The sequence below is a fragment of the Vigna unguiculata genome, chromosome 2 (assembly GCF_004118075.2).
Source record: "Vigna unguiculata cultivar IT97K-499-35 chromosome 2, ASM411807v1, whole genome shotgun sequence".
Taxonomy (NCBI): domain Eukaryota; kingdom Viridiplantae; phylum Streptophyta; class Magnoliopsida; order Fabales; family Fabaceae; genus Vigna; species Vigna unguiculata.
The window spans coordinates 8289921-8362009 of NC_040280.1; the positions used below are offsets into that span (position 1 = coordinate 8289921).

General features: G+C 34.6%; 5 protein-coding genes and 2 long non-coding RNA genes across 9 annotated transcripts; 4 read left to right on the plus strand and 3 right to left on the minus strand.

The window, feature by feature from the left end:
• The first annotated feature begins 16576 nt into the window (after positions 1-16576).
• LOC114173286 lies at positions 16577-29428 on the plus strand. 3 transcript variants are annotated; one of them, XM_028057573.1, is made up of 15 exons: positions 16577-16863; positions 17384-17554; positions 23631-23698; positions 25583-25637; positions 26370-26673; positions 26753-26959; positions 27044-27274; positions 27356-27836; positions 27929-28122; positions 28205-28440; positions 28522-28689; positions 28764-28871; positions 28968-29043; positions 29116-29212; positions 29290-29428. In XM_028057573.1, exons 5-15 carry the CDS (start codon positions 26527-26529, stop codon positions 29298-29300), a joined length of 1956 nt encoding a protein of 651 aa, XP_027913374.1. In that variant the 5' UTR covers positions 16577-16863; positions 17384-17554; positions 23631-23698; positions 25583-25637; positions 26370-26526; the 3' UTR covers positions 29301-29428. The 3 variants fall into 3 exon arrangements, with proteins under 3 accessions (XP_027913374.1, XP_027913376.1, XP_027913375.1); XM_028057575.1 differs by having other exon boundaries at positions 28208-28440; XM_028057574.1 differs by lacking the exons at positions 16577-16863; positions 17384-17554 and adding an exon at positions 22344-23543.
• Positions 20287-23466, plus strand: LOC114174430. Its single transcript, XM_028059273.1, has 2 exons — positions 20287-22653; positions 23131-23466. Exons 1-2 carry the CDS (start codon positions 20287-20289, stop codon positions 23464-23466), a joined length of 2703 nt encoding a protein of 900 aa, XP_027915074.1.
• A 1384-nt stretch (positions 29429-30812) lies between the features above and the next one.
• LOC114173006 (MLP-like protein 43) lies at positions 30813-32387 on the plus strand. Its single transcript, XM_028057188.1, has 2 exons — positions 30813-31109; positions 32108-32387. The coding sequence occupies exons 1-2, from the start codon at positions 30923-30925 to the stop codon at positions 32380-32382; spliced, it is 462 nt and encodes a 153-aa protein (XP_027912989.1). The 5' UTR covers positions 30813-30922; the 3' UTR covers positions 32383-32387.
• An 8409-nt stretch (positions 32388-40796) lies between these two features.
• Positions 40797-41718, minus strand: LOC114173897 (extensin-like). Its single transcript, XM_028058564.1, has one exon. The coding sequence runs from the start codon at positions 41490-41492 to the stop codon at positions 41022-41024; it is 471 nt and encodes a 156-aa protein (XP_027914365.1). The 5' UTR covers positions 41493-41718; the 3' UTR covers positions 40797-41021.
• Positions 41719-51598: 9880 nt separating this feature from the next.
• On the minus strand, positions 51599-54125 carry LOC114174249. The gene is made up of 4 exons (XR_003602672.1): positions 53661-54125; positions 53482-53573; positions 51969-52092; positions 51599-51818 (listed from the first exon to the last, which is right to left on the minus strand). It is a non-coding gene; the product is annotated as an uncharacterized LOC114174249 (long non-coding RNA).
• Positions 54126-63381: 9256 nt separating this feature from the next.
• LOC114174293 lies at positions 63382-64597 on the minus strand. The gene is made up of 2 exons (XR_003602675.1): positions 64143-64597; positions 63382-63844 (listed from the first exon to the last, which is right to left on the minus strand). It is a non-coding gene; the product is annotated as an uncharacterized LOC114174293 (long non-coding RNA).
• A 5927-nt stretch (positions 64598-70524) lies between these two features.
• Positions 70525-71940, plus strand: LOC114174431. The gene has a single exon (XM_028059274.1). The coding sequence runs from the start codon at positions 70525-70527 to the stop codon at positions 71938-71940; it is 1416 nt and encodes a 471-aa protein (XP_027915075.1).
• The last annotated feature ends 149 nt before the right edge of the window (positions 71941-72089 follow it).

Genomic DNA, 72089 nt, shown 5'->3' on the forward strand with positions numbered 1-72089 from the left:
AATTATTGGTTACTAAATGTCAACACCCAATTTCGTCCGGTTAAGAAATAAAAATTTTAACTTAAAAAATAGTTAGAAAGAGGAGAAAAAAAATACAAAAAAAAGTGAACATTGATTTGGATATGAATTTATTTCTACTTTTACCCTCATCTTATTTTGCCTTTAATTTAATTTTATCTTTTATTTTTTATTTTTTATTTTTATTTTTTTATCTTGTTTATTTTATTTTATTTTGTGTTTTTATTTAGTTTTAAATTTTAATCATATTTTTTTACTTTTTTTATTTTGTTTTATTCCTTTTTCAAAATAATAATAATAATAATAAATATATAAAAAAATGAAAAAAAGGAAGCTAGAGTCCACGACAATTGGTCTGATCCTGCTATCCCTTTTCCCCATCATGCAAGGTGTAAGACCCGAGAAAATTAAATAGTTAATTAAATAATTTATTTAATAAATGCGGGTAGTAGAAGCCTTTAAGGCATTTAATGTTATGTGCTATGATGTGAAAAAGTACTAGCTCAATTGGTTGAAAGTACTTTATATATGTGTGAGAGGACTTGAGTTTGAATCCTATGTATGCCAATTGTGTAGATTATTTTAATCTGTGCATTATTTTGATGATATATTGAATGCTAGACGTGATAATATAATCCTAAAATTATAGGAATTATCACTAGAGGTGTCAATTTGGTAAAGTCCACAGGGCCAAAAACCCTACAAAAGCCCTGTGGGTAAGGGTCAACCCATGGGCTTTCATCTTCTACATGAAAAATATATTATTTTTTAAAATATATTACTATATGTGGGACAGGCCCAACGAACCGGACAAGCACGACACCCGAATAGGTCGAACGACCCGGACCTACCCGACGACCTCGACAAGAACGATGACCCGGACCCGCCCGACAACCAAGACAAACCCGACAACATGGACGGGCTTGACAACCCGGACGAGCCCGACGAACCAAACGTGCCCTATGACCCAAACAAGTTCGACGTCCCGTATGGACCTGATGACCCAGACGGGTCCTACAACCCAGACGGACCCGACGAGCCAGATGGGTTTGAAGACCCAGAAGGGCCATACGACCTAGACGGGCCAACGATCCGAAGGGACCTTACGATACGGACGGGCCCGACGACCCGAACGGGCCCAGTGACCCGAACGGGCCTGATGACCCGAACGGGCCCGATGACCCGAACGGGTCCGACGACCCAGATGGGCCCGACTACCTGAATGGGGCCCACAACCCTGATGGACCCGACAACCTGAATGAGCCTGGCAACCTTAATGAGTCTGAGAACTCGGACGAGCCTAATGAGCCCGACAACTCGGATGGTCCGAACGACCCGAACGGGCCCTACGACCTGAACGGGCCCTACGACCTTAACATGCCCGACAACCTAAACATGCCCGACAACTCGGACAGGCCCGACGACCCGGACGGGCCCGACGACCCAGATGGGCCAGAGAACACAAATGGACCCAACAACCAAAACGGGCCCAAAGACCCAGACGCGCCCGATGATCCAGACAGGCCAAACGATCCGAACGGGCTCGATGACACGGACGGGCATGTCCACTCGGATGATCCGTTCACCCGGACGAGCCCGATGATCTAGACAGGCCCAATGACCTGATTAGGCTCGTCCATATTGTCGGGCCCGTCCGGGTCGTCGAGCCCATCCGGGTCGTCGGGCTCGTTCGAGTCGTTGGGCCTGTCTGGATCATCGGGCCAGTCCTGGTCATTGGCCCCGTTTGGGTCATCGCGCCCATTTGGGTCGTCAGGCCCGTTCGTGTCGTTGGGCCCGTCTAGGTCATCGGGCCCTTCTGGGTCATCGGGACCATTCGGGTCAATGGGCCCGTTCAAGTCGTTGGGCTTGTCCTTCACATCGGGCTCGTCCAGGTCGTCGCATCCGTCCGGGTCATCGTGCATGTCTGGGTCATCATGCCCGTTCGGGTTGTTGGGCCTTTCTGTATCATTGATTCTGTTCGGGTCATTTTTCCCGTTCAGGTCGTCGGGCCCGTTCGGGTCGTTGGGCTTATCTGAATCATTGGGCTCGTCCGGGTCATCGGGCCCATCTTAGTCATCGGGCCCGTTCGGGTCGTTGGACCTGTCTGGATCATCGGGCGTGTACGGGTCATTTGCCATGTTTTAGTCGTCGGGCCCGTTTGTGTCGTCGGGCTTGTTCAGGTCGTTGGGCCTGTCTAGGTCGTCAGGCCCTTTTGGGTCGTCGGGCCCGTCCTTGTCATTGGGCTCGTCAAGGTCATCGCGCCGATGCAGGTCATCCGGGTCATTTTTCCCATTCGGGTCGTTGGGCTTGTCTGTATCATTGGGCTCGTCCGGGTCATTGGGCTCATCTTAGTCGTCGGGCCCGTTCTGGTCGTTGGGCCTGTTTGAATCATCGGGCATGTAAGGGTCATTGGTCCCGTTTTGGTCGTCGGGCCCATTTGTGTCGTCGAGCCCGTTCGGGTTGTTGGGCCCGTCTACGTCTTCAGGCCTTTATGGCTCGTCGGGCCTTTCCTTGTGATCGGGCTACTATAGGTCATCGCGCCCATCCAGGTCGTTGGGCATGTCCGGGTCGTCATGCCCGTTCGGGTTGTTGGGCCTTTCTGGATCTTCAGGCCCGTCCGGGTCATTTTTCCCGTTTGGGTAGTTGGGCTTGTCCGGATCATCGGGCTCGTCCGGGTCATCGGGCCCATCTTAGTCGTCGGGCCCGTTCGGGTCGTTGGGCCAATCTGGATCATCAAGCGTGTACGGGTCATTGGCCCCGTTTGTGTCGTAGGGCCCGTTCAGGTCGTTGGGCCAGTCTAGGTCGTCAGGCCTTTATGGGTCGTCGGACCCGTTCAGGTCGTCGGGCCCGTCCTTGTCATCAGGCTCGTCCAGGTTATCGCGCCCATCCAGGTCGTCTGGCATGTCCGGGTCGTCATGCCCGTTCGGGTTGTTGGGCGTTTCTGGATCTTAAGGCCCGTCTGGGTCGTTTTTCCCATTCGGGTCGTCGGGCCCGTTCGGGTCGTTGGGCATGTCTGGATCATCGGGCATGTTTGGTTCATCTGGCTCGTCTTAGTCGTTGGGTCCGTTCGGGTCGTTGGGCCTGTTTGTGTTATCGGGCCCGTTCGGGTCGTCGGGCCCGTCCAGGTCGTTGGGCCCATCCAGGTCGTCGGACCTGTTCAAGTCGGCGGGCCCGTCCTTGTCATCGGGATCGTCCAGGTCATCACGCTCATCCAGGTCATCGGGCCTATTCGGGTTGTCGGTCCTATCCGCGTCGTCATGCCCGTTCGGGTCATTGGGCATGTCTGGATCATTGGGCCCGTCCGGGTCGTTGGTCTCGTTCGGGTTGTCGGACCCGTTAGGATCGTTGGGCCCGTCTGGGTGGTTGGACCCGTCTGGGTCGTCGGTCCCATCCTACTCGTTTGGCCTATCCTGGTTGTTGGGCATGTCTGATTCGTTAGGCCCGTTCGTGTTGTTAGGCATGTCTGGGTTGTTAGGCCCGTCCTGGTCGTCGGACCCATCTTGGTCGTCGGGCCCATCCTAGTCGTCGGGCCCATCCTTGTCATCGGGCCCGTCCTGGTCATTGGGCTCATTCGGGTCGTCGAGCCCGTCCGTGTCATCGGACCCGTCCGGGTCGCTCGACTTGATCTTCGACTCTGGCTTAATGTAGTATTATTTGGGGGTTAACCCACCTTAGCCCTAGCCCTAACCCACTAGAGAGGGGACTTTGGGGGCTGGGGCTTTTTTTTGCCCCCTCATTTGGGGGGCCCCTAAAAGGGGGCTTCATGAAGAGTGGGTCAGGGCTAGCCCATGGGCTAAGGGTCAAATTGACACCTCTAATTATCACAAATATAAATTGGTTGAATTGGTTGTGCACTTGCTTTGTGGTTGAAGGGTTTTGGGTTCAAACCTTGCTAAGGATAAATTCATTCTCTTTTTGCCAAATTTTCTTGGCATGAATATGAAAGGGTTTATGAACCCTAGCAGCTAATGGAGAGGCAACGTAAGGGCTGAAACACAGTGAATGGCCTTAGTCATAATTTTTATTTAATAAAATTCGTTTTAGCAAATTAAAGAGTAATTAGGGAGCATTAATCTTGATAGAGAAGAGAGAATGAGAGGAAATCAACCTGGGAAAGTGCAGACAATTCTGAGAGTGAGAGGGGAGAGATTCTGGGTCGTGAAAGAGGCAAATGGGAGAAGAATTGAAGTGGTTTTTTTTTTGTTAGAGCGAAGAGAAGAAGGTGTGAAAGAAGAGTGAGAATCCCAATTGGAGCGCGATTTCCAGGTAAGGGTAGTTGTTTACGTTGATTACTAATTGAATATAATGCACTATGCTATGTATGATTGAATCTGTATGAAATTTCACCCTTTGTGACACTATTTCTTGAAGTTTCTGGGTTTCTGCCCAGAAACCGCCTGGCGGCACGAATGGATCCACCAGGCGATGCTTCAGTTTTTGCCTGTTTTGTTGGTTCTACTATGAACCGCCTGGCGACGATGAGTTTCTGCCAGGCGGCGCGGCTTAGTCTGTGGTTCAGTGGTGCATTGCTTGATACAGGAGTTATGGCGATTTTTGGAAATCGTTTGGTGAATTAGATTTGATGAATATTAAGGTAGATTGTATTGGTTAATTACATGATAAAATATATGGCAAGGATAAGTGAATTATCATTCAGATGTGTGAGAATCAATTTGGAATTGACCCCAATTATCTGATTGTAAACCCTTTATAACAGTAGTTTATACCATTACTTGGATACACCTAGGTATCAAGCCTAGTGAAACGACGACGTAGGCAGAGAGAATTAAGAAGCCAGTTCGCATAAGAGGGAGAATCTAGAAGTGTTAGGGTCTGTTACGTCGCCTGGCGGCGTATGCCTTGCCGCCAGGCAATAACGGGGCATTTTTTTCAGTTTGGGGGTTTTGACTAATTTGGGGTTGAGAGTGAGATTTGGGAACATGGTGATAAAATTTTGGGTGAACAAGAATGTTGGACCTAATAATCAATAAATTGGAATGTTTGGATGAAAAGATTATAGAGGTGAGATTATGGATATGTGTTCGCGAAGTAGGATGGATATAAATACTTAGTTCAAGACAGAGATTACTGGTTACGGGGACTGAGAACAATGGTTTGGTAACTACTAGATGTAGTCACATAATTGTTGGAGAATTGAGAAATGGTGAGTTAAGATATTAAACATAATCACCTGCTTTGATTGAGGGTTAACTTAGTGAGTGGCTTAAGTACTCTTTTAGTTGAGTATAAGCAGATTGCCTATTGTTGAAATACTGAAATAAAGATTCTTCCATAGGTTGATGAAAGTATTACGTACCAATAGGTTACTTGGGAAAATTAGAGAGCTTGAAGTGAAATACTGGCAAGGTTCGTAATAGGAATAATTGATTAACGATTTGGGAAGTCATCAGAATCAGATCCTGTTATGAGGGAGTGTCCTTTCGCTTTGGAAGCAAACTGGGTTGAAAGGGAATCTTATAGGTGCCATAAAACCAGAGAAATTGTGTTACTGGTGTGGTGCCTGGCGGCCTGCGGGTGCCGCCAGGCGATAGGACCTGCAGGAGTGCTTCTGCCATACGTGGCGCCTGGTGGTAGGTGGCGAACCGCCAGGCGATAGCGGAGCGGCTAGCGTTCTATTCGTGGCATGGTGCCTAGCGAAAGGGTGGATACCACCAGGTGGTCTAGACCTGTTTCGCCCGACGACGCTTGGGGCTGTGCCGGGCAGAAATCCTGTAGACGTTGACTTGTGTTTGTGTTGCGTTTTAATCAATGATGCTATACTTGGGTCGGGAGATGCTATGCCATGAGTGTGTAGGTTTATGGATGGCGGTTAACATGTGAGGATATGAGCGGGGAGGTTCATATCCAGTTACTCTCGCGTGGGGATACGAGCGAGGTAGGTTCGTATGTTCCGTTCTCAGGCTTGAGAGATGCCACGTGCGGGGAGGTACGAGGCCGATGGATCACATGTGTTGAACTACGGGCGGGTAGGTCCGTAGAGCAGGACTACAAGCGGGGAGGTTCGTAGAGCAGGACTACGAGCGGGGAGGTTCGTAGAGGCAGGACCACGAGTAGGCAGGTTCGTGTGAGCATCATATTCCCGAGTCCAAGGCTAACCATTTATGTGATTTGAAGACTGAGAAGTCTTGGGGTTAAGTTCTTGGCCAAGAACTAAGTAGATTGAATAAGATGGGTGTATGACTTATCTTGCATATTTTATATATGTTACTTTTATTTTCTCAGCTCACCCTTTTTGTTTGTGTATGGCGATGATCATGTGATTCGTTACGCGAGAGCAGATGTTGATACAGGTGATGCTGAGGACGCTTAGGTGACGGAGTGAGGGATAGCTTGGGAATTAGAGCTAGGAGATTTTCATATATATTTTGTTATGTTTTCGTTTATGAATAAGAATTTTGGAACCTGTAACAGTTTTGTTATTTATGTTATAAGTTTTGGCGCGTGTTTTCCTATTTTAAATTTTCCCGCGTTTGGGAATAATAATATTGCGACTTTTGATATTCATTTTTTCTTTTTAATTATTTATTTAATTAATATTCCTTAGGAATGTTACACAAGGAAAATGTCTATAATATTTTACCCTATGTCTGCATCTTAACATAAAAATAGAAATGTTAGTCGTAATAGAAGAGGTAGCAACGCGTATAGGGTGGCTAGAAGGGACTACGTTTTTAGCAGGAGAAAACATAGCCAAAATTAGAGAAGAAAAGGGGGTTTACAAACACTGTTTGAGGACACAACAAGAGCAGAGAGGAGGGGGTGAGACATCACAATGAGTTCACAACACACAACAAAGAAAAAAATCATAAGAAAAAGGGGAAACGCATACAACAACATAACAAGAGAGAAGAGAGCCCCCAACAAAGCACAAGGAAAGGTGCTACAAGCTAAGAAGAGCTCCAAGGGGTAAGCCTCATGACTCTGAATATACAAGTAAGCATGATGAATCAACTATGCATTGTATTTCATCTCAAGTTCTTGAATAACATGTCGTGGTATCTTGTGAGACTTCTACATTATCTTGAAACATGATTCAAATATTCCAATATGTTGTATGTCTCGAATGCAAGGACTAGAACATTGCTTAATATCACCTTCATCTTTCATGCACCCACCAGGGAAGACACACACCATCATCCATATTTCTCAACTTTAACACCCCTCCGACGCCCCACACAATGACACTTAGGTTAGTGATTGGGAACTTGAGATGATGTAAGCTACTCGATGAGCGACACTTCGGTTAGTGGCTGCGAAATGGAAATGATGTGAAGTACTCAACCAACAGTTAGGTTAGTGGCTAGGAACTTGAGATGATGTAAACTACTCGACTAGCCCACTTAGGTTAGTGGTTGGGAACTTAAAATGATATACAATACTTGACAATAACACTTAGATTAGTGGTTATGAACTTAAGATGAAGTAAACTACTCGACCAACGACACTTAGGTTAGTGGTTGGGAACTTGAGATGATGTAAGCTACTCGACCAACGACATTAAGTTAGTGGCTGGGAACTTGAGATGATGTAAACTACTCAACCAACCCACTTAGGTTAGTAGTTGTTGACTTAGAATGATATAAAGTACTTGACCAGCGACACTTAGATTAGTGGCTGGGAACTTGAAATTATTTAAACTACTCGACCAGAAGCACTTAGGTTAGTGGCTGGAAACTTGAGATGATGTAAACTACTCGACCAACGACATTAGGTTAGTGGCTAGGAACTTGAGATGATGTAAGCTACTCAACCAGCGACACTTAAGTTAGTGGTGGGAACTTGAGATGATGTAAGCTACCTGACCATGGACACTTAGGTTAGTGGCTGCAAACTTGAGAGTATGTAAGCTACTCGACCAGCGACACTTGGGTTAGTGGTTGGGAACTTGAGATGATGTAAACTACTCGACCAACCCACTTAAGTTAATGGCTGGGAACTTAGAATGATATAAAGTACTTGACCAGTGACACTTAGATTAGTGGTTGGGAACTTAAGATGATGTAAACTACTCAACCAACGACACTTAGGTTAGTGGTTGGGAACTTGGAATGATGTAAAGTACTCGACCAACGACACTTAGGTTAGTGATTGGGAACTTAAGAAGAAGCAAGTTCGGCTAGTACTAGGCCAAGAAGTTGAGGCTGAGATATTAAGGTTGAGATGCTTTGGTCAAGAAGCTAAGGTTGATTTGTCGAGGCTGACAAGCTGAGAATGAGATGTTGAGGCCGAGATGTTTTGGCCAAGAAGTTGATGCCGAGATGTAGAGGCTGACAAGTTGAGGCCAAGATATTGAGGCTAAGATGTTGAGGCCGAGATGCTTTGGTCAAGAAGCTAGGGTTGAGATATCGAGGCTGACAAGTTGGGGCCAACATATTGAGGCGAAGATGTTGAGAATGAGATGTTGATGCCGAGATGTTTTCTTTGAGAAGCTAAGGTCAAGATGTCGTGGTTGAAAAGTTGAGGCCAACATATTGAGGCAAAGATGTTGAGGCCGAGATGTTTTGTTTGAAAAGCTAAGGTCGAGATATTAAGGCTGACAAGTTGAGGCCAACATAGTGAGGTGAAGATGTTGAGGCTGAGATGTTGAGGCCGAGATGTGGGCGCCAATTGTTCTTACAGGACCAAGTTGTATTCTGTCAAGTTCCCAAAACTCTTCTAGTACCCAATCTTTAGGAAAATCACCCTTTGACTCCAACAGATCTCATCCAAAATGTGGGGGGAAGATACCTGCAAAAGGCACTTTGATGCTTAAGTTAGCACTGATGATATCAGGGAATAGTCAATGCGTAATGAATGTATAGAATAATGTGCTATTTATACCTTTTTATTTGTGGGTCATACCTGGAATGAGCCTTTGGGCCCAAAACACCTTTTTAATTGTTCCTAGATCCAATAGAAATGTATGAAATTACTATAACGACTCTTGATAGTTGTTGGTAGGTGGTTGTGGGTTGGCCAGGCCGGGTACTACATACTTTAGCGAAGGTTTAAAGCATTCGGTGCCCGATACGTGGCTATGTAGGATTGAGAAGTTAGGTACTTCGTGTTGGGTGAACAATTAAGTGAATAGGACTGGCTAGTGTATTAGGGTTTCATAGTATGCGGTAGGCTGTTTAGAAAAATGTTGGTGACTGCATACCGCTTACTGTGTACTAAGGGGTTCCTTAGTTCAAAGTAAGCGATCCAACAGGTGCTAGTAGTCATTTACCACTACTGTGAACTAAGGTGTATTAGGGGTTTCCTTAGTATATGATAGGCAACTTAGTAGGGGCTAGTGATCGTATATCACTTACTGTGTTCTGAGAGATTTGGTAGTACGTAGTTCATGGTGTGGTTGGGGCAAACAATTCATACATTATTGTGACCTAAAAACATTCACGGCCCAATTTAAATAGTACACTAAAGACATACCAACTTAATACATCAATTATACACTTAGACCATAATGTAATCGGAGAAAAACGTCCACTACCGTGAAATACCAATAATCATTTTTACATACCATAGAAATGATCTCATAAACATCCACAAACACCCATACATGAATACCATTGTCATCATGCCGCTTCAAAGAGAAAGATAGAGCAGAGAAATCACAAGAAAAAAAAAATGTTAAGAGCTTTAATTTAAACAGTGATTCATGAAAAAGTTCTAATTAATTACAAAATGATAATCACACTTTTTTTTTTTGTCATGTTTCTCTAAGTCAACGTAAATATATACTTCCTTTTCAGATTGAATAGGACACGTAATTGGTGCATTTAACAATATTTATTTACACCGTGCTACATCTTATGAATAAAAAATTATCAAAAAACCTAAAATTTAAATCTCACGGTACACGAAAAATGCTCCCTACTTAATATTTACTCAATATTATGTAAGCGAATATTTGGTCCGAGAACCTTTCTGCATTTTGATATAGCTGTCTATAGATGTATCAATCAACTATTTTGACTTTTAATGTATCAATTTTATTAATCGTTAATTAAAGTAAAGATAACAATAAATATAAATATAATATTACTACTATATCCACTAAAGCTGTTCGGTCTGACCCGGCTCGACTCACCACGGGTTGATGATTTAGTGAACCAACCCAACTCGACTCACTTTTTAGCGAGCCAAAAAAATTCGAACCCAGTCTGATCCACCATGGGTTGGCAGGTTAAACGGGTTGGCTCACGGATTTACTTAATTAAAAAAAATATAATTTTTTTATTTTATTTTTAGTCAAAACTAAATTATAATTCTAATTAAAATCTAAATAAACTTTAATACAATCCAAATATAAACCAAAATAAAAAAAATACAAATTATTTATGTGTTGGATAAAAAAACAACCTAACATGACTCAAATGTAAAGTCCAACTTAATAAAAAAAATAAAAACACTTGTATGACCCTTTTATCTACGGGTCGGTGAGCCAATCGGCTCACCACGGGTTCAATCCGGATGAGCCGGGTTCTAAATGAACCAGATCAAAAATCAACCCATATTGAAATTTGTAAAAAAATTTCAACCCAACCCAGCTCAAACCCGTGGTGAGCCGAGTTGACTCGTGAGTTCCAACCCATCTCTAATATCCACCATAGTTTGAACGGTATTTTGAAGAAAGGTTTATGTTGTAAAAATTGAAGAGCAAGTAAGGATGCAATATCATATTAGAAGAAAACTAACATAACAAGATAACCGGAGTTGGTAAAATTATATAGTATTTTAATATGGCATGATAACATATTTATTATATAATAATTAATTTTGTATTACATGAGTTACAACGAAGAAAGAAAATAAACGACCAAAGAATATATATAATAATAATAAATTGAGTATTACATTATTTGACTATACATCAACCATCTAGATAGAGATGTACTCACCCTATATGTACCCAAACTTGAATGACAACATATCGATTAAAATGATACGTTGATACAAGATCATTAAAAATGATAAAAAGTAATTAATTAAAGGTAATATCTAAGGTATAATTATCATGTTACTTAGAGTTAATTAACTTAATTAATCACATGGACCAAAGTCCATCGAGGTGAGGTGAGGGTACACCTTCCCCCCCATTTGGTTTGGAAAGGACAAATACCTAGACATTTCAGCCCCTAATGAAGAGGAGAGAATACTTGAGGCGTATGTGAAGAGATAGTCTCACAAGAACATAAATCAAGATTAATATAAGATTAAAGGACTACACAATCAAACAAGATGAAATAAGAAAAATATTGCACAAGAATTTATACTAGTTAATACCATTTGATCCTATATTCGATATTAATTATTCGGCCTTAGAATATTATAACAATCAACATGCAATTGCAAACTCAACTATCCCAATCAACTCTTGATCACTTTCAAAAAATCTTAATAAGATATTGCTTTTATCGACTTTTGAACCCATAAGAATATATGCCTTATCAACTTTTAATCCAAAACCCCAAAAATAATACTGAAACATTTCAACAAAAATAAATAAAAAACCAAAAGATTCAACACATCAAAGCAATCGATATGATTTTGATCGCAACACAAACTTTTATTATGACATCTTGAAAGTATGAAAACAACTGAGGAAATGACAATTCATTTCGTTATTATTATTACAAATTAATGTTGAAGATTGAGAATCAATATCTAGTTCTAGAGTTTTCAAAACACTTATTTAAAAGGAAAATGATATTCTAACTCCCAAATTTTGACCCTTTCTCTTACTCCTTGACCTGGCAGCTGATGTGTATTTAATTTTTTAATTTGTGTTTTGTTTTGCAAAGACACTGTGGCAGCGGGTGAAAAGCGAAGGGAGAAAATGTTCGTCTATCCCGCAGACCACATCCAAACAATTAGGGTTTCTCTCTTCTGCAGAACACGAACAAAGGGTGGAGAAGACGAAATGTGACTTGAGAGGTTGAGGTCGACGTTGTGCACGGAGAACACGTACCTAGTTTGCGAGGGTGATCCCGTGAATGAAACTCTCCTCATAATCAGAGGTCACCTCGATTCTTACACCACCAATGAAGGCTGCACTGGTTTCTTCAACTCATGTCGAATCGGCATTGGTGATTTCTACAACAAGGAGCTGCTGACATAGGCTCTGGGCCCTAAATGAAAGACGAGATTTCCAAGTTTTGGTGTTATTCTTGAACCCTAAACGAAATCCCAGTTCGTTCCAAGATTTTTGTTGTCCTTGGAGTGGTGTTAGGATTTTTGTTGCTTTCCGTTAGTTTGATTCAGCTCGATGGTTGTGTGTGGTGGCAGGTTGAATTACTGGTGATCATTGACATATATGTAAACTTTGGATTGAATTATTGGTGACCACTGACATATTAACTAGTGACTTGCCCGATACTTTTTGCATAGTAGTATAATTACAACTCTCTTTTAAGGAAGTCCACATGTAAACCATTTTTAGTGTATTAGAAGACCTTAACAACATGTATGAAAGGTATATTTAATCCTAATAAAATTGCTCTAGGATAATTGGTCCATAACCCCACCTCACAAACATGATAATTGTGGATTCATTAACTGATGACCTTTATGTATTACATGGTGATCTGCCCATTACTTTTTGCACAACAATATGAATTGTGGTATGTCATTAGGACTGAACATGTAAACTAGTTACAAACATGACTCTCCTAACATGTGTGGAATGTATATTGAACATGATAAAAATTAGTGAGAGAATTGGTTCACAAAATTCAATTCACATATATGTAAACTCTAGATTGAAATACTAGTGACCAATGACATATTAACAGTGACATGCCCAATACTTTTTGAATAGTAGTATAACCACTGCTCTATTTTAAGAAAGTCCACATGTAAACCATTTATAGTAAATTAGAAGACCTTAACAACATGTATGAAAGGTATATTTAATCCTAATAAAAATTATTCTAGGATAATTAGTCCACAACACTCACCTCACAGACATGATAACTGTGGATTCATTAACTAGTGACCCCTGACGTATTACATGGTGACCTGCCCATTACGTTTTGCACAAAAATATTAACTGTGGATTCATTAACTAGTGACCCTGACGTATTACATGGTGACATGCCCATTAAGTTTTGATCAACAATATGAATTGTGGCATGTCATTAGGGATTGAACATGTAAACCAGTTATAGTGAATTACATGACCTTCCTAACATGTGTGGAAGGTATATTGAACATAATAAAAATTAGTGGATAGAATTGGTCCACAAAATTTTGTTCACATATATGTAAACTCGAGATTGAAATACTGGTGACCGCTGATATATTAACTGGTGACCTGCCCAATACTTTTTGAATAGTAGTATAACCACTGCTCTATTTTAAGAAAGTCCACATGTAAACCATGTATAGTGTATTAGAAGACCTTAACAACATGTATGAAAGGTATATTTAATCCTAATAAAATTTGTTCTAGGATAATTGGTCCACAACACTCACCTCACAGACATGATAACTGTGGATTCATTAACTACTGAGCACTGATGTATTACATGAAGACCTGCCCATTACGTTTTGCACAAAAATATGAATTGTGGCCTGTCGTTAGGGACTGAGCATGTAAACCAATTACAGTTACATGACCTTCCTAACATGTGTGGAAGGTATATTGAACATAAAAAAAATGGTGGGAGAGAATTGGTCCATAAAATTTAGTTCACATATATGTAAACTTTGGATTGAATTATTGGTGACAACTGACATATTAACTGGTGACCTGCCCATACTTTTTGAATAACAATATAACTATTGCTCTCTTTTAAGGAAGTTTAAATGTAAATCATTTTTAGTGTATTAAATGACCTTAGTAACATGTATGAAAGGTATATTGAACATAATAAAAATTGCTCTGACTTAAGTGGTCCACAATTCGCACTTCACAAATATCATATGAACTGGATTCATTAACTGCTCACCACTGACATATTAAATGGTGACCTATTTATTACATTTTGCACAACAATATGATCTATTGTAAGGGACTGATCCCCTAAACCAGTTTTACTGGATTGCTGACCACAAAAATATTCTGCAATGAATCTAATTAGTGACAAACAATTATAAAAAACAATTTCCTATATCCACCTCAATCTAGTTTCATAAACCAAAAACTATATCCCAAGAATAAAGAGAGAGTCAATAACAGTAACTACAATTGTCCGTAAATCAACGACAATTTCATAAGTTGTAATAAATAAAATTATTTTAAAACTAAGATATGTAGTGCACGAAGGTGATGGGCATGGAGTGGTCATTGATGACTTGGACACATTTGTCGGTCTTCATATCCCAAACCCTAATGCTCTCGTCCAATGACCCGGACACAATGTAGCTTGATTAGGGATTGAAATTCAAACAGAAGACCGCGACAGAGTGGTCGCAAAGGATCTTCATGAAATCGCCCCTGGTGGCGTCCCAGATGCAAATAGTGTAGTCTTCAGAGGCAGAACAAATATAGTGAGAGTCTGAGGACCAGGCCAATTCGGAGATGCCCTCAGAGTGGCCAACGAGGCGGTGGAGGAGGGAGAGCGTGGCAGATGACCAGATGATTAGGGTTTTTTTGAGGATAATAGTGTCCTGTTGTTCGAAAACTTCACACACGACACAACGTTTTCAAGGACGGTTAGGGTTTTCTAGTGACGGTACAATTTGTAGGTTTGGTTGTTGCCACTGCCGCCAGCACCACCGTCGATCGCAATCATCGCCATTGAGAAACTTGCTAAATTTTGAAAGCAATCTCGTACTTCAAAATCACTAACGAATACAACTCTTACCTAACATACCTTAATATCGAAAATGGAAGCACTTCAACTAAGTGATAGTGGGAAATGGGCATAATCAAATTTCGTCTTCTCCACCTTTGTTCCTGTTCTACAGAAGAGAGAACCCTAATTGCTTGTTTGGGTGTGGTCTGCAGGATAGAAGAACCCTTTCTCCCTTAGCTTTTCACATGTTGCCAAAGTGTTTTTATAAAACAAAACACAAATTAAAAAATTAAATACAAATCAGCTGCCATGTCAGGAAATAAGAGAAAGAGTCAAAAATTGGGAGTTAAAATATCATTTTCTTATTTAAAATTGATATCCACACGTTTTAATCTATTATTTTAAAATATTAAATGATTATTGTAACTTAATTTAAAAAATAATAATTACAATGTCTTATGCTACGTTCTAATTGATTGAATAATCTAAAGTTGAAAACATATTTTATTGATTATGAAAGATGGATTGATTATTTTTCTTAGAACTCTAGAAATACTTGAATTATTCTTTACTTTAATTGGTTAACAAAATCGATAATCGATTGTGCTGTTCTAAAATATCTTATGAACAATTTAATCAGTTACATGAAAATTTAAATGATTAATAAATCCATAAAACTTTTCACACATAATTAGCCCTATAAAAGCATTTCTTTTAATTGATTTTAGTATCTGATAAATTAAAAACTGTACTATATCTAGGCGGACCAAGGCAACCATACGACCAAGACCGCCTACACAAAACTCCACAAATAAAATTACTAAGTATATAACCAGTCAGCAGGACCACATAGCGGCCTAGGCCACCAGTCAAGTAGAAACACATAGCGGCCCAGGCCGCCTACTTCAAAGGATAATGCGTAATAGGTCAATAACACCAAACTTACAATATTGCAGACAAGGTCCTAAATACCAACAAACGCCAATACAGGGCCTGGGCCAATCCTAGGCCCATTCAGGGCCCTAATATCAGCCCAGCCCATAAGGGTGGCAAATATAATTAATAAACTCTATAAATGCAGGTGGACCCCAGCAATTAAGAGGTATGCTTTCATTAATTCCCTAATCCAATATTTGACTTTTTGGAGAGCCTTTTGTTGACTTGATCGTGAGAGTCCTCTCTGCAAATAATCTCTTAAGAGTCCAAGCCATGTACGCTAGCAGATGACATGTTCAAACCGAAAAGGAACCAGCTTGAGAGGTCAAGGACTGAGGTAAGACGTTATTTGTGTCTCTAATATCTCTTATTTGTTTTCACATAAAAAAAAAAACCTTGTATGAAAGAGTTAAAAATATTCAAGAAAGTAAAAATACTTAAACACATCTTCGACATATTTTTTTCTTTAATCATGGTGATAATTTCGCTCTGACCCAATTGCCCTGCATCGTAATAACATATGCTTGATTCTATTATGTCACTAGTGCAAAATAAGCTTTTTATACCTACATTATTACACCTGTTCAAATCCATCAGGTATAAAACAAGAGACGAATGACAATTTTGTAAATAATGTGAGATCTTTTATGCCAATTATACTTTCAACTGGTATAAAAATTAACGCGATGACATTTTTAGCAATATTGAAAAATACTTTTTATATCGGTTATAGCTAAAATTGGTATAAATTATATATATATATATATATATATATATATATTATTTTTTTAATTTTTAAAAAAGATATTATACTTGTTGACCTTTTGACCGGCATAGTATGTTTTTCATTTTCCATTTCTTTCGTTCATTTCCTTTCCTTAACATTTGTTTCAAACATAGTTCGTTGCTTCCCTTTCCTTATTCTTTGTTTCCAGCATACCTTAACACAATTCTTCGTTTCCAACATTTGTCGCTTCCACTTTCCAACAATCACCGTCACCGGTCGCCTACGAAGTAGCTTGCGAAGTCGCTTGCGAAGTGGACTGCGAAGTTGCCATCACCGTGCGGAGTCGCCTACGAAGTCGCCGTCACCATGTGAAGTCACCTCGTCACCCTCGCGTGTTGTTTATGTGCTCTTCGTTTGCTAGCATCATGTTGCTAACCGGTAATTACTATTAACTGATGGAACCCTAATTGTTCATCATGTTGCTAGCTTGAAGTAATATCACTAGCTTTAGTTAATTACTGCTAACTGATGGAACCCTAACTATTCATGTTGCTAGCCTGAATTAATATCAACTATATACTTAGTAAAGAAGAAACATAATGATGTTGATGATTGTCCACACAAGTTGTTGTTTCTATAGAATCTATGCTAAGATAATAGAATTCCCTTAATCAGTTTATTCAATATTTAATTTCTTCAATCACGCCATAGTTTTATCATGGTTCCTGAAGCAATATTGTTTTCTTCAATGCTTGATGGTTAGATGACAGTATATAAGAATGTATGTATTATTTTTTTAAAAGTCCAAATTCTCCTGATGGTTCCTGAAGCAATATTGTTTTCTTCAATGCTTGATGGTTAGATGACAGTATATAAGAATGTATGTATTATTTTTTTAAAAGTCCAAATTCTCCGAGTTTTTTTATTTTTTATTAATTGCTAACTTTTGTGGTTTTAGAAATTCAAGTCTTAAGGAGTGAAATCAATCAAGGAAGAAGCATTGAATAACTTGAAAGCCTTGGGGTCAGCTTCTGTAGGGGCTAAGCGTCCAATTTCACCTGTTCAGACATTGGTTGGGGGATATCTGCAGGAGTTGTGATGCCACTATCCTAGTGGTAGGTGTAAACTGGTAAAATTTTCATATAACTACTCTGTATATCTCTTGTCCCTGAATCTCTTTTCTTTTTTTTCTTCCTTTTGTGCAACAAGGTAGCTGAATATTTGAAATTAGATAAAAACTGGCTCATATTCACTAACATCAGCAACATAAAAAGTAGGAAGCATATACAAAATCTTGTCCCCTATGAGTCACTCTGCTTACATTATTAGTACTGTCACATTTATCCATTTGAATCTTCAGCAGTGATAGACCTTTCTGCAAATAAACATATCCTCTTATCACCTTCAATAATTCATGACCTTTCTGCAACTTTATAACTATAGTACATTCCTCTTCATAACATTTTATTCGCAGTCACCCTCACCCAGGTCTATTTGAAACCTGATAGAGCTATGTCTCTCTGTGATGAAATATACCAAGAATATAAAACTTAAAAATAACATGGGTAGCAAAACTTAAGAAATTAAAAATAAAGGACTAAACACCTAAAAGCAGAGAATAGTGGATGAGCCCTGAGGCATTCCCAAAAGCAAAATGCAGTCTCCCGCAACAGCCCTGAGGTTGAATAATACTAAGATACTCTGAATACAGTCTCTTCTTGCTCAACTTCACATCAATGGAGGAATACCAAGACTAGTTCAATTCTATTGGTTTAAACAATGAATAATAATAGAACATTTTATTAAAATTTATATATATGCATGCAAGTTGTTGTGAATGTGAATGTAGATGCAGTTTATATGAGAGAAGGAGAGAGGGGTGTGACTGTTTCAGTTTCATTGCATTGTCTGGGGAGAGTGATAGAAACAGTTTCGAAGTGGTAGCTACAGGGTACTTGTTGGAAGAGAGGCAAAAGGAAAAAAAAAGCTGAAAACGAACTAGTTAGTATATATGTATATGTGTATCCACTACTTTTCTGTATCGGATACAATGAGTATAGCTCACTCTCACGGGAATTGAGACTATAGAGACCAAGTCTTTTTAGAAGCAAAAGATTCATCATCCTACCTTTTTCTCGGTACATGATGAAAACTACAATTCAAAACAAAGTTGGGATAGATTGCAGCACAAACACAGATTCAGAGAAACACTGCTCGTTTTCCTGTTAGTTGAGTTCATCAAACAAACACCACCCCCAATAATACCCACTATGCTTTCCAAAGAACCTGTATAGAGCCATGACAAGTTGTTGTGATTAACACTTGAGATTGAGACTTGAGGTAGCTTCCTATATGTATATATACTTTGAACTCAAGCGTAATATCTTGTTTCTCTACCTCTGATTTTGTGACATTTTGCCAATAATCACTGTCACTGACATTTTACTTCTATGCCTTTATTTTAGTGAAACTAAAGCAAATTAAGTCTGGTACAGGAAATTTTTTACGGTTGAGGAAATTAATTAAATTAACTCAATGGGGTAAATAAGTAATTGAAAGAAGAAGAAAGTAAAAGGGTGGTCTAGCAGTAGTTATACATTACTATACACCACCCACTTATTTTAGGTCTTAATAAACAACACATGTTCATAATCATCACCTACATAGGAAAACACGCTACTATAATTTCTTACTGCAAATAAAATAAAAAGTTTCTAGAAATTTACTATTAGTAATGGTACAAAGTAATTGAAAAAATTAGAAAATATAAAAAATTCAATCTGTTTTTAAATTTATGGAAACCATCCGAGGGTGTGAGAAACTATAATGAAGTAAAACAATACTTATCATCAATAAAAAGAGTAAATAAATAATAAGTAAATTTCAACAATACTGAAGTGTTTAGCTGTTGCTTAAATATAGAAGTGTCAAATAAACTCACCTAACAATAACTTGCCAACTTGAGAGAGTTGGATGATTTTCAACTATACCTTAATATAAAAAATAGTTAAAAAAATTTGTATTAATCAACACCTTTAATTTAATTTTCTATTATTAATTATGAATTAATTTAATATGTAAAGACAATAATCTTTTTAATTTATCTTATTAAAAATATTAATTATAAATTGAAGTCTTATAATATATATATATATATATATATATATATATATATATATATATATATTAAGTAAAAAATAACAATTTTATTTTTTGAAATTTGGTTGCGAGTCAAAATTAAGTTCACATAATTGTAATAAGTCTATTTTCCCCATCTCACTTGTGATGGGTTAATAGTGAATTGAAAAGATCTGAAATGACATAATTTATCATCTTTAATTGAATTAATAAGAGAGTTACATTAAACAAAAATACTATACAGATCGAATCTAAATTTTTTGTAATACTCCCCTTTTATAAATATATTATTATATAGGTTTTATTATAACCATTATGATAAAAGATATATAGCAACAATAATAATAACAATTTTTGAAATTTATAATAATTCATATATCTTTTAAATAAAACAGAAAATAATTTAGATATTGATATATCATAGGAGTCAAATCAGTTACCTATAATTGGATTATTGACCCATAATTATGATGTCTACTATCAATAAAAATTGTAGTTGAACTGTTTGAGAGATTCTTTTGTTCTATCTTCATTAATGAGTTATATAACTTGTGCTCATAGAATTTTTGTTGCTTAGAATTCCTTTGTGTGAACTGTTCCAAAGTCAAATGAGTTGTTATGTTATATTAAATGGTGGTAGTGTTGAGTTCACAGATTGGACTACGTGTTTGGCTGTTTCTGAGCTCTAACCAAAAGCAGTGGTGTTAATTTATACACACAACAATGGATCGGAGTTGGATAAATTTTTTACGCACAACAAATGAATATGAGAACGGAGTGGAAGAATTTCTTGAATTTGCAAATATGAATGTTCTGGATAATAATGGAAAATTCTACTGCCCGTGTGTTAATTGTTTGAATGAGAGAAAACTACCAACTGACATTATTCGGGAGCATGTTCTTTGTGATGGTTTCTTAAAGAGCTACACAAAGTGGATATGGCATGGTGAATTAATAGACATGCCAAGTGTAGATGTGTCTGAAGCAGAAGAAGTTGATTTAGAGATGGATGATCGAATTGAGGAAATGATTCGTGATATTGGACATGATTCCTTTCAACGTGCGAATGTGTATGACAATTTGTGCAATGACGCAGAAAAACCTCTGTACGCAGAATGCACTAAGTATACTCGATTGTCAGCGGTATTAAAATTGTTCAATGTGAAGGCAAGAAATGGGTGGACTGATAAAAGCTTCACAGAATTACTTGAGTTGTTGAGTGACATGCTTCCTAAAGGTAACACGTTGCCAACACGCAATTATGATGCGAAGAAGATATTGTGTCCGATGGGTATGGAGTATCAAAAAATTCATGCATGCCCAAACGATTGTGTCTTGTACAGGAAGGAGTTAGCCATGTTACATCAATGTCCACGATGTGGGGTGTCAAGATACAAACAGAAACATAGTGAGTTTGAATCTGATAGTAAGGGTCCTCCAGCAAAAGTTTTGTGGTATCTTCCTGTAGTTCCACGGTTGAAACGTTTATTCAGCAATGCAAATGATGCAAAACTCATGAGATGGCATGCAGATGGACGTACAACAGATGGCCATTTGAGACATCCGGCAGATGGTTTGCAATGGAAGAAAATTGATTCCATGTTCCCAAATTTCTCCAATGATTCAAGGAACATTAGATTTGGACTTGCTACAGATGGAATGAATCCATATGGTAACTTGAGCAGTAAACATAGTTCATGGCCTGTTCTATTAGTGATTTATAATTTACCTCCTTGGTTGTGCATGAAACGCAAATATGTTATGTTATCCTTGATGATCTCGGGTCCAAGACAACCAGGAAACGACATTGATATTTATTTAACCCCATTAGTTGAAGATTTGAAGATGTTATGGGAGGAGGGTGTTGATATGTTTGATGGGTACACTAGTGATTCATTCAAGTTGCATGCCATGTTATTTTGTACAATCAACGACTTTCCAGCATATGGTAATTTAAGTGGATATAGCATTAAGGGTCACAAAGCATGCCCTATATGTGAAGAAGGCACATGTCACCATCAACTACAACATGGAAGGAAAACAGTATACCTTGGACATCGGAGATTTCTTAGTACAAACCATCCATATCGTAAATTGAAGAAAGCATTTAATGGGTGTCAAGAAAATGAATTAGCTCCAATGGTTTTAAGTGGGTCACAAGTGTATGAGCGTGTGAAAGACATTGGGGATGTGTTTGGAAAGATGAAAAATAAAGGCACTTCAAGCAACATATGGAAGAAAAGGTCAATTTTCTTTGATCTCCCATATTGGAGGGTGCTTGATGTCAGACATTGTATAGATGTTATGCATGTAGAGAAAAATGTGTGTGATAGTATTATCGGAACACTCCTCAATATTCAAGGCAAGACGAAAGATGGTCTAAATGCTCGTTTGGACTTAGTTGAAATGGGTATAAGAGAACAATTAGCTCCACAATCACATGGTAAGCGAACATACTTGCCTCCAGCATGTCACACATTGTCTAAACAAGAGAAGAGAAGTTTTTGTGAGATTTTACAAGGTGTGAAAGTTCCACTAGGTTACTCTTCCAATTTTAAAAGACTTGTATCCATGAAAGATCTAAAATTACTTGGGTTAAAATCTCATGATTGTCATGTATTGATGCAACAACTTCTACCAGTGGCTATTCGAGGCATATTGCCTAAGAATGTTAGATATACCTTAACAAGATTGTGCTTCTTTTTTAATGCAATATGTAGTAAGGTTATCGATATTGAGAAGTTGGATCAGTTAGAAAATGAGGCTGTACTCATATTGTGTCAGTTGGAGATGTACTTTCCTCCATCATTCTTTGATATTATGGTCCATCTGATTATTCATTTAGTCCGAGAAGTTAGAATTTGTGGTCCAGTATTCTTACGATGGATGTACCCTATTGAACGATACATGAAGATATTGAAAGGGTATGTAAAGAACCAATATCGTCCAGAAGCATCAATTGTTGAAAGATATATTGCAGAGGAAGCTATTGAGTTCTGTACAGACTACTTATCACAAGTTGAAGCTATAGGGGTACCGAAGTCTCGTTACCATGAAAGAGGTGCTGGTAAGGGTACTCGAAGTGCAAAAGTTAGAACTCTGAGTAGAGATGAAGTTCTCCAAGCACATTTATATATATTGAATAACACTAAAGAAGTCATCCCTTATTTAAGTGCTCATAAAGATATTGTGAAGAGAAATAATCCACGAATGTCTCAAAAGTGGGTCATTAATGAGCACAACAAAACTTTTTTGAAGTGGTTCAAACAACAGGTTCAAAATGACAACACAACTTCTGATACATTAAATTGGCTAGCAAGTGAGCCAAACTATGATGTCTTATGCTAGAGTGGGTATGATATAAACAATTATACATTTCATACAAAAGACGAAGATGAAAAAAGCACCACACAGAATAGTGGAGTAATGGTTGTAGCTGAATCAATGCATTTCTCAAGTTCAAAGGATAAATATCCGATTATGGCCTCAATGTGCTACTTTGGTGTAATTGAAGATATTTAGGTAATAGATTACACAAGTTTCAGAGTACCTATTTTTAAATGTAAGTGGGTTGATGGTAATACTGGCGTGAAGACTGATGATCTAGGTTTTACCTTGGTTGACCTAGAAAAGGAAGGTTATACTAAAGAGCCATTCATCATGGCATCTCAAGCAAAACAAGTGTTTTATGTCACTGATCCCGCTAACAAAAGATGGTCAGTGGTTCTCCAAGGCAGAACCCTACATTATACTGATTACAATGATGAATTGATACTTGATATTAGCAAAACTCCATCCTTCTCATCAAATATGCCGACCTTGAATGTCGATAATGAAGTAGATGATGTTCATGCCGTACGTGATGACCACAATGAAGGGTTATGGGAGAACATTCTAACTTGACCCATTTATTTATGTGCTCATAAACTTGTGTGTGGCTTTTCTTCACGCTCTTCATCTTTCTCAGTTCAAGTTAATTGGTACATTTTATCCCTTCTTGTTCATTGTTTTAAAAACTACGATTCATGTGGTTCACTTCATCTTTATTTCTTTCATATTCTTCATAGGTGGGTAGGTTCAAAGTTTTGATCTGAAGCCATTACAAACAAGATAACCTAATATCCATTGCTTTCAGGTAACTTTTATATTCTACTTTTTTTATATGATTACGTGAATATTCTTTAAAACCTTAAAGTTGCATATCAATTTTTTATGTGAATATATAGATAGCAGATAGATAAATAGGAAGGTAGGTAGGTAGATAATATGAGTTCAACTAAGATTATGTGGTTTAGCCCTAAGATATATATATATATATATATATATATATATATATATATATATATATATATATATATATATATATATATATATATATATATATATATATATATATGCTCTAGCTAGTTGATGAAATCAGAGGTTTATAATTTCTGAGGAACACATATTCTGGGAGACAAATTTCCCAACACAGATAGTTTGGCAAAACATGGGATGTCATGTTTCTCATATTTTCTTTCATGGCTGATGATGATGCAATCATCTTTTTTTATTCACCAGTTAACTCTTTTCTTGTTTCCCAGCAGTTTTGTCTTTTATACATAAAAAATAAATTACAATCTGGTGATAATATTTTGTAAAAAAATTATAATATGATCAAAGATTTTTTGTAATATATAGAAACTGTTACATCTAAGTACGTGTACTACCTTTTAACATAAAATATGTATATTAATTTAATATACCTAAGTTGAATATAGAAACAAAGTTAAGTCCATTAGTTTCAGATTACATGCAACTATGAAAACATTAATTCATAATAATGTAATAGGAAATTTAAATCTGAAGAGAAAGAAGGAAGAGAGATAAGGTGATGATGGTGTCCGTGAGGCTTAACTTGTTGGGAATGGGAATGGGAGCCCACAACACAAAACCATTATGTGTGAGAGATAGAGTGATGAATCTGAATATGAATTTTTGTGTCTATGGCTTAAAAGTTGAAACATGGTGGGCTAGCCAACATGAGACAATGATAAAGGATAAAAGTTTTCAATTTTTAATGAGAAAATTATACTTTCACAACTTTATTTTATGATCTAAGTTATTATTTTTTAATATTTTTTAAGTAATTTTTCATTTTTTCTATATTCCAAACTTACTTTTAAAATATATCAATTCAGAAAATTATCAAAATTTAGGTATTATAATATTATTGTTCTTTTTGTTGTTACAACATGAAGTAAACTTTTAAAATTATAATAATAACGACAATAATAATTATCCACGCACTTCTTTATTTCTACAGCCTCTCTAAAATATCAATATTTCAATATACTAATCATGCCAGTTGCAGTGTTTTTAATTGCAAACATCATCATAAGGTGCTAAGACTGCAAAAAGTCACCGGCAAAGTTCTTTTAAAATTTGAACGAATGTCCTATGGCCTCATTCAGAATGGATTTTAGTTTTTCAGCACTGTTTTCAGTTGTAAGTCTCGAAACAAAGACAATATTAGTAGTAGAGATGATGATTGTTTTGGCAGAAATAGCGATAGTAGTAGTAGCAATAATGATGATAGTGTATGTGTTTCAAAATTAAGTGAAAAATTATTCCAGCTCCATTTTGGCTAAATGCATTTTGTTTTGAAAATTGCAGTTGAACTGAAAACTCACAATCACCCAAAACAGGGCTTAAGATGTTTCAATGTCTAGACTAAAATTTTCACCAGGTTGAGTACGGAAGAAGACCGAAGAGCACAATCATGCTCTAACTCACCATTACTGTTTTTACTAAGCTTCTCATGATTAAGTTTTGCCATGCATTTGTATCATTGTATGCATGCTTATCAAAATTGAGAGTACGAGTTAAAACAAAAATAAACACTCTCACACCCTCTAACATATCCTTATTTGTTTCTCTTATTCTCTTTTCGATTCTCTTGCAGATGGTTTTTCTTTTGCTGATAATTGAAATGTACTTTTATCTTCGTTTATTAAATTATTTTCATTGAAGTTTCCAGAATCCATCCAAATAAAGACTTCTCATCTCTTAAGCACATTAGATCCCAGTTGATAGTAAGTACACAACTCTAATCATTTTTCTTGTCTTGATTCCTCTGTTACATCCAATGTAAATTTTGAAATTGATATTATAAGTCTATTGTTCATTATGTATCCTTTTGTCATTCAATTTCATCTATTTATTTCTCAAAATAAAATTTTCAACGACATCATGATCTACACCTGTGCATGATGACAATTACCAATGTGTTTCTAGCCTTGGACTTGTGTACAAATCACTTCAATAGCAAAATTTTTATCCTTTGCTAACAGTTCAAAACCTGTTCATTTACTTATGCTTATATGTTCTAGTTTTAAACTTTTTTACTTGCCTTCCTACATCTTCCCCTAACAAAATGTTCTAGTAACATTTTTATAAATGTCTAAATTGATACGTAAAAATGTTAGCAGTACTTCTTTATAATTCATTTTGAAGAATCATCTGTCATGCTTATTTGTCACTTACTTTTTGACCTACATAGTCACAACTCTCCCCGATTACTGAATAGTTTTTTGCTAATGCAGCTACAATCTGGCACAGAGATTAAGTTTAGTTTGTGAAATTGAAAAGAAAAGTTATTGACTTGATTTATTATCAGTTTGAGGGAATACCCCGAGTTTCATTACTTTTGTTGATGATTCACTGTATTGAGTTTGTGGATGACTTAGCTGGAGACTAATTGATGCATGTAAATGTTAAATAGAAATTATTTATTAATTTTCACTAACAATTATTTATTTGAATAGGGAAATGTCCGGTGATACACCATTTGGTGACCTTCCACCTTCATAAGGTGGGGACAAGATTCATACATGTACCAAAAAAAATGGTAGGCGTGGAACTAGGTTGAGGGAGTTAACAGTCAGTCGTAGTGCGGATCAAAGATTGCCTATCCAATTTGATATGCAAACTGGTAAAGCTTTGGGAGATAATAGCACAAAATTCACCAGCTATGTGGCCTTGCTTGGTAGGAACAAGTCATCCATTCTTATAGATGATTGGGACCATGTTCCAGAGACAGTAAAGAATCAGATTTGGCTAAGTGTCCAAGTATGAAATCTTAACTTATATAATTTATTACGTACATATAACTGATATTTAACATATGTAATCCATTCTTATTATACAGGTCACATATGATGTCCCAAATAGTAATCTGTTGAGGACGAAATGGATTTCATTTGCTGGGGAACGATGGAAGGGTTTTAAGACGGACCTTATAAGTCGTTATATCTGTGGTCCCTTAAGTGATAAAAACCCTTGTGAGAAGTATCCGTTCCTTGATGAAGACACATGGCAGGCTTTTAAGGAAAGGCGATTAAATCCTGTCTTTCAGGTAAATTCATATTATATGTAGGTTTAACTATTTAATTGAACATATTGCTAAAATAAATCATTCTTTATACTTTGGTGCTCATAGGCTAAGAGGAAAGCTGCACAAGAGATAGCAAGAAAGAATGTCCACCCCCATAGATTGTCTCGTGGGGGTTATGATAAATTGGAGCAGAAGATGATGAAAGAGGCATCTGCCTCTAATTCCAGTGGGACTATTGTTACTCATCCTCCTCGCCATGATAAATGGAAAAGAGCTCGTCAAAAACCAACAGGGGATTACATATCTGCAGAAACAGAAAGCGTAGCTAGGCGTATTGTAAGTAACTCAAACTAATTTATTTTTAGATGTGTATTAATATATTTTTTTTAATCTTAACTTAAAGTTTTTGTGTTGTAGGATGAACTGGTCGAGCAAAGCACACAAGGATCATTCATTCCACAGGGGCGTGAGGACATATTGGCAGTTGCCATTGGTCGTCCAGAGCATCCTGGACGTGTTCGTGGTGTTGGAAAATTTGTAGGCATCCGTCAATTCTTTGGTCCTCCATCAGCTAATCATAATAAAGTAAATATCAATGAGGAAGTTATCATGTCCATCAAAGAAGAAATGAGAGAACAAATGAGGGAGGAAATTAGGGAGGAGATTAAGAAGGAGATGAAGAAAGAGTACTTTGATATGAAGGCACAATTGTTATCAGACATGAGAGCAGAGTTAGCCTCTCCCTCAGCCCAGCCTTGTAATCCTCATCAACAACCTTCTATTATTTGTGTAAGCACAAAGGGGAGTTGTGATGTTCCTCTTGAAGAGGCTTCTCTCATTGGTGATACAGATTACGAGTTGTTCATTGATGATCTCCTGCAGTCCTTGGTGGCTTTAGGTAATTTGTCTAATTATATTGTTTTGCATGTATTTGTTTTAGCCTAACTATATTGTCTTATTTATTTTACAAATATTATTTGGTTACCTTAGGTAAAATATATGCATTGGGGTCAACCATACACCATGCAACCATTGCAGATGATATGATGAGAGTAGTGGTTGTAGATGTTCGAGATGCTACTGCTCCAGTCCCAGTGCCCACTCAAGAGGTTAAGACAGTGGGGCAGGCCCCTGGAAATTTTATCCTTTGGCCAGTTAGATTAGCAAAAGTAATTGCAAAGGAGGTAATTGTCCTTACTTGTTTTAATTATGCATTTATTTACATCGGTGTATACTAATGTTATTTAATACTTTAAATATGTATAGCAGATTAGAGTACAAGAAAAGGAAGATGTGAATGAATCATTACCACAACAGACAATTCTAGAACGACTTGGTGCAATGGCAGCGACTATCGCCTTGCAACCTATACAATTAGAAATGTCTCCCCAAGCCACAAATAGGACCTTCAACACCCCTTTTTTTATATGTCAAAAGGATATTTTTGAAGTTCTCTCTGGCACTGATATGTTATGTATATCAGTAATACAACTTTGGTTGTTGTAAGTAAACTTTTATTACTTTTATGAAGTTTGAATATATTCAATATGTTATTCTTATATTATTTATTTTCAATGTTTAAGGTATTTACATCGTAGATGCACTGAGAAGAAGAATGATCACATATATGGATTTATTGATCCTATTGCCATTCAAGGTGTTGGGAATAAAAGTGAAGAGGTTCAAAAGTACCTATTAGAGGCATTTGATGTTGGGAAAAAAGAAGTGTACTTAGCGCCTTATTTGCAGCAGTAAGAATGTCTTTTATACATTAAATTATATTTATGTAGAACTTAATTGTATATAATGGTATTTGAATCTGTAGGGGTCATTGGCAGTTGTTGGTAATTCTTCCTCAGAAGTTTGTTGTGGTTCTTTTGTGTTCATTACACAAGAAGCCTAACACTCTGAAAATTAAAAGTACTTTACAAGCGTAAGTTTTTTTTATTAACTTATTTTTTGTGTTATATAACTCAATTTTACTAAGTTCCATATTAGGCAAAATTTCAATATACATTAAATTTTACAGAGCGGTTGAGGCTCATTCTAGGTTGCAGGGACAACAAATCACTTCTAGAAAGAAGTTGCAGTTCATTGCGCCAACTGTAAGTAGTTAATCTTCAAACTGTTGAAATACAATTATCAAATTTATGATATTATATGAATTTAACTTGTAGTGCTCACGTCAACCGGGAAGCTATGAGTGTGGATATTATACCATGAGGCACATGCATAGAATCATATCCGCAAACATTGTTGACTCATGTGGATATGGTAATATGTACAATTTATAAATCACATCTTAAGTATTTATCACTAAAAGATTGTTGACTCAACTATTCATTGTGTAGATTTTCAATGACACATCTCCAATGGATCAAGGAGTCTTGAAGGAAGTTCGTGAGCAGTGGGCTTCGTTTCTTTTAAGTGTTTATATAAGATGATGTTAGGTGTTTTATGACTTATATAGTAATTTGTTTTGGAGTAGTATTATATTTTATATAAACATTAAATTCTATTTCATGTAAATATTAGATTGAATGAGATTTGTTTTCTGGATGTTTTGGGTTATTACATACAGTATATAAGATGATGTTAGGTGTTTTATGACTTATATTCGTTTTGGAGTAGTATTATATTTCATATAAACATTAGATTCTATTTCAAGTAAATATTAGATTGAATGAGATTTGTTTTCTGGATGTTTTGGGTAATTATATACAGGTTTGGTATGTGGTAAGAAGCATAAACGAATTTTTCATAAAAAAATAATAAATCACTTTTTATACCGGTTGAGGTCATACTTGGTGTAAAATGTGTAATGTTTTATACCAGTTGGAACTATAATCGGTATAATAAGTCATTTTTTCTTACATGACTTTCCATTTCCAAGAGGACTTTCTATACCGGTTTTAGAAATGGTATAAAATATAATTTTTTATACCTGTCATGGAACCGATGTAGAAAAGATCAAACTTTCTATACCACCTGCATCTATACCTATGCTAGAACCGGTATAAAAAGCCTTTTTTAACTGGTATAAAAAGCCTATTTTACACTAGTGTGTATTCATTAAAACAATCTATGGTTGAGAATCAAAATTAAGGTACATATGTGTGTAAGTCTGATTTAATTGTCTTTCTGCATTATTAACTTCAAACAAAGATCATGATGTATAGCTTAGGATCGTTGTGGGTCTAAGTTTTACTTTATTTTACGTATTTGGTAATAGTTAAAATACTCTATTTAAATAAATAGAAAAATTAAAATTCATTAAATTTAAATTTCAGTATCTAAACAAAATATTTAAATAATTAAATAATTAAGAATAAAACTAATTAAAATTCAATATGTTAAATCTTTTCATTATAACTTTAATCATTTATCATGTCAAATTTCTTTATTTGTTTAGGTTTATTCCGTATAAAAGTCACGCGAGTGTGATCGAAATTTCTAATGGTTACCATCCAATTGTTGGCTCAGTCATGCCTAGGAGCTACATAGCCATGCATCTGCTACATCTTATATATACATAAATCTGCGGCTTAAAGTTAGGAAAAGAAAAACTAAAAATTTATAGCTCACGATACACGAAAAACATTTTCTAATCAAATTTTGCAGATTTCGATTTAGCTGTCTATAAATGTTTCAATCAGCTATTTTGACTTTTTATATATCAATTTTATTAATCGTTATGAGTTCCAAGATGTTGAGGAATTATAAGTAAGAATAATTTAATATTACAGATATATCTCCACCATAATTTAAAACTATTTTTATTTATCAATTTGTTCACGTAAAACAATAATAGTTATTAAAATTATTGTTGAGTATAGGAAGCACGCAAGCTAAAACCCGAGAGTTGAATCAATAATTGATTTTAGTCAAAAACAGAACATTCTATTTAAGCAAACTGCATTCCTTCCTTAAAAGTAAACTGAATCATTGTTTGTGTTTTTGTGTCTGGATTTTGTGAGAGTGAAGATGGGTCTAAGTGGGAAAGTAGAGGCTGAAGTAGAGATCAAAGCATCTGCAGAAAAGTTCTTCCATGTCTTTCGAAAGCAACTTCAGCATCTTCCTAATATCTCCTCCCAAAGGATACATTCAGCTGTTGTTCATGAAGGTGACTGGGAAAATGTTGATGCTGTAAAACACTGGGAGTTTACCGTAGGTAAGCTTCTTGTTACGTTTCATGTTCTGCTTCAAATAACTCAACCAATTAAAGTCAATTCAACTACTTTTGTTGAAAATTTTGTTTATCGGAACAGAAAAATAGAAAAATTTACTACTTCTGATAAATGGTTCATACATATAAGAAATCTATATAACTAAACTTTAAGACTAAATATTTATACGTTTTGTTTTTGTTATATATCATTTAAACTTTTTTTATCTTTATTGAATGTTGAAATTTCAATTCTTACTTGGATTCCTAGCTTTTTAAAATCTATTACAAGACATTAGTCATGTTTTCTACATCTAATATTCTTAGATAACATAGTTGATAATAAGGATAAGTTAAATATACTTTTCTCTTTTTAATCCTTAATAGTCGACGGCGATTACAATTTAAATATATCCTTCTTCTTTAACCCTTAATAATTAAGAATAAGGACAATTTTAATATGTGTTTTCTCATAACCATTTAAAATTTCTTATAAAGACAAAATGATGACTGATTTAAATGTAGATAGTTTTGAATTTGGTAGTTGACCTTAACAATACTATTACAATCAACTTTGGATCAAACTCATTTTTATATTTAAATATGTAAAAGAATAATCCAATTTTAGATTACGATGAGATATTTGTATGGATTTTTAAAAATCTAAACTTTATGTTGACTCTAAGATTTTGACAGAAAAATCTTTCTATTAGTTTTCGTGGGAGTATTAAGTTATCATTCACCTAAGCACACCTAAGAATATTTTGACTCAATTTTTTGTCAGTCCTAATTGAGACATGATATCTTGACTTGGTTAGAGAGTGTTCGACTTATTTGGTCTTTGTACATTTGAAGTTTATTATAACAATCTTAGTCTAGTTAATTAATGGAAAAACGAGTAATATATATACTTTGCACTACTATTTATATCGATGGCTTTTATGTACATGTATATAACTTCATGCCCATTTTTGGGAAAAATAAAATTCTGAAAACATATGTAGAAGGAAAGAAGACAAGTGCTAAGGAGAAAATAGAAGTTGTAGACGATGCTAACAAGACAATAATATTCAGCATCTTTGATGGGGAAATCGGTGAGAGCTACAAGAGTTTAAGGGCCACCCTGCAAACAATTGATAAGGAGAATGGGGGGATTGTGAAATGGACCTATGAATATGAAAAACTATCTGAGAATATTACTGCTCCATCTCCTCAATCATTCTTGGACTTTGTTATTTTGGTCACTAAAGATATTGATGATCATCTTGTCAAGCCATAAAAACAGAAAGAAGAAGCCACATGTGGTGATGAAGTGGATTTGGCTAATGCTTATGAACTATTACTAAGTTTGATATGTAATAATGCTATATATATATATATATATATATATATATATATATATATATATATATATATATATATATATATATATATATATATATATATATATATATGCTTCTTAGTGTCCCATGCTTGTGTGATAATGGATGCTTGCACTATTTACTGCATGTCAACTTAACGATTGTATATGCATAGTTCATTTGTAGTAGTTTTAGGTTTTGGTGGGTGTGCTTGTAAAAGACATATTTTAAATATAAATATGAGAAGGAATTGAGTGAACATATTGAACATGTTGTACTTATATTTTAATTTGAACCGAAGTAAAGATTATTTAAATAATATGATTCACACGGAGAGATATTATTTGAGTTAATCAACCTATACTAATATGACACTAAAATAAATATAAAAGTTTAAACTATTATAAAACAAATGCACTTTAACAATCAAGAAACTTGGTAACTAAAAAATAAATATCGGTCACAAACACTCTCAATGACCTAATTTGAGACCAAAATTATACAATAACGAAAAAATTCTAATTGTAAAACAATTAGAATTCAATTTCAAATTTAGTAACTAAATAATCATCAAATTTTCGATCACTGCAAATTTGACCACATTCATATTTAGGAGACCGATTTATCGCAAGAGTAAAACTATATAGAAACTCATTTTTCGATTGCTAATGAAGGCAAATTTGTATTATATTAAAAAAATTAGTTATTAATTTGATCACAATTTTCAGTCACTAATGAATTCATTTTTAACTTAATTAAATTAGTTTTCGATGCTAAATTGGTGGCAAAAATATATATATATTTAACTACCGATATCTTTTGGTGGTTAAATAAGCAATTTTATAATTTTTTATAAATACTCTAATATATAATATAATATATAATATAGTAAATAGTATAAAATTTAAAAATATCCATATTCCATCGTCATAAAATTAGAATGGAAATAGTTTCAAGATTGGAGCTCAAGGGAGATAGTGGAAATGTAAAATGCAGTCATATCATATCATATCTTTGGAGCCATAACCATAAGCACCAGTTGCAAGGCCTGATCCTGCCCAATAAGTTGTTGAGAAGTGCTCCGTAGCCTTAGCATCAACCACCAACAATTTTGCAGTTTCACCTATAAACAACTTCGCCTAGTGGTGAAAGTTGAAGGGAGGCTGAGAGAGGTTCTATGTCCAACTCTCAACTAACAATTAAATAGATAAAAATCAATTTAAATAAATGCCACATATATTAAATATTTAGAGAGTGCGGAAGGAAGGGGTATGGCGTACACAGTACCCCAACATATCCATAACAAAAGAGGGTGGCTCAACACTGCCTAAACCCCAAAATAACATGAAACACAACAAGTCAAGTACTAGTACAAAGAGATAAATCTAGACAATAACTTCTTCAGTTGAGGGCTCCATAGTGAGCCCAAACCCGCCCATGACCATCACGTTGTAGCATCTCCGTCGCTATTACCACTGCCTCGGTTTCTCACATCTGCTCACATCAATAGTATTGATTATCATTGCAAAGGGGGAGACCACACACATAACCATACAAACAAGTAAAAGGGTAAGCTAGTGTACAAGATTCATACATTACAATAATTATCATTCAATCATCGAATCGAGCATAAATGACGGGAACCCACACATCATATATCAAACCCCCTTTCAAAACTATAAGACATGACTATCCGAATCCATATCTGAGGCACCACCACATAGCAGTGGAATTATGCCCTACAAATGAGGCGTCACCGCGAGGCCTTCAGGAAATTAAACCCTTACAGGAGGCACCACCACGTGGCCTTCGTGGAATTACGCCCTGGCCCTGAGGCATCACCACGACCCCCGTGGAATTACGTCCGTTTACCGAGGCACAACCAGGGACTCCCTTAAGGGGGATCCATGAAATTACGTCCAACCGATGAGGCGCCACCAATATCTCTCATTATAAGAGACATGGAATTATGCCCTACCCACTCTTTAAACATGTTCCACCCACCAACCAATAATTTCTCATAACAATAATATCATGTAAAATTAACAGTTCATACAACCCGTGCTTTTCAATCCATACCAACTCAACTAACATGCCATTTCCATTTCAAGGGGAACAATATTAATCATGCCCTCATCACACAACCCATCTTGTAAAGCATATGGGATTAGATAATAAATCACACATCAGCGAAACACTCAACAACAACATCAAAACATGCCCGCTGCCTCGCCCAAGCTAGCAGGGCTCGCTCATGCGAGGGGGACCTTCTCGCTCAAGCGGATCCCATCTCGCCTAGGCGAGAGCGCGACAATGAACAAGGGGCTCTGCGGGGTCTCGCTCAGGCGAGCCCCTTCTCGCCTAGGCGAGAGCACCCCTCGCTCAAAAAGATCGCAAGTCGCCTAGGCGACAATTCGAGTGACAAGGAGCCTATGTGAGCCTCTAATAATCTCGCCTAGGCGAGACTAGCTCGCTTGGGCGAGAAAACCAGCACCCACCACTATTTTCGCATACAGTAGTCAAAACCTCAAACCAAAACATGCTTAAACTCGAACCAAAACGGACACAACACCTAACAATCCATACAGACACGAAAAGACGTCCAAAACAGCAGAAAAGCACAGATAACAGAAGGTCCTAGCTTCCCTTACCCGAAAAAGACTAGCACGAGACCTCGATCTTAAATAGTGGTGAACGGCAAAACCAGGAGCGACTCAAGATGCTGGAAAAAGATGAGAGACATAGGAAAAGGGTTATCCAGCGAAACAGTAGCAGAACCACGAGCAAGGTTGGAAGGAGACTTATGCAGAATATGGAAACGGAGTTGAGCGCTGTTCGAACGGGAAGACGTAACCCTAGCAAAGCTCCTTACGGCAGCGGAGTGTGACGGCACAACTTTAGGTCTGTTTCTGAAAATGAGAATATGTGGGTTAGGACAACACGAATTTGGTATTTATCCAATGGGCCAGCCTCTAGGCCCAACTGCTATAGGGCAGCCCTTCTCTTTAGGGCAGAAAGAGGGAACCAGAAATTAATGGGCCTTACAGTTAAATAAGAAATTTTATAATCTTTTTATAAATACTCTAATATATAATATAGTAAATAGTATAAAATTTAAAAATATCCATATTCCATCATCATAAAATTAGAATGGAAATAGTTTTAAGATTGGAGCTCAAGGGAGATAGTGGAAATGTAAAATGCAGTCATATCATATCATATCTTTGGAGCCATAACCATAAGCACCAGTTGCAAGGCCTGATCCTGCCCAATAAGTTGTTGAGAAGTGCTCCGTAGCCTTAGCATCAACCACCAACAATTTTGCAGTTTCACCTATAAACAACTTCGCCTAGTGGTGAAAGTTGAAGGGAGGTTGAGAGAGGTTCTATGTCCAACTTTCAACTAACAATTAATATTTGTTGATTGAAAAAGGTCTTTTATGGATTGTAAGTAGGATTAATATGTTGGGGAATTTGATTATTGAGCTTTAATTTTCTAAATGCGTTGCATTGATTTGCTTTTTTTTTATCTATGTATATTTTTTAATTTTTTCGTCCTATTTTTTTTCCTATATGTGCGACGTACTTTTATCATGGGTATGGTGTGGTCTCTCCATATTTTTCTGTGTTAGGAAAAAACCCTGAGAATTATCCTATTAACAAAGGAAAAAAAATAGACACAATGGTACACAAAGATATAACGTGGAAACCCCAAAATCGGAAAATACCACAACCGTCGTGTTAGTGAAAAACCAACACGACAAGTGCATCAGTCACACATAGCAAGTAATAAGTATTTTATCGTTCTCTCCCAAGGAACTTGTGTAACGCATGACAACTCTCGCAATTCATGACTCAATTAGACATCAAGTTCACAAAAATACTAAGAAACTTTTTTTATTTTATCAAACAGTTGGTGTGGAACAAGAAATTAACATAGTGTATTTACAATTTGTCAAGATTAGACGTCAACCACTTCATTCTCATGCATTCTAAATTATCTCAATTCCATATTCTTGTTAAAATCAATTCACAAGACTACTTAAATCTTATTCCTAGAGCCTTTGAGCCTATGATCACTTATCAAGCTTCAATTCCTTAAATCCTCAACAAGTGAAATCATGCATTAGTTTCAAGAATCTAAGATTACTAATGAACCAAGTTATATTCCTAGATATAACCATCCATTAGGTATTAAATTTCAATTCTTTCTAAAGATGTGTCCCAACACCTCAAGAATCACAAATCAAGCCTGGGAACAATCTACATCAAGCATTAAGCATGGAAATCAAATATTAACTTGAATTGGAAAAACATATATATATATATATATATATATATATATATATATATATATATATATATATATATATATATATATATATTAACGACATAGTTTTACATAAGAATTCAATGTTTTACATCTAATCTCAACAAATAGAAATTGCTCTTCATGGTGGAGAACCTAGGGTTTTACAAAATTGAAGAATAGGGAAGAAATTGGAACCATAAAGTAGAAACAATCCCTCTCCCAAGATTCTTGAATACTGCTCCATGCTCCAATTGCGCCTCCCATTTGCATCTTCATCTCTAATTTCGTAGCCCATCATTCTCTCCAACCCAAATGGGGTAAAACCTCCATGGATGAAAAAGGAAACCCAATAAGGAGAAAGGATAGTTTCCCAACACCCTTAATAGCCTCCAAGAGCCTCTCCCAAGCACCCAAGGTGTTTCTATTTTTGAAAATGAGGAATCCCCCAAAACTCTCGTAGAAACATGATAAAATAACCATTTTTCGCGTATTGTGGTCGATATTCTCGCCCAGTGGCTTCATTCTCGCCTAGCGAGGCCTAAAATCGACGCTCTCAGACATGTAACTTACTTGGCGAGCCATATTTCTGTCCAACGAGTCAGCCTAGCACCCAATGGTCATTTTTGGCCTTTCGAGGGTGGTCCAAGGCAGTATATACCTATAGATGAGTCCTTTCTCCATGTTTGTAGTGTTGGGCTTGATTTCGATGTCTCCCGACATGGGTATTTTGTCAGGTTTTATAGAAGGGATTTCACTGGGGAGAACAACACCAATGAGATCTGAGCCTAACCACATAAGACACTGACACCACTCTCAACCCAAAACCTTAAGGCGATGGGTTTATGGGCCTTGATCCTTATATGGTGCTCTACTTTCTCAATTCTGGTCAATTTGGGACTTAGACTCACACTTGGATTCCTAACAATCTCCCCCTCAAGGGTGAGTCCCTTCAACCACATTGGTACATTCCCCCTCTAGCGGAAGCTGCCCAACCACGAGTACTAATTTTTTGTCCTTTTCTGTACCGTCGTTCTTCTTAACGGGACACGCTTTACCTGACCAACACTGTCAGGAAGACTTTCGATACTAGGACCATACTGCACTCTTCTGAGCCGGTATTAACCATCGGCTCTGATACCACTTGTCAGGTTTTATAGAGGGGGTTTCACTGGGGAGAACAACACCAATGAGATCTGAGCCTAACCACATAAGACACTGACACCACTCTCAACCCAAAACCTTAAGGCGATGGGTTTATGGGCCTTGATCCTTATATGGTGCTCTACTTTCTCAATTCTGGTCAATGTGGGACTTAGACTCACACTTGGATTCCTAACAAGGTATTTATCTAAAACTCAATATTTCTTGTCCAATCATGTTTCCTTGAGTTTCAACTTGTTGTCCTCCACCATAATTGTTTCCTATTGTTTTATTTCACACACGCATAATAGAGATTAGAAGTAAAAAAGCATAAAACAACCAAAATACAAAACAATGCAAAACAACATAAACTTGAGGATTAAACAAGATAAAAACCATGAAGAAGTTGATTTTATTCATGAAACTTAACACCAATTAATGGTAGAAAACAACATTATCACGTTGTTAAAGCCAACTAGAGAATAACACTATGTGAAAATTTGTACAACACATGGGCCACTCTCTCATGCCCTTTGACCCCAATTATACCCACACTCTCCAAAGCAATAATTTAACCTAAATCTCACAACGCTTTATTACAAGAGTATAAGAAATAAGAATAAGAAGAGTCAAGTACAAGCTTAAAGTGTTTTTGACTAGGGCAAGGAATATCATTGACTTAGAGCCCATTATATAGTCACTAACATTCACTCCCTAACTTATCCTAGGTGATGTGGGACTTTTCAAGACGTATTATTTTCATGAAGCTAATATTCTCCACCTTGAGTAAAATAAACACATCTTCATTGCTTATACTAGCAATCATACTCCATCATAAAAAGTATACTCATTTGCAATTATCCCATCCCAAGAATCTGACCAATCAAGACTTGCCACATCACCATCTTTTTCAACCTTCATCTTTCACTAGCCAAAACCAAAACCACCATGTACCACCGCTAGCCATCATCAGCGTTCACCGCAAAACCAAACCAACAGTCATGCCAATGATGTTGGAAAAAGCAGCAATAAAACTTTTGGCCATGCCAACATTAGTTTCTACCAAATCTATGCAGAAGATTTGAGACAAACCATCTTAATTAAAATCGGTGTGGTCATTGATGTTAGAAGGCACGCGGCAATTTTCTAATCTTGGTAAATGAAATTGGTAAATTCAGGATTTACAATGTTGGATGTTTCTTCGGGTTAAGGAATTTGGGGGGAAGGGGGTGGGGCGGGGGGATAAAGAACCATCAAGAAATGAGATAAGTGTAAACCTAGTAATAGTCACTAGAACTTGCTAATTGCCATAAGAGAAAATTTTCATCATCGAGTTTCAAGGAGATGGGAGTATGAAAGGTGTGGGGAAGAGCATTTGAGATGGATGGGGAAACAATTTCACATGTAGCAAAGGAAGACGAGGACATGGTAGTAGCTTTGGATACCATGTAAAAAAGGAGATAGGGTAAAGGAGAGAGAACATAGAGGAGAGAAAAGAAAGAGTTTATTCAAGGAAAACTAATACTAAAACTTATTACTATGCATGAGATATAGCAACATATATATACACTACAAGAAAATTCTCAATTAGAAACAAAAAAATAGTTAGTAATTATAGTGACCAATTTAGATATCAATTTACAAAATTAAAAATTATTGATTACTAAAATAGACACTAGTATAATTTTTTTTAAGAAAATCATTTTAGCAATTAGCTAATTCAGACCCTAAGTCTGATGATAGAATTGTTACAGTTTTACCTTTAGAAGACACATCAGAAGATGGAAGAAGAAAAGAATATTTAAACCACCTTAGACCTTAACTTCTAAATGATGATGTGGGACTATTGAGTATGGTAGGAACAATGTGTGATACGTAATGAATAGTGTTTATACAAAGTCTACCCAACCTTTTATACATATATAATAGGGTTAAATACGTTTTTGATCTCTTAACTTTTAGTGAAAATTGGAATTAGTCTATCTTCGAAACTTTAGACCAATTTAGTCTCTCATCTTTAATAAATGGGTGAATTTAGTCATTTTAATCAAATTTTGTTAAATTTATTTGATGTTTTAAAAGCGTTTCTAAGTAAACATTGAAGCAAAAATGAATTAAACGATGTAAACAACTCAAATACTATCATGAAATGCGTTTAAAACATCAAATAAACTTAAAAATTTTGGTTAAAAAGACTAAATATACGTATTTTCAAAGTTGAGGAACTAAATTAATCTAAAATTTCGATGAGAGACTATTTTTCAATTTCCACCTAAAGATAAAAAAACCAAAAAAATATTTAATCCTATATAATATTACTCACCTTTTATTTAAAAGAGAGTGTGTTTTAGCGGTTGTGTTTCTCTACAATTGTTCGCCGGATATGGGTACTGTTCTCAGTCACCCAACTTTTATCTTCTATACACGTGTGCGTGTAACGACTGAAGACCAGTGAGCTGGGCTTAGGTACAAAACCTGTCAAAATCAAATAGTCCGCTCCGGTTTATTAACACTGGTTGTCATCGTTAAAACTCCGTCCTAAACCAGGCCTCGAACTTACTTAAGGGTGAGAGCATAAATTCTTTTTTCTAGAAATAAAAAATATAAATTAGTATACGTTTGCCAATTATTAAGATTATGACTCTTTAAATAATTGTGTACAATTATATGTATGGCAAATCACTATATACGTAAATCCCTGACAATAAAAATCGTATAAATTTAGTGTATGAAACTTTAGGGTTCGTTAAAGTTTAGGAATATTTTGTATCTTTTTTATACTAAATCAAATTTTTTCGTTTTTCCTAAAACTAAACTGTTACTGTTTTACCATTTCCAAACATATGGCCATTTAATAAAAACAAAATACAAATGCAAAGCGTAGCAGAAACTCAGAAACTAATTTCATAGTGATTATTGCTATTAATTATATTGTACAGATTGGGATCAGAAATTAAAGGAAGAACTGGGGAACATTAATTTGAAACAATGAAATTATTTGAGTACAAAACTCTCCTCCTTATTACCTTTCGTGAGACCTTGGACTAATCCATGAACGCTTCTCGTACACATGTGAATGGTCTGAATTAATTTCTTGACAAGCTAATCACCAAAAGAACATCATGCTCAACACGACAACCACCGAAAGTGGCAAGAACACAGCCAAATTTTGGTGGCGGCTTGGACTGGCTCCACTGAAATTCTCATCCACCGGGTACAAGTTCCCCGGTGGACCCGTCATGTACAGGTACGCTGATGACGGTGGTGGAGGGCAATACGATGATGGTGGTTTCTTGGGTGACGGTGGTGGTGGTGATGAATACAAGTACGGTGGCGGCGGTGACGGCGGTGGTGGTGAGGGATAGATTATCGGTGGTGGTGGTGGTGGTGATAAATACTCTATTATCGGTGGTGATGGGGTGGAACCACCTTCACACGGTGAGCACTTCACATTACCATTTGTGGTCTCATCAAGCTTCCTTGATTCCTCACCCTTGATGGGATTGATGACACAAATAAGCAGAAGGATCAAAGTGAAGATCTTTGATGGTTTAGTTGGATGAGTTTTTGTTGGCATGGTGGAGGGTTGGTTTTGATTGGAGATGGAATTGGTGGTGGTAGGGAATTACTATGTGGCTTGAGTTGAGTGAGTTAGATTGTGATAGGGATTGGATTTTTGAAGAGAGGATTAGTTGAAGATAGGGAAAGGATTTGTTACACTAGGGATAGATAGTGCATGGAAAATGTAAAACTATGGGTAAAGGGTCCTTTTAGGTTATGGGCATGATAATTAATTTGGTTTTCTAAGGAGGAAAAAGTGGGGATGACATTTGCTATTGTGGTCCTTTCTAGTAAGAGCAACTCTATCATGTGGAATCTAATCTTCCACTAGCATGTGGCAATTAGTGTGGACCGTGGGTTCCACCATACATACAAATCCATAAAGACCTCAATAATTAACATTAATCTAAGCCACTTTAGGTGGTTCAGTTTTCGCACATGACTTCAGTTTAATCTTTATTATTTGATTAATTAATTTATCTTTTCAATTTTATTCAAAAATAGTATAATTTAATAATTTTATTATTTGCCCTCGCTTACCTATTATTATTGGGTTAATCTTAAGTTAACACATCTCGTCACATTAAGAATATCGTGCATTCACACGGAAAATGTTTAAGATGAAAATTGAGAATTAAGATAAATAATGGGTAGAACGACAGACTTAAAACTTTAATTGTGAATGTCTATTAATATAGTAAAATTAAGTTTAACTCGATATCACGTAACAAAATGTTTACCTCCATTTATAATATTTAGTTTATCTGGAATTTTCAGTATAGATTTATAATTTTATCTGAAAAGAAAATATTTATATCAAAATGAAGCAATAAAACAACCGCGGATATATTATACTAGAAAAAAAATGAATGCAAAATAAAAAAAAAAAATGAGCATATTAAATATTATAACAATGTTTTTGCACACCAAAGTGTATCTAGTTGCAAACTTGTGAATGGAAGTAGACACCGACACCGTTGTAGCGAGTGGCACAGCAAAAGGTACGCCAAAGTGTGAGGCTTCAGAAGATGATAAAGTGAGTTATTTTTCTTTGGAAATCGGAATTTTTGGAAGCTTTTATGTGTATTCTATTTTGTGAAGCTTCTTTAGCTTCACATGACAAATCTTCTTTGGTAGGTATTCAATCTGCATGTGGCCACATGATTTTTGGATCAAATGATATTATCCTATCATTGACCATGGAATATTATATATAACATTCAACAACTTTCCATTTCATTCCAAAATTCGTTGCATATATAACTTTTTTTTTTCTAGTATTCAATGTTATAGTATAAGTTGGCACTATTGATTATTCAAGTTACATTCTGAACATTCAAAAATTGTAGAAATAAAAAACATAAGGAAATTTCAAAAAATTTATAATTTAATATGATGTATTATTGTTCGAAGTGGTAATAATTATGTTAAAATAATTGAGTTTTGTTCCAATTATAAAAATGTAACCTTTATGATGTTTGGTTTATGATCATGGGAAAGTCTTTTGATCTTAACTTCTTTTAAGATAATATTGTGAAAATAGATAATATTTTAAATATCATGATTAACCTTAATTAATAATATTATATTAGTAAAATTTACTTGAATGGTATAATTGACCTTAGTTAACAATATTATGTTGGTGAACTTTAAGTAAGAAGAAAAGATAAACATATAAATACAAAAATAATTTAAATTTTAAAAATTTGAAAATTTTTGTCATTAGAGGTTTTATGTAAAAAGATTACTCGAGTCAACTTGATCAAAGATGGACCTAACTATATACGACTTGATGTGGGTCTATCACGACTAAAATGGACATTGGTTTCACTCAAGTTAACTCGACTCGGCCTAACACAAACCCAACTTACCTCAGTCTAAGGTGAGTTTGACTTGACTGGGCTTGAGGTGTGCCCAACTCAATTGAGTCAAGGGTGAGTCTGACTCAATTGAGTTTGACTGACTCAATGGAGCTTGAGGTGTTCCTAACTCAATTGAGTGCGAGGTAGGCTAGAATCGACTAAAGATAGGCCTGACTTAACAAAGCCTAAGGTGGGCCCAACTTGACTCAACCTGATATGGGTCAAATGTGGGCTTAACTTGAATTGATCTAACATGGGTCTAACTCTACATGACCTGATGTTAATGCAACTTGATTAGGTCCAACTTGACTTAAGTTAACTTAATTGGACTCAAATGGGTCCTAATTAACTCTCTCTAAGGTGAGTTCAACTTACCTTGCCCTTGCGTGCACCCAACTCGACTTGATCCCTACGTGAGTCCAACTTGATTGAATCTTTTGTGGCCCAACTTGACTCAACCAGACATGAGTCTGACTCGACTATGTCTAATGTGAATTTGATTTAATTTAATAAGTTGTAAATTCTATCAACATTGGTTTGACCTGGACGTAGTCTAACCTTGATACAACATGAACAACATACTTGACTTGGACCTAATCCAAACTCTTTGTATCTTGATCTAAGATTGACTCAGACATACCAACTCATGGCTTGGTCCTAGTCCATGGAACTTTTTTTGCTATATTGATCTTATTAGACTTTTTAATCCAATGAACTTTTTCGGTCTTAACCAGTATAAGTCTGGCCAAACCCAATAAATTGGACTAAAGCATATATATATATATATATATATATATATATATATATATATATATATATATATATATATATATATAGTTTCAAGATATAAGAAAAAATTACCTTGAATAAGATCTCTTATTCAATCATATGAATAAATGAAAAGTAGTTAAAAGAAAAGAAAAAGTAAGGTTAAATTATGTCTTTGGTCCCTATTTTCACAACAAAATATTGATTTGGTCCTTCTATTCTTTTTTATCTCAATTTGGTCCCTATTTTGGAAATTTTGATGCAATCAAGCCCTTTCCGTTAGTAGTGCAATAACAACGTTAAAGGGGTGCTACATGTCAGTTCCTGGATTTTTTGAATTTTTTTAAATTTTTTATTATGTTTTATTATTTTTTTTAAAAAATTAAAAATTTGCCACGTATCAAGCTGACATCGTGCCATGTGACAGTGACAGTGTGATGTGGCAATAACAGTGTCACGTGTCACTATTATGCTAGGTGTCATTTCTTCATTCTCAATTTGGTCCTTGTATTTTTATTTGTATCTCAATTTAGTCCTAATTTTTGTAAAAATTGTGCAATTTCGTCCCTCACCAAATTGAAACAAAAATAATTTTTTATATAAATGTTATACAAATATTTTTATTAAATTTGATATTTTTATTATATATTTTAGCAAAACTAAGTTTATTTAAATTTGTGTTTGACATTCAACTTTACTTAAAATTGTTTTAAAATTTTAAATTAAATTTATTTTTGATTGTTACATAAACTAGTTAAAATTATTTTTAAAATTTATATAATTGTTATTTTTACACCAACTCAAACATTTGTATAGAAATGATTGAACTTTACACATTTTAAAAATATACAATTATTTGAAATATATATTCAAATAAAAAAAACAATATTAAAGTATAATGTAATAAAATATTAATATAATTTGTGAATTTTTTTCTATTAGCATTATTTTTTATTAACAACTTTAAAATAATTTTAAATAAAGTTTAATGCAAAATATAAATTTAAATAAATTTAATCTTGTTAAAAATAATTAATAGAAATATCAATTTTAATAGAAATATTTGTGTACACTTATATGAAAATGAAATTTGGTTTCAATTTGGAGAGGGACCAAATTGCTCATTTTTTACAAAAATTGAAACTAAATCAAGACAAAAATATAAATACAAGAATCAAATTGAGAATAAGGGAGTGACACCTGACATAATAGTGACACATGCCACTGTCACTGTCACATCACACCATTAATTACTATCACGTGGCATGACGTCAACTACACGTGGTAAGTTTTTTAAATTTTTTATAAAATTTTAAAAAATAAATAAATAATTCAAAAAAACTTTAAAAATTGATGGACACGTGACATCCGTTAACGTTGTTAGTATACCATTAAAAAAAATTTGATTGCATGAAATTGTCCAAAATAAAGATAAATTAAGATAAAAAATAGAAGGACTATTTTATTACAAAAATAACCATCAAACATAATTTAGCAAAAAAGTAAACTTTACTAATTGTTCTATCAAATGTTTTAATCAAGGTTAAGTTATATATACTTCCGTATCAATAATATTAAAGAAGTTTGTACTTGAATTAAAGATAATAAAATGTGATGTTATAACTTTTAGCTAGGATTAGTTTTTAGCAAACACGTCATATGTGTCCACATGCATGCATTTGGCTCATGTCGACATAATTGACCTTATTATTGTTAATATATTTGAACAAGCAGACCTTGAGCACACTCATTGTAGGACTCTTCCCTTTCTAGAGGTTCGTTTTTCTTACCTCAATCAATGAGCTCATTCTGTCATTATCTACTCTTGAAGCTTTTGAGTCATCAAACTCCACTTGCGTATTGCGTTTTCCAATTCTTATCTTTACTACTTCACGGAATCTATTTATAATCATATTATACATGAAATTTTATAGTATAGTATAGTATTTTATTAATTTGTAATATTTTTTTTGCTGTTATTTAGTTTATGACATCCATCACTATTATTTTTTTAATATTATTTTAAGATCATTATCGGAGTTTGAGAACATGGAAGCAGAGGAATATGCTTGACACAGAAGCAAACACAAGTGAACAAATTTGATGCACACCACCGTCCCATTTTCCATAGCATCTTTATGGAATCGACTTTTGTCTCATCTTGTGGTACAAACTTTAATAAGAAATAGCAATTGGAAGGTTCATTTGATTTTGCTAAGGATCATGCTCCTTCTACGATCCTAAAAGTTAACACTAAAACTCATAAAATAATATTACCTAAATATTAATTTATATTTTTTGGGGAAAGTATAGTTAAAGAACTTTATTGTATAGTAGACTTCGTTCCTTACATAATTAGACCGAGACCTTTTTTCAGTATAAGGCCCCTTTTTTTCGTTTTTCCATATTTTGATTAGGAACTAAATTTTAATTTATTATTTAAATATAAAATCTCAATTTGTTTAGATAATATTTTTTTAATGAACTTTGAAATTTTCAATAAAATATATGCATTGTTATTGAAAAACTATATTTATGTCTTAAGTTTTACAATTTTAAAAATTGTTATTGAAAAAATTTATTGTGAATTGCTAAAAACACTTTTACGGATGTTCATGTATGCTACCCATTTCTTAGCAACTCTTTTCTTCGGTGATGGTTATTTTGAAATTAGAGTTTTCAGTTTGACTTTGAAAGAAATAGATCCCAAGATGCGTAATAAAGCTCATGCAACTTTGATTTCAACGTTTTTCAAGTGCTTCGCTACTGAGTTCAAGATACATAAGATAAATTTTAAATTTGATGATTTAAAAACCTTTAGTTGCTGATTTGAATTTGATTGCTTTATTTAAATACATGGTTTTTTAATATGTGTTTTTACATTTTTGGAAGTAATTATTTTATCAATTGTGGAGTGCAAATGCTAGATGAAGATTAAAATACTAATTTATTCTCTATTTTTGTTTGATTCTTTTAATTCAGTTTTAATTTTTTTTATTTTAATAAAGTCTTAATATTGGTCAATTTTTTTCAATTTAGTCATTTTTCTATTGCGGTTTAAATATAACAGACAATGAACATTGTATACCACATATCAGTTCATAATTTTTTTATTTTATTTCTTAACTAAAAAAATGTTCACATGTCAAGCTAGCATCATGCCATGTGACAATAGCAGTGCAACGTGTAGTAGCAGTGACATGTGTTAGTGTAGGTATCACGTGTCAATGTCAATGACACGTGTCAATGTCTTATATTCAATTTGGTCTCTACATTCATTATTTTTGTTAAATTAAGTCCCAATTTTTTTGAAAATTGATCAATTTTGTCTTCCCAATATAGGGTTAGATTTGGTTTATAATTAGAATGAAATTTTTGGAAATTAGGACTAACATCATTGGTTTAAATTTTAAGAGGTTAAAAATCACATAAACTATTTAATACTTTATGTGCTTTTTAGGTTAAAAGTCAATTGAACTATTTAATACTTTGTGATTTTTAGGTTAAAAATCAATTAAATAGTCTAACTTAAAAAATCAATATAACATTATATAAAAATTAAATTTGGTCTCAATTTGGAAAGAGATAAGATATTATTAGATAAATCAAATATCATATAATTTCTTTGGAATTAAAATAATATATAAAGTTTCCAAGCGCGGAAAAATTTAAAATTTATATCGATGAAGTTCCAATACACTAAATCCTCCTTATTACAAATCCCTAATAAAGAAAAACATCATAAAAACTTATTACAAAATGTTTGGAAATAAAAAACTTATTTTGCCCACCCCGTCTCTAGGCGTCAACGTCTTCACCTAGATTCACATGTGCTCCCCGTGATAAGTCACACGATCATCGCCAAACACAAACAAAAAGAGTGAGTTGAGAAAGAAAAATAATACAATCAATAAATAATAAGAATTCATCTTCACCCAATCTATCTTAGCCAATTTTATAGTTTATTGAATTCTTTATAATGTTCCACCCCAATCTCATAACCTATATGAGAAATATCCATTCACAACCTTGGTCCTTAGGGATTATCATGCTTCCACGAACCTACCTGTTTGTAGTCCATCTCTACAGACCTCCCCGCCCGTAGTCCAACTCTACGAACCTGCTCGCTCGTAGTCCAACATGCGTGAACACCTATTATGGACCTCCTCGCTCATAGCAGCCTCAAGTGTGAGCACGGAACATACGAACCTCCCCGCTCGTATCATCACACAAGAGTACAAAAGATACAAAACCTCCCCGTCCGCATCAATCACACATCTCCAATCTCCGTTACGAACCTCCCCGCTCTTAGCTAATCCAGCATATCCCTGACCAAGCCATCAAGCTTATCCATGAAAATTTATCTGCAATGAACCCCTGCCCCTACACTATCGCTTGGCGCTGCCTAAGAGCCGCCATGCAAAGTTGCAACGCAGATCGTCTGGCGGAAACCTCTCGATGCCAAGCACCAGACACTTCCAAACCCACTGGTTTGTGACTATCGCCTGTATCTTATTTTAATTTAAAGTATATTCAATTATCCAATTACGTGAATCTCACTTCATTTCAAAAGGTAACACTCCTGGATACCAATTATATTATTTTACTTTTCTTATATATACATATATTAAATATTTTAATTGTTCCACTATCAAAACATCACAAGAAAATAACAACCTAAATACCCAATTACATGCGGCAAATACATAATAATTATCAAAACCACACTTTCATATTAGTCCCCTAAATTATATATTTATGAGATAAAAATATAATGTTAATATATATATATATATATATATAATAATAATAATAATAATAAAGATAAATTTAACTAATATCTTTACTAATACATACTCACATAAATTATTAAGAATCAAATAATATTATTTAATATTATATTATACTATTATAATATTACCGACCAATATTTTCAACATAAATACAATTCACCATAACCCCTTAACACCAAAGTTGTAATAACGTGACGGGAAAGTTTCCTCCCATGGCCCCACCATAGAAGATGCCATTGATTTAATACTGAAAAATAGAATAAAAGAAAACGACCTACCATAATGCAACGTACTATCAATGCTATAGGTATTTTAACATTATAAGAAAAGGTTATTGCGTCAAGGATGTCTTTACACTGCAACTTAAAATAGGAGCAAAAAGAGAAACCAATTTATCTGTTCATAAATCATACTTTTTATATAGAATTCTCGGGTGGCTATAATGTGTTTATACCTCTAGGTATATATGCTTTGTAACTGTTATACACTTAAAGGATTAATTAACATTTAAATTAAAACAAACTTGATTAGTTATAATGCAATACTATTCAAAACGATTGTGATGTGACTGGTTCGGCCGAAAGAATATAGGAAAATGATGGAATGACTACCAAAATTTGACTACTTTGTTACTCCCTGACGTGGCTTTTTAATTTTTAATTTTTTTTTTCTTTTGGAACAATCTAAACTCAGCTTGTTATTTAGTTTCTTCATAAGGATACAATGGAGCAAGTCGGCAGTGAAAAAATGCTCCAACCTTCGAAAGTTCCTCGACGCCTTTTGCCCGTAACTTCTTCCCAATCGTTCATCTCATTCTCCCCAACCTGCAAGCTTGGAAAGGAGAGAACGACGTTGGTTCAAATGTAGCCTAGATTTCTTTTTTCTTCTTCTTGGTGTCTTTGTGCTTCTTTTTGGTTTAACCAGCTCCTGCTATTCATTTTTCAGGGACAATGGGCACTCCCAGCTTTGCCTTTCGAGCATAAACGAGCTATTCAACAAGTCTTGCCAAATTTACGAAATATAATGCTGGCCTGTGCTTTAAAATGCCAAGTTCCAGTGCTTCAATAATTTTGTAAGTAAATCAAGTGTTTTTAATGGTCAAATGTCAAATCAGTACTTGGAATGCATATTTGCAAAGCCAAGTATTTATGGTTGGAATCTTTAGTTATTTGTAAAATGAAAATGGGATGTTCTTTCTATAACAATTTTCAGTTTTTTCTTTTTCAGGAGGATAGTGTTACCAAAAAAAAGTTCCAAAACGTTGGTTCTCTTGAATTTATTACTCGTTGAAGCTTAGTGGTAATTAATTGGCTTAACTGGTCTCCAAAACAAATAACATAAAATCTGTCAAACACATATGGTGATCCAAGTACAAATAAGTGAGGAACTATGAAAGACTTTTTGTACAAGTCTAACAAAACTTGCAAAATTAATCTTTTTTGTATATATCAAGTTACATGTACTTGTTATAGATCAACAATGTAATTACAAATTACAATTAGCTACTTATGAATCCAAACTAATTAACTGGCCTGACTGGTCTCCAAATAAAATGACACAAAACCTGTCAAAACATATATGGTGACCCAAGTGCAAATAAATGACGAGCTAAAAAAACTTTTTGTAGAAGTCTACCAAAATTTGTAAAATTAACTGTTTCTTTAACACCAACTTACATGTATTTCTTATGGACCACCAATGTAATTACAATTAAATAGTTATGAACTCAAACTAATTAACTGGCTTCACTGATATCCAATAAAAATGACACAAAACATATCAAACATATATGGTGACCCAAGTGCAAATAGGTGAGGAGCTAAAAATGACTTTTTGTACAAGTCTACCAAAATTTGTAAACTTAATCTTTTTTGTACACACCAGCTTACATGTATTTGTTATAGACAATCAATGTAATTACAATAAATTTTTTATGAACCCAAACTAATTAATTAGTTTGTCTTGTCTCCTAAAAAATGACACAAAATCTGTCAAACATATCTAGTTACCCAAGTACAAATAAGTGAGGAGTTGAAAAGAACTTTTTACACAAGTCTACCAAAACTTGTAAAATTAATTTTTTCTGTGCACAACTCACATGTACTTGTTATGGTCCACAAATGTTATTACATTTAACTGGTTATAAACCCAAATAATTAATTGGCTTCATTGGTCTCCAAAAAACATGACACAATACCTATCAAACATATTTGGTGATCCAAGTGCAAATAAACATATCTGATGACCCAAGTGCAAATAAGTGAAGAGTTGGAAATGACATTTTGTACAAGTTTACCAAAACTTGAAAAATTAATATTTTTTGTATACACCAACTTACATGTACTTGTTATAAACCACCCATGTAATTACACTTAACAATTTATGAACCCAAACTAATTAACTAACTTGACTGGTTTTCAAAAAAATGACACAAAACTTGTCAAACATATTTGATGACTTAAAAACAAATAAGTGAGGAATTGAAGAAGACTTTTTGTACAAGTCTACCTAAGCTGACACATGGATTTTTTTCATGATTATCCAATTACGTGTTAATTTATATATAAAATTTATTAATTTTTAACTTTTACTAAAAGAAATCCATGTTTAATTGATAAAATACATTATTTTCTATTTCCACAAAAACATATTAACTAAAAAAATGTTAATAAAGTGTATTTTGTTTCTATTCTTGTATGTGTTTGATGAGATAACACAATACATTAATAATACTAATAATACATACAAAAGTCATGGAAAATTGGATATTCTTGAAATTGTGCAAATTTAGATTTAGCTATTCTTCTTCTCTTTTTGCTCTTAGAGGTCTTCATCATGTTGCCGCTATTGGAGGTTCGTCTTCTCTCAAGCTTAAAAGAACTCCAAAACTATATATGTCACTCCTTATCCTTAGGTCACCTTCACAATATACACAATTGAAAAAATATCAGTGGTTATAACACAACTGAAAAAATGTTAATGGTTATAATATAAAGGATATTTTTTCCTTAAACTGTTTATGAAGTAATTTTTCAAACAACACACACCCATTTTTGAAAAGCTTAATACCTGTGGCAATATAATCAAGAGCAACGTAGCCAAAGGTGCCCATCACCCTTGTACAAACATGACTCTTGTCACCTTCTAGTCCATTTTTTGTCAACCCATTATCAGAGAGTTTTGGATCATAATTCTGTCATTCACAAAAACAAATTTTAGAAACCCAAGACTAACAGAAATTTTGAGGTCCTGAATACTACATCTACTTCATTAGTGAAGAAATGTATGAATACTACATCTACTTCATTAGTGAAGAAATGTAAGGCCCTTGGCAGCATGAGCAATATTCACAATAAATATCTAAACAGAAATGTGAATGCTGAATTTAAATTTGTCTAACAGAAATTAAATGACAGTAACTATATAATGTGACATGATTTGCTTATTGTAGAAAATTGGTTCATGCAAATCAGAGAAAGAGAAGATTATCTTCTCTATTACATCTTTGACATCACTTCCTTTAATAGATTATGAGAAATCAATTTTTCATGCAACCATTTAAGTATGAGAAATCACATAACATTGTAGCCAACTTTAAAGAAGAACAAAAAGAGGCTTAGTACATAATTTTACTTCTATCTATTTAAGAAAGGATGAAATCTAAAATATGACCTATGAACCTAAGAGACTAGCTAAAACCAATAAAAACAGAACTTAAAACTACATAGGCTTAAAACAACTATGACAAACTATTTACTAATTCATGCAAACTTAAAAATAGCAAAAGATTAATGGAAATAAAAATAACTACTAAAAATTATGCAAATATTTAAAATTTTCCTTTGCACCACTTGATAAACTACTCTAAAAGACTACTAAAATGAGTATTTAAAACTAAAACAGGATTAATACCATTAGAATTAACTAGAAACAGTAACTACAAAATATCAATTTCAACTGCTAAAAAACTATTGCAGGTATTTATAAAATTAAAATTGTAATAAAAAAATTCATTGTATGCTTAGAGTGTACTTCTTTAATCATCCGCTCCACCTCCTCATCACTTAATTTCTCACCAAGAATTATCATAACATGTATCAAGTACATTTAAAGCCCCAAGTTCAAAGAATAATGAAGACACTAATTACATCATTGAAGACTATACAAATTTCAAACTATTTTTTTAAATCACAACTAACATGCCGCTTATGCTGATGATTCCAATCCCTTAGCTTTTCACAAACTAATTTTAAGTCACAAGTAACATTAAACAAGTCTTCTGCATCAGGATGGAACTCATGAAAAATATTTTTTCACTAATTCCCAACTTTATATATCTGCAACAAATTTTAATTATAGGCTCAAAGCTAATTTTAGGATATTAAATCAATTTATTTACTGGTATAAATGAGAAACTCCTTTCAGGATTATCATGATAATCCACTTCATTTCTTGTGCATTTGTCTCGAAGTTCATTCAATTTTTTTTCTCAAAATTTTCCCACTATCAGAACTTATACAACCTCGCATAGCACCTACAACAATCACATGCGAAACTTCAATGTAAACAACAACAAACAAACCTGTTTTCACCGGAAGCCAATCGGTAAAGCAATTCATTCAACTCCCTTATCGTCAACCCTCCTGAAGCGGTCCCTTGCCTGTTGTGCAGCACCTGGATCAAAACCAACAACATTTCACTTTTCACCTCATCACAACATAACAGAACCCTAAAACAGACAAAACGACGTCGTGCACTAACCTCAATGGCGACGAGGCCGAAATTTCCGACTGTAGCGTTGGTGGCGGTGCCACCTTTACGCCAATTGATGAGTCGGAGGGCATCGAGGGAGTAACGGGAGATGCCAAGGGCGTCGATGAGGGAGGTGGCGAGGACGAATTCCTTGAGGCCGTAAGAGTCGCGCTCGCGAGGTTGGGGAGTATGAGGCGAATGGCTGGGAAGAAGTTACGGTCAATGAAGAAGGCGTCGAGGAACTTTCGGAACTTGGAACCCTTCTTCACTGCCGACCTGCTCCACTGCATCACGTGAAGAGGCTGGACAAGAGTTTGGATTGTTTCAAAAGGAAAAGAAATCAGAAATTAAAAAGTCATGTTAGGGAGTAACAAAGTAGTCAAATTTTAGTAGTCATTTTATCATTTTCCAAGAATATATTAGCATGCAATGAGAGATGCAAGAATAAAAAAGGAATTATTATGAGATTTGTGTTTGAATCACACAAAGACTCTATTTTAGAAACTGTCATCACTGAAGCTTTCAAGATAAAATCAAACTAATTATATTTATTTCCTTTGAAATATAACCTTAAATTATATATGTCTTATCCAAACTATGTATAAACACATATATCATCCTAATTTAACAAAAAAAATTTATATTCATAGGTGGTATAAAGAAAAGCAATGTCGGCTATTACATCGAGATGAATCGAAAGCAGTTCCATTTTGGCAGTCTCCTTTCCATTTCGTTGGAACAGGCTCCATCTTTTCATCACTGAAGCTCAGTGAGTCTGGCCACATACCTGCAAGTAGAATCACAATCAACACAGACATATAAACATATATATCATCATGCAGGCACGCACATACTAATTAACACATTGCTCACTAGTTTGGTTTGATGCTACTGATCAATTATATAATTACATAATACATTATTTAGATAAATAGAGTAAAATGAGAACAGCCACACCGATAATTACAGTAATGTTATATTACCTTCATAAGGAAAGGAAAGAAAATTATGAAATCAGATATATTCAAAATATGATGATAAGAGATAGAAAGAAAAGAAACATTGTGGAAAAATGTTGTAAACTAGTATTTTAAAATTAAAAATTATAGTATATTTATTAAATTAATTTGAAATTATAAAAGTATAATTAAATTTAATATAAATTTTATTTTATAAAATTCAATAATAATATTTTAATTGATTTTATAATAAAAATGTATTTAAGTTATTTATATATATTTTTAATAAAATGTATTATATATAACTATTTTAAATAATATATTAAGATTTAGATAATTAAAATTAAGAAATCAAATTTAATTTTGAATGAAATATTGAGTAAAAAATGTAGAAAAATATAATAGTTGTTTCTCTAATAATTAAAATGATGGACGATATAGAAATTGTTGAGTAGACTTAATAAAGATAGAAACATTAGACGATACAAAAAAATGTGAAGAGTAAACGATATAAAGCTACAAATGATAGATCGTGCATATAAATGTAATGTTTAATTAGTCAGATAGTACTCACTCTCTTCAGATGTCTCAGTTTGGTACTCACTTTTAAAAATGTGTCAATCGAATCCCAACTTTTGAAAAAATGTCTCAATTAGGTTCCTTTCACTCTTGTAAGTCATTTTAAATATCGATACCATTAATGGTGTTAATATTTTTTTCTCAAAGGGACCTGATTGAGACATCTTTTTCAAAGTTAGGACCCAATTGACACCTTTGTAAAAGTGGGTATGAAACTGACATATCCAAACAAAAGTGAGTATTATCCGACTAATTACACCTAAATATAAATAGTAGATTCTTTAAAGATACAAATGTTAGACTGCAAACAAAATATAAATAGTAAACAATCAAAACATACAAAATGTAGACTATGTAGACAAATATAAATAGTACACTATGCAAAAATACAAAGGTTAGACGTTGATAGACTCTTCTATTGGAGTCCATTTTTTACAATTTTTTTGGATTTTGAATTTCAAATTTTAACTTTGCTCCCATATTTCATAGCTTTTAAAATTTAGAATTTAAATTCAAACTTTATTACTATATATTTTGAATTTCAAATTTGACAATACATATCCTAATTTAGAAAAAAAAATATTGAAATCGAGATTATTAGTGATTTTTATATCTTTAAAAATTTTAAGAATGTATAATTTTAACTTGTAATGATATACCAATGTCTATGTTATAAAAATTATTTTTTAAATTATTGTTTAAGTTTGTGTAAAATGTCAAAAAATATGTGAAAAATATTTAAAAATTCATATTTAAATTTTACAATTATTTATTTATTATTTTACACCATATTTTAATTATTTTTACTATTATTATTATATTAGGACTAATATGTTAATATATTATTATATTATTAAGAACCATAGATCTTTTGTTCCTAAATATTATATTACTTGTTTATTTTCTATATCATATTTTTAACTTTTATTGTTTTTAATTGTGAATATTAATGTATTTTCATTAAATTTTTTTAATTTATCATTTTTCAGATTTTGATAATATATAAAATACGAACCTTTCTTATAAGTTAAAAATATTTGAAAGTTGTTTAGAGACATTATAAGAATCTATTGAAAAACCTACACTATTTTACAATTTTTTTTAATGTTAAAATTTAAATTTTATTGGTATATTTTTTGTTTAATTAGTCAAATAGTACCACTTTCATTCTAAAGTTTCAGTTTGGTAATTGCTTTTAGAGAAGATGTTACTGTATATACTTCTTCGAATTCCAATTTTCACAATATATGAATTTTAATCTTGCAATAATATTGAAATTGAAATAGTTAATTATTTCCATATCTTTAAAAGTTTAAAAATTTTATAATTTTTATTTTTTACCTTATATTTTAATTATATTAATATTATTATATTTTATATTTACATTGTTACATATTATTATATTTTATAATATATTATTATATCATTATGGGTCATCAAATTTTTTGAATATTTGAATTTATATATTTTTCTCAGAAATATTAAAGTATTTATTACAAAAATTAACTTTTTGTATATATTTTTCATTTTAAATGTTAAATTTAATTTTTTTTATCACATTCTCTTTCTTTTACTGTCTGTTACGATTTCAAATTTGAATCAAAAATTTATTAATATTATTATATGTATTATGATTAATTTTTCACAACTTAAAAATGATATTATTTTCAATGAATTAATTTTGAAATTTATTCTAAAAACACACGGAAGGAATATATTACCTAATATTATCTACTGCTTGATGTTTACAAAAATCAACTATAAGAAAAGTTCAGTTTCGAAGGACATTAAATGAAAAAAAATAGTTTCTAATGTAAATTCAATGTAATGTAATATTATATAAAAATATAAAATGATAATATTACATTAATCCTACATAAATATAAATTTATTCTTAAATTAATATTTAAATTTAATCATAAATTGATATAAAGTTAAGAATGATTTTGGTTTCCAATGCAATATTTTAAAACCATAATTGATATAAAGTTAAGAATACAACCATAATAAGTAATATTAGATCAATCGGTTTTCAAGCACATTAATAGAAGAAGATTTTGCATTTTGTCTTAATCATTAGCGATAAATAAAGAAGCATATAACATCTCAAAAAACAACATGATGATATAAAATTTTTATATTTTTTATATACTTAAAATTGATAAATAATATTTTTCGTGAATGTCTTAAACTCTATTTATGTGTTTGATTGATACTTCATGATTCATTGAGTCCCACAAATCACGATTGTTGTTGTTCATAATAAATAGTCATAATTCAAAATGCAAAATTCTTGGAAGACGAAAAAGTTTTCAATTTATTCTTTATATTTGTGACATTTATATTGAAAGACGTAAGTATTGATTTATAAAGTTTATTCAATAAGCTACGTTGAAATTTACGAAGATTTTTGAAAACTGTATAAAGCTCTCTTAAAAAGGTAGGTAGATTTTTAAAATATTTTCCATTTAAAATTTTAATACAATAAATTCAAATATAACATTGTATTGAGACACTAAAAAAGTTGTTGGTTTCTTCATAATTATTGCTAATTGATTATAAAGATGTGTTGGAAGAGACAAATTTTTATCTTGAAAGTAGTGTTGAAAGAAACTGAAAAGTTGTTTTTATTCTCCTCAACATCTTTTAATTTCTGGAAGATGAAAAATATTTTTTGAAAAGTATTAAAAGCATATCTAGCAAGTCAAGTGAAAAAAAAGTTTTAATTTTTAATTTGGTAAATAAATGTATTTAAAGTAAATAATTTTATTTGCATTTTTTATTAATAAGAAATTATTAATTAATCAGATTCAAAAAAGTGTAATATGTAATATTATTTTTAAAACAAAAATTAAAAAAATAACTAATTTTGTCTATAAAAAAGGAGAAACTATTAATATTTATATAAAAATATTTGGTAGTTATCATTATGTATTCTTTTAATTTTAAATTATAAATATTTTTTGTACTCTGAAATTTTTAAGACGTGGGACTGAAATGAGGAAGCAAACAAATATATTTCATTCATGGATTTAACTTATTAAACTTTAATAAAGTCTTATTGAAGCATGAGCTTTATTTCAATTTTGTTTGTTGAAAAATTTAGAAAATTTAGATTTTACCTCAATTTGCATTTATTTTAAAAATAAATTGTAACTTATGATTTCCATTTACTTCAGTATTATAATTCTTAAACAGTAAATATTATTGTATCAAAATAACATGAAAATTATATTTGAAAGTATTCACTCTCAAAACTACGAAATATTTCAGTAAATATCGTGTAATATTTTGTAAATTCCACACCAAATCCTAATTAATTTATTGTATTACCATTTTTAGTTTAATTGTTTTTAAAAACAATAGTTACTTTCTCTAAAAAACTTTGTAAAGGTTCCTAAAATGTCATCTTATGATACTTACGGCTCCAAAACATTAATTATGAAGACCACCAATTATGTTTTTTTGGGACATGACACTCTCTTACTATAATAAATGAATGTTGTATATTCCAATACATGTCTGGAAATTTGATCTACACAAATGAACCCATATGAGTACCTTGAAAGAAGATAAGTTGTAAACTGTAGACGTAGCAGCTTTTTTTGAGTGTGAAGAGAGTTACCGGTAATCAAAACGTGTTAGTGATAATAATATTACGTAGAGCAATCATGATTATCGTCTTGAGAAGTGTTGATAACTCTGGACAGTGCAATTAATTTTATCTTGAGAAGTGAAAACCATAATGAAGAGAAATTTAAAAAAATGAAACGTTTCTTGGTTGGCGATTTAGTATTTAATATTTAATATTGGAATATGAAAACATTTAATAATTAAAACGTGTAGCAGATGATAGAGCAGTTTAGTCATCATTATCCCGAGCAGTGCGAAATTTAATGCATTTGAATACTGATTCACAAGTTGATTTGGAGATAATTCGAACCACTTTTTGAAGGCGTTTACAAAAAGTTTTTTAAACGGACATTTTAAATTTATTTTTCCATAAAAATTGATCTTAAATTCTTCTGAGTATGAAAATGGTGAAAAATATTTTAATTATTTTATAACTTATATTATTTTAATAATAATAATTAATAAGTAATAGTTATTGTATTTCACTGACGTTTAAATTTCCAATTTATATGGAGTGGTAATTAATGTTAATTAATTCAATTCTAATTAAAAATAATTTATATTGACTAAAATGAAGTCGAACAAAATCTAATACAAAAAAGGAAAATACATATAATAAAAGAGAATAAAATATAACTTTTATATTGAGATATATAATAAGAGTCCAATTGAAATCTTCTTATATATTAAGAAGTTCAAACAAAATTACATACAAAATTTTCAACTTTAATACCAAAAAAAATAGATAAAGAACTTTGATATCTCTGCTTGTTCTTTCACTTTAAACTTCAAAAAACAATTCAGGGTGATCCTCTGCAGAGAGTTGATGATCTCCATAGAAAGATCTTAGTTGGTTCCAGCCTTGGGTAATCATTGGAGTGTGAATATCCATGTTGTAAGTAACATGGTGAACATTACTTTGGTAATCAACAACAGTCCATTTAATAGCAAGGTCCTTCCAATAGCGTATTATGAACACTCGGTTGACGTGTCCAAAGTCCTTAAAAGACTAACAAGTTAAGAATAAAGAAATAAATAAATATAAATAACAAAAATAAATGAGTTTGAATCAAAAAATATACATGGTCTTTCAAAAACATAGAAATGAATCCGCCAACCATTTCTGAAGAAAGTATGGATTGTGGTGTGGGCATGGATTCCATTGTAGGAGAATAGGTTGGTGATGAAGTAAAATTGTAAGAGAAGAAAATGGGTAACAGTAGAAAAATCAGATGTCTGACTTTGAATTGGTAAACATAGGGAATATATATATAAAAAGAATAGGAGAAGTCATAACTGTTGGAAGTATCCGTACATATTGGACAGTCTGAACCGGTAAAAGTACAGATTAATAAATACGAATTAAAAAATAATACGTTAAAAAAAAAAAGAATTATGAAGCGTCGTAAAAGTATAAGAAGAATTATTTAATGTAATTTATTAATGATTTTTTTCAGGATGGGGTATTTAATATTGGAATAGAATAAAGTTTAATAATTATAACGTGTGGTAGATGATGGAGCAGTTTATTCATCATTATCTCGAGCAGTGCGAAATTTAATGCGTTTGAATATTGATTGACAGGTTGATTTGGAAAAAATTCGAAGCAGTATTTGAAGGGGTTGGAATACAAAACGTTTTGTAAATGAAATGGTTTTGATGGAGTAAACGGTGATTGAAAAAATGTGAAGAACTCTTTGAAAAATGTCCAAATAAAAACAAAAATTGGGTAAAAATAAAGAGATTTGGTGATACAATGCATTATTAAAAAATACCATTAACGATAAAAATGGAGATAAATTGGTAAAGAAAAAGGTATTTTGATATAAATTACTTACCAGTTAAGTTATACAGCGAAAAAGACTCGTGCATGACTTTGAAATCTTGATTTGAAGCCTGTATCCAGAAGAAAAACAGTTAGATCAAAGTAGATAAACGGAAAAATAGTTAGATTAACTCTTTTTGGTGTAGAACTTTGAAAAAATATAGTGTATGATGAACTCTTTGAAAAATGTCCAAATAAAAACGTAAATCGGGTAACAATAAAGAGATCTGCTGATAGAATGCATTATTAAAAAATACCATGAACGAAAAAAAATGACACCAAGAGAGTTGAAGGTAGAAAAATGAAGAAGATGAACGGGTTGCTTGTAAAAGGTGGAAAAATACAGATAAATTGGTAAATAAAAAGGTAGATTTTGATACAAATTACTTACCAGTTAAGTTGTACAACGAAAAAGACTCTTGAATCAGTTTGAAATCTTGATTTGAAGCCTGTATCCAGAAGAAAAACAGTTAGATCAAAGTAGATAAACGGAAAAATAGTTAGATTAACTCTTTTTGGTGTAGAACTTTGAAAAAATATAGTGTATGATGAACTCTTTGAAAAATGTCCAAATAAAAACGTAAATCGGGTAACAATAAAGAGATCTGCTGATAGAATGCATTATTAAAAAATACCATGAACGAAAAAAAATGACACCAAGAGAGTTGAAGGTAGAAAAATGAAGAAGATGAACGGGTTGCTTGTAAAAGGTGGAAAAATACAGATAAATTGGTAAATAAAAAGGTAGATTTTGATACAAATTACTTACCAGTTAAGTTGTACAACGAAAAAGACTCTTGAATCAGTTTGAAATCTTGATTTGAAGCCTGTAAACAGAAGAAAAATATAAGAAACAGTTAGATTAAAGTACATAAATGCCAAAAATAGTTAGATAAAAAGTTTTTATAAACCTGATGTTAAATTTGTCGCAGTGAACCATATTAGACATGTAGCAACCCTAGAAAATACCATCATCGGAAAAAAATAGTTAGATCTGAGAAAATAAAAGAAGAATATGAGTTGTTCGCTTGAGAAAGGTCAAAATGAAAACGAAATCTGCGTAATAAAACCATATGTCGCAGTGAACCATATTAGTCCTGTACAAAAACGAAACAAATAGTTAGATCTAACAAAATATAAGAAGAAAATGAGTTGTTCGGTTGAGAAAACTCAAAATAAAATCGACTTCTGAGTTTAAACCTGTAAAAAAATGCATGAAAAAGTTAGATCTGACAAAATATAAGAAGAAAAATAGATGTTCGCTTGAGAAAACTCAAAATAAAAACGACTTTTGGGTTTAAACCTGTAAAAAAACGCATGAAAAAGTTAAATCTGACAAAATATAAGAAGAAAATGAGTTGTTCGCTTGAAAAACTTAGAATAAAATCGACTTTTGGGTTCTTACCTGTTAAAAAACACATGAAAAAGTTAGATTTGACAAAATATAAGAAGAAAATGAGATGCTTGCTCAAGAAAGGTGATAACACTTGCGAAAAAAGAGATACAACATCTTCAGATCTGCTTAAAAAAATGATATATTCAGATCTTCTCATTTGAAAAAGTGGAAAAGAGGAAGATGAAGAGGTGTTGTTTGCGCGTGAGAAAAACAAAGAAAAGAGGAAGGTTGAGAAGAAGCTAAAGATTTGGTGTTCGCCATGGTGTTGTGTGTGAGTGATCCAGAAACAGAGGAAGAAGCTGAAGAGGTTTGAGAAAGAGAGAGAAGAAGCTCTGAAGAGGTTTGAGAAAGAGAGAGAGAGAGAGAAGACAATGAAAATGTTTGAGGAAGATAGAGAAGAAGTTAAAGAGGTTTGAGAAAGAGAGAGAGGTTTGAGAAAGAGAGAGAAGTTTGAAAGAGATGATATTCTCTGTGGGATACGAAGAGTGAAAACAAAATGTGTGAAATTGTTTTGTTTTTGATTTATTTTTTTATCTTGAAGATTCTGAGAAGATGACACGTAGTCATTTTTTCCTATTGTAGAAAGAAAAATTTGAATGCAAATGATTCAGAAAGATTAAAATATTGAAAAAGTTACCCTTTGTTAGTTCACAATTGTATATAATATTAGATAACAATCTTTTATTTAATTATTTTCAAGATTAAAGCATAGACATATAAGGAAGATAAAAATTACCACTATCAATCATTTCTACTATGATATCTTTCCCATATTGTGCTCTGCTTAGCAAGTCTCCATTTTTCTGATCTGAGTTTTCTTTCCAAGTAGGTGGTGTAATTCATTCTTTTTACCGGAGAAAGTAGATGATGGGGAAGTCTCAACTATTTGACCTTTTTCATTCTTTTGCTTTCCAGAGAAATTGAGATGGCCTTTCCTGGTTATAGCCATCCTAGCTGCAGTTGTTGGTAGTCAAGCCATTATCACTAGAACATTCTCAATCATCAAGCAGTGCTCTCCATTAAGTTGCTTTCCAAGAGTTAAAGTCATTCACACATCATCAAAAATTCATGGGCAAATATATATCCCTGAGATCAATTGACTATTGATGATATTGTGTTTGGTAGTAACTATATTGGGCAATGCCTCAGGTATGACACTAATTGCTATTTATCTATACATTAATTTTGCAGCAATATAATATGGAACTAGAAGTATAAAAAATATTCATTTCTAAGATGGAATTGTAAGAAGTTAGCTTTGGTAGCAAGCAGACATTTAGTTCTATGCTTGAGTTGAAATAATAAATAGGAGGGGGAGAGGTGTGTTAACAGCATGTGTTTTTTTTACAAGAATATGACACACTTTACTTTGCACAACAGGTTTGGCAGTTATCACAGTGATGTTGGTGACCACCTGTTTGATGTCACTGGTTATTGTGCTATGCTGGCACCAAAATGTCCTCCTTGCACTCGGATTTGTTTTCATATTTGGAACCATTGAGGCTCTCTTCTTCTCTACTTCTCTTATCAAGTTACAGCAAGGAGCATGGGTGCCTGTAGCGTTGGCTCTAATACTTCTGACTTTCATGTATGTTTGGCACTATGGCACACTCAAAAAGTATGAATATGATGTTCACAACAAGGTTTCCATCAACTGGCTCCTTGGCCTAGGTCCCAGCATAGGTATAGTCCGAGTGCGTGGGGTTGGCCTGATACACACTGAGCTAGTTTCTGGAATTCCAGTAATCTTCTCCCACTTTGTAACCAACCTCCCAGCCTTCCATGCAGTCCTAGTTTTCCTCTGCATCAAACACGTGCCAGTTCCACATGTCAGACCTGATGAACAATTTCTGGTTCGTAGTATTGGCCCGAGAGAGTTCATTAATTATTGAATCACTCAAAATTAAAGTCTAAAATTAGTTCTGAATGTCATCAATCAAGATCAATCAAGATAATGTGATAAGGTGTAAAAATAAATACACTACACACAACCATTCAAATACATCTCTATACTTCTAGCCCACGAAAATCCCATATATTTAATCTTCAGTAACAAAGAGCAAGTATATAAAGTAGTGTGAGAATTAAGGTATGCATACCTCGTGCGAAATGTAGTTCCTCGATTCAGACAACCTTTAGCCAATATTTCAGTAACAGTCAAGGTTTCCTCCATGCTAGCTCCGGATGCAATCACAACACAGACAAAATTTCAGTTCTAGGTGTAGAGTATGAGCGACACACATTGCATTTCTAACCATAAACCCATACTTAGTCGTCATTAGGGTTTTAGTGACAAAATTTCTCACCGTAACCCATGCTTAATCGTGATTAGATTATTAGTTGCAAAATGAGAGAAATCAATAGAATTAAAAATTACAAACCATGAAACTAAATCAAAGAGTTCACTAGAATAGAAAACTACCATTCTTTCACGAAAACATCAATCAAATAAGTCACTGTCAACACCCAATTTCGTCCGGATTGCATTTTTTTTTATTTTATTACCATATTATTATTATTATTATTATTATCTTATTTTACTTCAATTTTATCATGTCTCTTTATCTTTCTTTTTTTATTTTCCCTTGTTTTCAATTTTATTCCTTTTTTATTTATTTATTATTTATAAAAAATAAAGGAAAAGGGAAAACAGATTAAAAAAGAGAAAAGAAAAGAAAAAATAGATTTGAAAAAAAAAAAGAGGAGGCTAGCCCGTTCCTCATTTGTTACCCTGAAACGTCCCACTACTGCTGCTCAACACACAAAAAAGGAAACTGCATGGTGACTGAAGGAAGATGAATGGATTGATTGAAGAGGGAAAATAGACTCTGTTGCATACAGAACAGGCGAAGAAGCAACTGCCACTTCACCTTTTGTACATCTCTCAGACCAAAGGAGGATCTCATAAGTAAAATGGAAAAAATATAGGGAACGGGGGATAAATTCACAGCAGGAAGAGAGAAAAAAAAATACAATTGATATCTAATTCATATTCAGATTCATATTCAGAGCAACAAAGGAAAAAGGTAGACAATTCATATCCAAAGCAACAAGAGCAACAAAATAGAGGGGAAGCAACGAGAACAAAGAGTTTCAGAGAGAACAAAGAGTTTCAAAGGGAACGAGGAGCTTCAAGAAGTATGGTGTGTTGGATTTGTTGTGTTTTGTTCTCAAACGTATTTGTGCGCATATGTCCCGCATTATCTCGCTATTTATTTCTTTCATGATCCAAACTTGTTATGCATTGTTGCTCAAGTATCGCTGTTACAAACACGTTTAAGCATCGCCTCATCCTACTCCCCCTTCATGGTCTCATGATCACCATAACCCCAAAACCAGTTCACCGTGATCAACTCAAATCAACTTAAAGCTCAACGCACGCCAACATTTCTAGCATTTCCATTCGCAAAACCATTCGTTCTCGCCATTCTCCATAACCAATGGAATACTCAAAGTTGTAAACATTCCCACCGAACCTATTTTCACCATTATCTCATCCTCCTTCAACATCAAGACTCCATTCCAACATGTAAACAAAACACACAAACAACAAACCAGAATCACATTCATTCATCATCACTGTCACACACTCAAATTCACCATCACAACCCAGCACAAATCAAAAACAGAAAACAGTGAGAAGCAACGCCACCGGCGAGTCGGAGTTTCGCCGATGCGGATCATGTGCGAATTAGTGCTAGGGTTCAGCCATGTTGATGTGAAGAAAGAGAGAGCCGAACTTGTATCTCCAGCAGTGTCCCCGGTGGTCTGAGAGAAAACTAGGGAGGCGATCAATGTTGTCGACGGAGGTCCTGGACGCTACGGCGGAGGCCGCTCGAGCCACGCCTGAGAAGAGAGGGAGCAAAGGTCGAGCATTCTTGGTTCTCGACGTCGACGTCCCTAGTGGAAGTTGGTGTCGCCGGTGATGTCTCCGACGGCAGGAACGCGGCGTAGTAGCCACGAGTGTGGCGGTTCTTAAGGAGCAGATGCATGACGGCGGCTCCTAGAGCAGGCGTCGATCTCGCGAGAGAGAAGGAGAGAAGGGGTGGCTTCCGGCGTCGACGGTGACGGCTCCGAGGCTGGAGCGGCATGATGTACGACGACGGAGCTCCGGGATCCGGCCTATCTCGCGCGCGGGAGAAAAAAGAGAAGGGGAACGATTCGGGGAGTTGGATTCTTGCCGGCGATGCTTCCGGTGGTGGCTGGCGTCGACGGCGGCATGTCTCGCCGGCCGTGGGACTTGCGGCAGCGGCACCTGCGGCGGGAGTCTTGGTGGCTCCTTGGCTCGAGGCATGGGAGAAGGGGCTGCCATGGTGAGGGGAAGAAGCATTTGGTTTTCTTAGGGTTTTCTGAAAAAAGGAAAAAAAAAGGCTGCAGGCCTTGAACCCTTCGTTACCACACGTGCCCCTTTTTTTTTTACTTCATTCACCCTCATATGCTACGTTATGTTTCTCCTTTCTTTCTTCTCGTGTACACCCCATTTTTAATCCCTGCACCTCCATTTTGTGTTTGCTTAGCACACCCCTTTATTTACTGCACGCACCCCACCTATTTCTTAATACACCTCCCACATATGATACGCATGCACCCCATATATTTGTTTATTGTTTTTGGGCTTATTGTTGTGCACCCCCACTAATCATGTACCTCCATATTTTTGTTTTCCACACTCATCCTTCTTAATTAATTTGTTTCTTTTTATTTATTTACTCTTTTTTCATTTATTTTCGTTTTTTTTATTATTTCTAAAAAAAAAAGAAAAACCAAATATTTGAAAATTATTAAAAATTACAAAAAAGTAGACAAAATCTAAAAAAACAAAAATAGTTTTCTTTTTCTTTTAGTGTCTGTCTGACCGTTCGCGTCGTGTGACACGTATTTTCAAGAAATTCAAAAACAAATACAAAAAAATATATAAAATTTCAAAAATATAAAAATCAATATTTTCAAACAAACAAGTTTTTTTAAGAACAACGTGATCCTTGATTCCCGACTGTGAGATACGTAGGAGCAAGGCCAGTCCTTGTTAGGTTCACCTCCCAAAAATCAAATTATTTTCTCAATTGTTTTCTAAATATCTTTCAAAGAACTACGTAACCTTGATTTCTCATTTTGAATGAGAATACATAGGACCAAGGTCAATCCTTGTCAGGCCCAAAAAATAAAAAAATATTTTTGTTTCTTTTTAACATCTTTGTTTTATTATTTTTGGGGAAAATTAACATTTTGAAAATCACATGGTCTTTGCATTTTTTTAATTAAGGTACCGCCCTCAGGCGGGCGCTGTAGGGTGCTAACACCTTCCCTACGCGTAATCGACTCCCGGATCCAAAATCTGGTTTTTTTGCAGACTTGTCTTATCTTTATGGTTTTCCATAGTTTTCCAGAATAACTATGGTGGCGACTCCAAATCTCTTTTTTAATCCCGTTTTCTTTTTTGGTTCGCCGTCCCGTCGCGATTCCAGTTGCGACAGATGGCGACTCCACTGGGGACGCTAGAGAGTCAAGCCATTTAATTAAATATGCAAACTTGATGTGATTTTCCTAATGTTTTCATTCCCCCTCTCTTTTATTTGTGTATTCTTGTCTTTATATGTGTTTGTACATATTTGCTTCTTGGATTAATTGTGTGTGGATTACTTTGTTTATTTCGATGTATATTTTGGAATTGCACTATATTTGCCTGGGAAGTTTTCTGGTTGTTTTGCAGGTGGGGGTTTGGGTATGCATCATTCTCCCTTCACACACACACACATTGCGCATTACATGAGTGGGGCCTTATACCCGGGTCTGTCTAACTTAGAATTAGAGGGGATTGTGTAGCAGTGCCACAGTGGATGAACTTCCCAAGTGGTCATTGTGAAAACCCCAAGTAGAGTTTGTTTGCTCCTTTGGTACTCTCACCTCTTGTTGACTACCAACTGTTGTGAGAAATGCCATGGAGTGGGCCATAGCTCTAATGACCTCGACCATTAAGTACTAGGAAACCATCCTTGTGAGTGCATGTACTTCGCCTTAGATCTTAAGCATCGAACCTTCGCTAAGGCACAAAGGGAGATGTGTGCAGTTTATAACTCTAATTTGTATCTTCAGCTTTTGTCTATGCATCTTGTACATATCACCCTATCATCTCGTACATCTTTTTTTTATTTTATTTTCTCATTCTTTTCTTTTTTTCTCCATACTTTTTCATGGTCTTGTCGCATTTTGTTGGTTCTAGGTAGCAAATTATAAAGTTGTGATTAAGTCCTCAAAAGAAAATGGAAACTAACATGGGATTTGGAGACGGGGAGCATTCAAGTGCAGACACTTTGAAGAAAAGGATATCAATCAAAGCAAAGGAAGGTAATCTGAGTGGCCTCCAAGAACTAGTGAAGAGAATGAAGTCGACCCAGAGGGATGCATTCAGGGGAAAATATGGGAATTTGTTGAACCTGTTAGAGGTGGAGGTCCAAACATCAGCGATTACTACTTTAGCTCAGTACTATGACCCACCCCTAAGATGTTTTACTTATCAAGACTTTCAGTTGACGCCAACAATTGAGGAATTTGAGCAGATCTTAGATATGCCTCTCGAGGGCAATGCTCCAAATAACAACCTCGGACAATATACCCCTGTCTTGATGTTGTCTGAAATAATGAAGATACACCCTATGAAGTTGGAAAGCAAACTCACAATTAAGGGCAAAGCAAGGGGCATTCCTCAAGAATACCTCAAGTGGTACTTGCACCAGTTAGCTGCGGGGGAAAAATGGGAAACATTTATGGATGTACTGGCCTTAATCCTCTATGGCGTCATGCTTTTTCCTAATGTCGAGAATTTTGTTGACTGTGTTGCCATGAATGCATTTGTGGGATACAAAAGTCGTTCTGAAAATCCTGTCCCTGCCATTCTAGCTGAGGTGTATGGGACTTTGAATCAATGTCATGAGCTTAAGAGAAGGAAGATGTTATGTTGTTTACCGGTGTTGTATGTATGGTTCATCTCTCGTGTGAGTAAGGGCACTTTGAATGCTACATGTCCTGTGGAGGAGCTACTACAATGTAAACCAGAGATAAAAGGGGTCAATGAATGGGCACAACTCTATGCAAGCTTAAGTGAGGAGAAGATTAGATGGTGTGCTTCTTGGCAGTAAAGATCGTATATCATATACCATTGTGGCAATTACTCTAATGTGCCCCTCATGGGTATCCGGTGTTGTATTAATTACAATCCTTTGCTAGCACAAAGACAATTTGGGTATCCTATGAGAGGATCGCCAACACCTGCATCCCTCGCCACATTGCGAATTTATTACGAGGAAGGGACTTTTGCTGAAGTGTTTCACCAAATTAGAGACGCTTGGGGCAATATTGTTTGTGCAGAGGGGGACCCAAGATCATGGACTATTGATGAAAGAATTCCTTACAACCAATGGCTCGCAACAAGGGTTAAGGCAGTCAAGTTGCCATTCAAGTTGATTTCTCCAGACTCGAATGTTGAAAAGAGGTTGTTGAATGTTGAGGTTCAACAAGCGAAGTTGCTGAGGGCAGAACTAGAGAAGACGAAACAGGAAAATATCACGTTGACCAATGACCTTCAAAACCTGTAACAAAATTATGCAAACCTCAAACATGATAAGATGGAAAGCGAGTGGGCGCATGAAGAGTTGATAAGAAAGCAGAAACAAGACCTAACATCAGTTAATGTTGAGCTGAGGTGGAAATCCCTAGAGTGCGGTATAACAGAGATATCAAAGCGTGTTAGAAAAGACTTGTGTGATGAATTCAAGAGGGACAAGCAAGAAGCACTGGAAAAGTTACAGGACATACAGATTAAACTTAATGATGCCGAGCAGCAGGTGGAAGAAGCAGTGGCGAAACTAGAGAAGGAACGTTTGCATCATGCAGAATCAGAAAAAAGACATCGAGAATTGATGGTTCAAATGAATGAATATGTCGTGGAACAAGGACGAATTACAGAGCACTGGAAGACATGTTTCTCACAGCTAGCCTCCCTAGCTAATGGAGCCATCGAAAATGTCCCTAAGTTACTAGTCGATGATGAGTCTGCAATGTCGATTTTTAACCCACCTAAGGGGATTGAAGCTTTCCTCAACCACTACAAGAAACTAATGGAGGAAATGAAGAATGTGATGGTCAGGGCCCAAGATAATTAATCATGACTTCCTGTGTTTCAAACATTGTGGACTTAAATGCTATGGATGTTTTATTGTATGGATCACATTGTTGATTCTGTTTTGTGCTAGTTTCCATTATGCTTGTGACGGTGTTTTCACAACTTTATAATTTCTAACTAGAATTGGTTGCATTATGTCATCTTTTCTCTTTCTTTCCATTTCCTTTTTATTCTTTCTTTATCCATTGCACTCAATAAAATTCAACTAAAATGAAAGTAAAATACGACTTTAAATCTCCAAGACACCCTATAGGACGCGACCCTATCGCAAAATCATGGAAAACCAAGGAGAAACCTAAGAAATGATGAAGGCCGATATCCAACAATTGAAGAGTCAGATGAGTCAAATCTTGGAGGCCTTGAATGCCATGGAAAACCCTGGAGAGACGTGCACACCACAACAACAACACAGGGTTCAGGAAAACCAAAACTGTCCTCCATCTAGCCTCCCCTCGAATTACATTTCACCCCTTGGAGTGGACTCGAGGAAAGTTTACGTTCAAAATGTTGAAAACAATGCGGTTGAAGAAGAAAATAAGCTTGAATCTGCTACTTTCACGTGCTCTGGGGAAACCACTCATCCAGATATCGTGAACATAATAGAGGCAAAGCAACACAAGGTGAAGTCTGTCACTGCACCTAGGGACGTTATGGACGAAGAGAGTAAATTAGAAATGCTTGAGAAGAGGTTGAAAGCCATAGAAGGGGAAAGAAATTTTGCATTCAGTGATGTTGCTGGACTGTGCTTAGTCCAAGACATGGTGATACCCCCAAAGTTCAAGTTGCCAGAGTTTGAGAAGTATCGAGGGAACACTTGTCCAAAGAACCATATAATCATGTTTTGTCGAAAAATGACTGCTTATGCTCATGATGAAAAGCTACTAATTCACTTCTTCCAAGAAAGCTTAACTGGCATCGCTCTGAATTGGTATACGCTTTTGGAACTAACTCACATTCGTTCATGGAAAGATCTGGCTGACGCATTCTTGAGGCAATATGGATACAATAGTGATACAACGCCTAGTAGGTTGCATTTGCAAAATATGGCGAAGAAGGAGTTTGAGGCGTTCAAAGAGTACGCTCGAAGATGGAGAGAGATTGTTGCTCAAGTAGTGCCACCTTTGCCTGATAAAGAGATGGCAACTATGTTTATAGACACTCTGGAATCACCCTTCTGTGAGCGTATGGTGAGTAATGTTTCCTCAAGCTTTGCAGACTTGGTGATAATTGGAGAAAAAATTGAAATTGGTGGGAAGACAGGGAAGATCGCATATGTTTCTACCATGATAGCGAGTGTGAACAAGTCCAGCTCTAAACCTAGGAAGAGGAGAGATGGTAAAGCTCAATCACGTCCCACTGCTCAAATACCCTTGACCTACCCTCATTTCGGAGCCTTTCCAGGACAAAATAGGAGACTCGACCCTGACTCAACTTCCCGCCGAACCGTTGTACATGGAAATGTTGATCAAGACAATAGGATTGTGAGTTTCACTCCTATCCCTATGACCTATGCAACATTGCTCCCAAGTCTTCTCCAAAGAGGTTTGGCCTCTATTTGTCCGATGAAGCCTGTCAAGCCCCCGTACCCCAAAACTTATGACGCAGAAGCAAGATGTGATTATCATGGAGGGGCTATTGGTCATTCAACCGAAAATTGTTGGGGACTCAAGCGTAAAGTGCAATCCCTGATTGATTCAGGACAGTTAAAGTTTGAATGAAATCAACTCACCACTGAGGCAAGGTATGGCAACGCTTTTGCAAATGCTATTGAGAAATGAAGTGGGCTCTAGGACCACATAAGAAGCCATAATTCATTGTAACAGTGAAATTGATGTTGTTTTGTATGCTTGCTATGAGGACTTTGCTC

Coding starts and splice junctions, on each gene's coding strand:
- LOC114174430 (XM_028059273.1), top strand. CDS start 20,287: ATGGATCGGAGTTGGATAAATTTTTTACGCACAACAAATGAATATGAG. Junction 22,654..23,130: donor AGGGTACTCGAAGTGCAAAA/GTTAGAACTCTG, acceptor TTTAAATGTAAG/TGGGTTGATGGTAATACTGG.
- LOC114173286 (XM_028057573.1), top strand. CDS start 26,527: ATGCAAACTGGTAAAGCTTTGGGAGATAATAGCACAAAATTCACCAGC. Junction 26,960..27,043: donor GATTAAATCCTGTCTTTCAG/GTAAATTCATAT, acceptor TGGTGCTCATAG/GCTAAGAGGAAAGCTGCACA. Junction 28,441..28,521: donor GTAATACAACTTTGGTTGTT/GTAAGTAAACTT, acceptor TCAATGTTTAAG/GTATTTACATCGTAGATGCA.
- LOC114173006 (XM_028057188.1), top strand. CDS start 30,923: ATGGGTCTAAGTGGGAAAGTAGAGGCTGAAGTAGAGATCAAAGCATCT. Junction 31,110..32,107: donor ACACTGGGAGTTTACCGTAG/GTAAGCTTCTTG, acceptor AAACATATGTAG/AAGGAAAGAAGACAAGTGCT.
- LOC114173897 (XM_028058564.1), bottom strand. CDS start 41,492: ATGCCAACAAAAACTCATCCAACTAAACCATCAAAGATCTTCACTTTG.
- LOC114174431 (XM_028059274.1), top strand. CDS start 70,525: ATGATGAAGGCCGATATCCAACAATTGAAGAGTCAGATGAGTCAAATC.